The sequence below is a fragment of the Apium graveolens genome, chromosome 9, assembly GCF_009905375.1.
Source record: "Apium graveolens cultivar Ventura chromosome 9, ASM990537v1, whole genome shotgun sequence".
Taxonomy (NCBI): Eukaryota; Viridiplantae; Streptophyta; class Magnoliopsida; order Apiales; family Apiaceae; genus Apium; species Apium graveolens.
Window position 1 is genome coordinate 286481391 of NC_133655.1, and position 55369 is coordinate 286536759.

Sequence of the window (55369 nt, forward strand, 5' to 3'; positions counted from 1 at the left end):
TACCATCTTAAGGTTTTAGATGAACTGGTTATTTAATAGACCGATTACTTAATATCGTATCAGAGTTCGGTTTAGGGAGGAACTCGGGTTCGAGTCCTTCCCCCCTCATTTATTTAATTTGTTATTGTCAATCGATGTTTGCAGTTGCCAGAAGAGAAGGTCTGCAAATCTAATGTCACCTTGATAATGGCCAGGGACTCATCATACCTACACAAAATTTAAAGAAAATATTAGCACTTCCATAGAGCAAACAAAATATTCCTAATAAAATATATGGATTAAGTAATATATGGAATATATGGATTAAGTATTCTTCTTAATAAAGGAAATTGGATTTGAGATTCGAATTAACATGTTGAGAGTAGAATATTTATCCTAATTTATAAATGACAAATATTCAAATAACGTATCCTAATTTATTAAAGAGAGACGTTTGGATTTATAAATAAAGATTATGATTTTTATTCAATTTATAATAATTTTTACTAGTATTAAGTTTGACATAAGGCTCAAACTAAATTTTATCCCAATAATAATAACTTTTATAAGTATCATATTTGATGGGAGGCAGCTAAAACTAACTTTTATCTAAATTACAATAATTTTTATTAGTATTTTGTTTGATGAAAATGCGACTCAAACTATTTTTTATCTAAATTATAATACTAATTTCTACAAAAATTATAAAAAATTATAACGTTATCGCGAACCGCGGGTTTATTTACTAGTTACTTTTATAAACTAAAATACATTAGTTTTTTATTTTATGTTTCAATTAAAACACCTCCTTCTCCGACTATATCACGGAAATAATAAAACTCGTGCAACTGTTCAAACAAATAAACAGCATCAGTGCACTTATTTGATCATATATTTTCTTTTTATTCACAACCAACGCTAATAACTAAATTATTTTATCAAAATTGAGTACAGTTTCAGTTCCCTCCAATTTTTCGTTATACAATATCTGAAAATCGTAATTCTTATCGCAAAATAAAATACGAAACAGGGCATCAATAGCAAATAAATATTATATAGCACTGCATGTTACAAAAATTGTGTGTAATTGATCATAAATCATGAAAGGTGCACCACCGCATGATCATTTTTAACTAATTAGGACATGAAATTCAAGTGACATTTTTAAGCTAAAATGTCATATTGTTTTAGTTTCTGATATTTATTTATTTTTATGAAAAAGTTCAACGAGACTTTAAAAGAATTATGTAAAGACATTTATTTAACATCAATGAGAAATATTAATTTTTTGAGATAATTTGTGAAATTATTTTCAAAAATTATCAACATATTATTGACGGTAAGTTCCCCTCAATAAAATGAAACTCTAACATACACATATTAGCCGTACGAATAATATATACATTACTCCCTTTGTTTCATAAAATTTGTCTTTTAAAAATTTTATTAAAAAATGATACATTTTCATTTATAACCATCATAAATGTTTTAATTTCATAATGATATATTTTATTGGGGACTCATCTGCACCCCTCATTAATTATTATAAAGGTAATTTTAAAAAAGTATCATGTTTTTACATTAAAAGTTGAATATAGATATATATTGTGAAAAAAAATCTCAAAAGGAGTATTCAAAACAATAAATCAGCTACATTATTGATAGGGACCCCGGCGCCATTTCAGCAACCCGGGCACCATAACATCTATTAAGTTCTCTTTATTTTTTACAAATTAATTAATTACGCACTGGAAGTCGAATTTATGACCATCAGCTAGGGGACAAGACATCTATTCACAATTCTTTCTATTCGCTGTAGAAAAATAAATCTATACTATATTATTATAAGCAGAACATTATTTTCATTGGTTATTGGTCAGTTGTTTGGTACGGTAGATAGGAGTAGTAGATAGCAGTCGCTAGATCATAGTTCAGATACATGAGAACCGTTAGATGTAATAATAAATTATTATTTATTATATTAATATCTAAACTTATCTGGATTCAAATTCCTCTCAACAACTTATTATATTTAAACTTTTATATTTTTCATTTGTATATTCCCCGTCTTCTAAATATTTTTTACAGGGTTTGAGTCGGTCAACAATATTTTATATTATACTACCTCCGTCCCTCTCATTTCTTTACAGTTTTTTCACATGTTTGACACACATTTTAATGCAACTATAAAGTATACTTCCGTAATTTATTTTTAAAATTTTTCTTTTTTGTATAAAAGTTTGAACATTATATTTTTATTTAAAAGAAAAATATTTTAAAAGAAATTATGCAACTACATTTAATAAGAGCATTAAAGTACGTGCCGAGTCCCCGTCCCCCAATGTAAAGAATTGAGGGAGACGGAGGAAGTATTATTTATTTTCAGTCACGAAATATTATATTATATAATAGTCAGACATATATTATTATAAATATCTGTATTCTTGAATTTTTTCAACTATTGAAAAATATGTTACAATATAAATAATTTTAAAATAAAATATTTATCATTAAAAATATTCAAATGTTAGAAGCAATCCGTGTACAGGTTAGTTAACTAATAGTAATATTTAGGTGGCCATCGCGTCTCTGCTAGACAAAAGATTAATTCCCATTCTGCAGAGTGCAGATACCATCTAATAATTTTAGTGTTGAAATAACTAAGAATGAAATTAAGATTCCACCTAAATTATAGGCGCTAGTCAAACTATAACTATACTAGGTCCACCGCCGATCACCTCTGCTGCTACTTTATATGGATGATTTAGTTAGTTTGTTAAAAATGCGCATAATATTAGTGTTCTCCAATTTATCAACGTTGTTTATGTGAAAATACAATTTATCAACATTGAACCCTTGATTACCGTAAATCTTATTGGAAAATAAAATGAAATACTCCACAGTATAGCAAAATTGCTAGCCCGTATAATATAGGACTGCATGTTAAAAAATGTGTGTGCAGATGTTGCTGCTTCAATCTTCATGACTGGTGTCTTGTTGAAAACTGTGAAACAATGGCGCATGTAATTCAAATGACACCATGTAATTGAGAAACACAAGGCCTTGACAACGAGAAAAGCGATGAAAACATAATATGGATCCCATATTCCTCAACAATGCATCAAACATAAGCCTAACACTCATCTCATCTGAAGAATTGCCAGGCTTCAACATCTATATTAGAGCCCCGTTACATTAGCAATGCCACCATTCTCATCTAAGCAATGTCACCATTCTCATCTAAGCAATGTCATCATTCTCACAAAGAACCTTTAGAAGCACATTGTAACATGCCATGCCAAATATATGAACCCTTCACAAATATTATTTTCAGCACAAAACCCAATTACAAAAGCTCATAGAATTTCCAAATCAGGCAAAAAACCAGATTCAGTCATCTCCTTCATCAAAGGATTCAACTCCTACATAATTAGTTGATCTACACCGGCAACAAATGACAGCTCCGTATATTGATGTTATGTTGGCTCCCATGGCATAGAGGTTGCAGCTGGAAGAGGACGAGAGTGTACAAAAGTCGGCAGAGATGATCTCTGTGACACTGTTAGTGTTAACAATCTTGATGCTTCTAAAAACCGAGATGAAAGGGCCAGATCACCTATCATCCTCATTCAAATGACTTCTAAATCTTTAAAGATTTGATGAGGTCCTGTATTTTGTCCTTGTCAACTATGTAGAGGGTCGGGGTAACGTACCTGGTTCTTTGTTGCGCTGTGATGGACATAATAATTCTAACATCTCCATTTCCTTAACAAATATACTAGAGATATGATCTCCTGGTTCTTCTTGTGTGCTTATTACCACAAAATCGTAGTATAGAATGTCCAACAGGTATCACTAATCATTAAATATGATCTACCCACTTAGCCAGAGAACTTATAAACGTAATATCTAGAAATAATTAGGATTTAATAGTTGTATTGTAACTTATATCTCATAAGCTAGTATATAAAAGAAGATATGATCAGGATGCACAATTGTCAAACATTAAAACCTTAACAAAAATGTTTAGTGCCTACGTTGGAGCAAACTTCAATAATTATGGTGTACCTTAGCCAAACTGAAAATATGTGTCTAAGCACATGCATTCGTTTTGAAAAGTAGCAGTATGATAAAGATACAATACATCATAAGGAGAACATAAAGAGAACGGGTTCTAAACCTCTTGAACAGAGGCCAGCCCAAACGAGATGAACGAGGGGAGTATCTTAACACTACATCATTCCAGCTCAGACCCACAATCATGTCCTTACCAAGTATGAAGCCTCTTCTATGCTCACTCGAATCTGTGCTTTACTATCCCTCTCCCGAATTGTCACTGAGGCTGTTGAATCTACTGTAATGGCCAAGGGGACACCTTGTTCATCAATTCTGGCATAGTTCTTACCTATTGATCTACCTGCAACATAAATTGTGTAAGTGTCTACACTGCATTTTATATATTGTATAAATTCTTGCTGTTTATTTTTCAACTGTTTAGTATTAAAAAAACACCAAGATGAGTTTATACTTTATACTATTCAATTGCCGTCAAATCAAGAAAGGGCATGTTACAGGAAGTTCATACCTGTCATATCAAGTATATGTGTTATAGCAGCAGCAGTCAATGACTCGGCAATGCATTTAGCAACTTCCTCAAATTGTTGTTTCTCAACCAAAGTGAAAACACTGCACTTTACAGGTGCCACCAGAGGTGGAAAATGAAAAACATTCATCAATTGTTTGCCCCCATCTTCACTTGGTCTTGTATAGAAAGAGTGCTCATACAAACAGTAGATTATCCTTCCAATACCAAAGGATGGTTCAATAACTGAAGGCGTGAAGACCCTACGGTGTTCTTTTATCTTATTCTTGGAGATTGTCAACATGTTCACCTTTATAGTGACATGTTCATCCTGGAGATTGTCAACATTTTCACCCTGGTCGACAGTGCAAACACGGAAGTCCACCTCTCCTTTCAACTCCAAAGCTGCTTGCAGTTCCATGGCTTCTTTTTCCCCCATGGCCTATACACAGAATTTGGTTTGTACATATCAATCTTTCACAAAAAACAAAAACGTAACTCTTTATTCGTCCCCAACTTTGGGCTACAATTCTACACATAGCTGAAGAATTAACATTTCTACCAAAGAATGTGACAAATGTCTTCTTCAATGTGTTCTCTCTTAAATTAACATCAAATGTTATTCTGCAGTTTAACTAAATATACCGCAGGAGAAATTAAATATTTACTTAAACATCAAATTTTATCCTGCAATTTGTTGGCCTACCTCCAGTGCTTCAAGCACCAACTCCTGCTTCTCCTTAAATGCAGGGCCAAACTCCTCCTTAACTGGAGTTACAACAAGTTTCTGGAAAAACACATCATAGGTAATGAACACTGTTATACTTGCATAATACACAATTTATAATTTTTATAGAAGGGGAAGGAGGCAAGGGAGAAGAACGGAAGGATGACGAGAAATAGACCTCCACTTCTATAGGTTTTGCAAGTCTTTCACGAGCCACAAGAGGCACACGACTTTTAGCCTGCAAAAGAATGGTGCTTCTGCTGATTAAACAGCCTAGAAATTGCAATATATGTACAATGTAGATTAAAGAACCAGGTTTAAAATGACACAAAAAAGCAGATTTTCTTATCTATTATCTTCTTATAAATACCACATACATAACTATTAATGACAATACTCTTTATCACTGCATTAAGATAATACAGATTAACATTATAGATTGTAACCGCGTAAATTCTCTCTGAACCTTGAGAAACTCACCGAGTGGGCGTACAAATCATATGCAGATCTATCAGCGATACCGACACATTCAATCCATCCATAAGAACATTCAATCTCGGCATCCCAACAATCTACAGCATAGTGTGCCATCTCTTTTTCCCGATGTTGTCGGAAATGTAACTGGTCTTTATCGATACCCAAGTGAGTCAGGAACAGATATACTCTACCTATAAAGTAGCCTAGTGTTTCATTGTTGATGATTCCCAGAGGAACAGATACAAATATTTTAGAATATTTTGAAGACACACACGTAATCACCCAGAACACATAAACCAAATCTGATCTGTCAAACCTACCTGATCAACCACTTCACCTAGAACTATTCTCCTTGCAGATTTTTGACACATTTGGTCTTCCCTCGGAAACATCAAGAACTCCAAGCTTGCAACTTCAGGAAATTTTGGGTGAGACCTATCTTCAGGGTCAACGAAATGTTCAATCTCAGCCAATCGGAACTCACGAACCCTTAGAAGATCTTGGCGAGGTGATATCTGCATATATCAAATTCATCCGAACCAAGATATAGTCAGGTCTTATTGAAAAAAAGATTACAAACATTATATTATAAGAAGGTCCGTAAAACACTTTGGGGCTACTGTTTAATTTGAAATCTTTGCGCAAGAACTGAACTCGAGAAGTCAAATTAATAATAACTGTGTGTTACAACACTGGAAATAAAAAAGAACACCATCTATCTAAGTGCTTTCCACATTCAGAATATATCCCTCGGACATATTTTAACTAAAAAAGCAGAGAGTTTTTTGTTCAGACAAGTGTTCTACTTGTTATTACATCATCCCTAAAAGCTTCACCAATTTGAGCAACAGAAAATGGGAGCTTGTTCTGATTGTGTCGGTATAGGTCGTTGAAGTTAACAAAAATACCTTGAGCAGTTTCTGGTCGCAGGTACCTGCAGCAAGTTATTAAAAAAGTCTTAAGCAATAGAAAGACCTAGAGAACAAAATAAATTCCTTAAAAGACCTAATCACTGTGATAAGGCCAATTAGCTTATCGTAATTAAAAATATATATAAGCTTTCGAATATGTGTGTGAACTGGCGTGCATATGTATCAGAATGATATCCCTACCCACGTGCCTGACCAGATGGACCAATTGAAGTCTGAAACATTAGGTTAAAAGGTTAGGGATCAGAGAGTGGATTGTTTGTATCTGGAGCAGTAATCCCATATTCCTTAATCTTTGCACCAATTTGTTCGGGTGAAAGATCATCCAGTTTAGCAATATCAGGTCTGAACTCTGCTTCCTTCTCAGCAGTGAGGTTAGCATCGGTTTTGAGCTTGTCTTCAATATGATCCTTGAGCAAATGATCAGCAGGGTAACACTTACCAGTCTTTTCGCCGTTCTCGTATAACTCATCCACCATCAGGTCTGTGAACTTCTCAACATGACCACTCGCCTTCAATACAACCTCTGGTGTCAAGCACGGACAGTCTACTTCAAACATTTTCTCTTTGAGAACAAAATACTGAAAAATAACATCAGACACAAGAGATATTAGGCCATTTGTATATGGAGAAAACCAGTCACAGGGAAGCGTATATTGAACCTACAAGATTAAATATTTTGAACAGAATTATCACAGTAACAATAACGACGAGCAGTGTCGCAGCCTGGTTCAGGGGAGCCAATATTCGCCCTGAACCAAAATCTGCCATCAGTAAAAAATCTCATCTACATTTGATTATACCTTTTATAGTTGATACGCACTTTAAGTACAATCATAATTAATCAAACAGCACATACATAATCAAAGAAGAGTATTTGCCAAAGAGTGTATGAAACATGCTACTCATTTAAGGAAAAAACTCATAAAAGATAACTAGATTACGGGATAAAGAAGATCTGACAGATGCAACTGCATTTGTTCAGGGCCGGCCCCGAGATTCGAGGGGCTCTAGTCGAAATCAGTTTATAAGGCCCTAACATACATATATCATGCAAATTCATATAATTCATATATATATATATAGGGGAATGATCAAATAGAAACAAAAATTAAAATAAAAACTAGAAACTAATCTAAGTCATTAGATCTATCTAATCTACTGCTCCCCTAAAAGTACAACACTCAACTAATCTACACCCTCCCACACCCAATCTCAACTTTCCCCCCTTTCCCCCGTTTTTAATTTGATTTTTCCCGTCAAACGGTAAGCTTCTTTTAAAATCCGACTTCACTGTATTTTTCTCCATCTCTCAACGATCGATTTGCATACCATATGTGTTATGTTTCGAAGTAATTTAAAAAAAAATATTTGATTTCTAGTTTCTATTCTAAAATGGTTTCTATTAGAGTAGCCCCTGTGACGGCCTCAACCCGGGGTCAGAAGTTGACGTCACTAAACACAACAAACCACAATATAAACTACAAGATTATTATTAATATTAAACTATCACAACCCCAAACCAAGATCTGATCCATGTTCAAATATGATTCAAGTTACACATTATTACAAACCATTTATTCAAAAAGTCTGACACACTAACTTATTCAGCAACTCATCAGACCGTACATGGTCTGATACTAACTACCTCTGAGGAGCCGGGTCTTGAAGGGGCTAAGACACGGTTTTGCCAAGGTCTGACTGGTCTTCTAGGCATCTGCGATATATATATAACATGTTGCAAGAGTGAGCATATAATCGCTCAGCAGTACCAATATATGAATATCAAGATAAAAATGGTAAAGTAAACAGTTATAGGAACATAACTATAAATCAACATGAAATCCATAATCTGTAAATCATTTTGAACAACAGTAAATAAGGAAAACTGATGTAAGTGGATATCACTGACTAGCATGCTCATTATCAAACAAATATAGTTGTGTGTTGTGTAAGTATTAGAGTCCAATTTTAGCATGTTATTCACATTTATTATTCAACTGTATCATTCACTTATTCCCTTATGGGAATCACAAAGCCAAATCAGATACGTAACGGATATGTGAAAACAGCTGATCAGGCTATCAACACCAGATGACTCCAACTGCCATCCCATAAACCTGTTCCGGAACTCAGAGACTAGCTAAGTCTCTGACCTGCTAGACTAATCGGTTATGTAATGCGCGCGACCGAGTTAGCCTCTTACGCAACCTCACTAGGCCACTCTGGCCCCTATGTATCACATATCTGATCATTTTATTCAGTTTTCAAAACACTTGTACCTATCTCATTTCAAAACCATTCATTTTAACTGCACACGTAAAACTGGTTCACAAATCATTTCCATTCGAGATAGGTACCTTTCGAAGTTACTTTTCCCCAAAACAGGTTTGAAAACAATTATTTATATCTACAGGGGATACGTAACTTAAAATGTTTATGTTCCTATATGAGAATAAAACAACAGTCTATTCATACGTACTGAACCATAAAAGAATGGTCGGGGGTACTTGCCTTGCAACGCTTTACAAAAACCGTAGGTAGCTTTCATGCTGACTTTAGTCCTTGCGAAACTCGACTGTGATCTACAGTAACAGAATACCCTAATTAGTTGTATCGATATGTTTGATATCCTCGAATCCTAATAACCCAATTCGATAACCCGACTCGTATAAAGATTATACACATAATCACGTAATCTGTATTCAAATAAGGGTAACACATTTTGTATTATAAAGTACGCTTCTCGTATCTAAAATAGATTTTTTTAGAAAAATCTTGATAGCGACTCCTCTATTTATAAGCCTACCCGTCGAAACATCGTCGACGACAAACCCAACAAGTCACAATCCACGTCACAACACAATTTTCACAATTATTTACGAACGAAACCAATTATACAATTCATTTTATTTATTTTATTAAATTAGGACTCAGATAACGATCATCACGGTCCACCGTCCGCTCGTAAAAATTCATCGCGGACGGCGGCAAAATTTATTTGTACCCGAAAATTCTTCGGGTTTCCAAATTAACTTCGCTGATTACTAGAAAAATCGTTTTCCCGCACGAATAATTTATTTCACGAAATCGGTCAATAAAATTCCTGCAAGAAATATAATAATCAATATAATAATTCCAAAATTGCAATCGGCAAGAACAAAGGAACAGGGGAGCAAAACCCAGGCGGCACACACGCGCATACGCGCTGCCACAAGCACACACAATCACAGTCGCACACCCAAACACACACACATTAATACACACACTGATACACACACAATCGAACACACACACGAACAAATACACACACATAATTATATGCATGTATATATATATATATATATCAGCAATACCGAACTGAACCAGCCAAGCTAGCAATTGAGCGGCGATTCACTGGGGAAATAGGCCGGAAAACAGGTGGAAGATGACCGGAATCCAGGGAAGCAAAAACGGAAGGAAGAAACCGAGAGGAAGAGAGAAGAAAATGGGAGAGAACAATCGAGAGAGACTGGAAAGAGAGAGATTGGGATTGATGTTTACATTAAAATTTGACTCACCCCTCCCTGTTACTCAATTACACGGCACATGTCCAAATTAAATGGATACGTGCCGTATTCTGACTGACTGCAAGCCGATTCACATTGTTTTAATCTATTTTGATAATACAATTTGCGAATAAATATTACTCAAAACCGTACCAAAATAATCTTAAAATTTCATAAATATCCCGAAACGGCTAAAACATAAATTTCATAATTTTTAATACATTTTTGAAGTGCAACTTATACCCGCATTTAACAATTAAACACAACAACGTACGGGTGAAATTAATCCCAAAAATTTTAGAAATAATTTTAAAATTCTCAGAATATTATAAACTTCATAAAATATGAGTTTCGTAATTTTGAAGAATCCTGGAATTAAATACTGATTTTACAAATAAATGAAATCAGAAAATCATTTAAAGATAAATAATTAATGAAATATTGATTTCTCAATTTTATAAAATCCTAAAAATAATTATTGAAATTATAAAGTCATAAAAACAATTTTAGAGACAATCCAAATATTTATGTAAATAAAACTGCAATAAAATCACTTTTAAAAGCGAAACAAAACAATATAACTCAATAATTAATTACACAATTCAAACCTATACACCAATAAATCACATATAAATAAGAAGAACCCACCGCTGTCAACACCAGTACACACATTTTATTTAATTAATTATTCAACAATTACACTTTTAAAATAAAACAAAATATACGAGTCGTTATATCATTCCCCCCTTAAAAAGATTCTGTCCCCAGAATCTGACTTAGCTAAACAAATGAGGATATTTATCAAGCATGTTTGACTCTAACTCCCAAGTAGATTCTTCTACTCGAGGATTTCTCCAAAGTACTTTCACTATGGGGATTGACTTATTCCTAAAGACTCGCTCCTTACGATCTAAAATTTGGATAGGCTGTTCCACATAAGACAAATCTGGTTGAAGCTCAATCGGTGCATACTCGATGGCTTGATTTGAATCGGGAATATATGGCTTCAACATAGATACGTGGAACACATTATGGATATGTTGCAATTGCGGCGGCAACGCGATCTCGTAAGCGACCTTCCCTATTTTTTATCAAAACTTCAAAGGGTCCTATAAACCTGGGGCTAAAATTTACCTTTCTGACCAAATCGTACTAATCCTTTACAGGGTGATACCTGGCTTTAGCAATACCAGTGACCCTACCTCGAAGTTCATATCTTTTCGATGCAGATCTGCATTCTTTCTCTGTGTATCCTGGGCTGCTTCTAACCTTTTCCGAATCAATGCCACAATATCCTTAGTCTGCTGAACCAGCTCAGGGCCTAACACTTCTCTCCTACTTCATCCCGGTACAATGGTGATCTGCACTTGCGTCCATAAAAAGCTTCATAGGGCGGCATTCTAATGCTGGCATGATAGCTATTGTTGTACGAGAACTCAATCAAAGGTAAGTGTTCGTCTCAATTTCCCTTAAAATCCAAAGCACAAACTCTTAACATATCTTCTATGGTCTAGATTGTTCTCTCACTTTGACCGTCCGTCTGAGGATGATAAGCGATACTCATATTCAGTTTGGTTCCTAGACATTCTTGGAACTTGGTCCAAAACCTTGAATTGAATCTTGGGTCTCGATCTGACACAATGGACACATGAACTCCATGCTTGTCTCTTTCTTCTTATCTACCACATGAGCCAAATATGCTTCACACCCTTGCCGTAACAATTTCTTTGCTTGCAGTACTGAAAGAAACTTCTTGTCCTGCTTCCGTCCTTGATAACTTATCCTTACATTATTTGTGGTATACATAACTACTCTCTTTTTCTTGTAGTCAATATTTGCCTTATACAGAGACAACCAATTCATACCTAAAATAACGTCGAATTCTCAACTCAAAAGGTATTAGGTCGGCAGGAAAAGAATGTCCTGAAATCTCTATCAATTCACTCATAGAGGGATCCCCAGCAGATCCATTGTTGGGTTGAGAATTCTTCTTTAGTGACATTCTCCTGAAACATAGCAATCATATATAATAAAATGGATTGCTCCAAACAGTTTATACATATGTATCAGGAGAGTGTTGCCACTAAGACAATATCTTCATCGTCAGTTAATTGGATCCATCCTGAGTGAATGATATTATTCTAGAAATACCAACAACAGAAGCAACAATAATAGTAACAACAATAATAACGCACAAGTATATATAAAAACTGAACATAATAGAGCAACTACTATATAACAACCAACAGAAATCCAACTGAAATCCAACTAAAAACCATCCGAGTACACAACAAAACTGGTTGTCATAACAGCCTCCACCTACTACAAATTAAAACATAATGTACATATATAAAGGAAACAACTACAGAACTCCTGAAAACCAACTCTGAGCTCTGTCTATCACTGCTGCCCCTCTGCTCCAACCACTGCCATTACCGCTGCCACCAATAGAGCCTAACTCGAACACCAGCCAGTTAACCAGGTCTTGGTACTGAATGGCCCTGAACTCTGAGCTAAAAAAAAGGGTCAATAGACCTAGCTCTCTCAACAACAATCTGAGTCAAAGACCTCACTCGTGCCTGAATATCAGGTGAAGGGACAGGGATGCCTTGAAAAGGTCCAACTGGCACTTTATCGAGGTGCGCAGCCAGCTCCGGGCTCTGCTCTCTAATGAAAGGCCTGTTCACTGCTCGGTGAACATGATAGAGAATCGGGGAAGAGGTACCTGTAGGAGCAGATGGAGGAACCGGAGGTCTCGAGTAAGAAGAACTGGGACCACAACCTGGTGGACAGTCCCTAACAGCAGATACTGATCTCCAAACCCGACGGTCATGTAGAGGAGCAAACCTTAGAGTCAGTCGAGGGTTCCGACGGCGTTACCCTAGCACCTTATTGATGTTTTGATAGAACTACCTTAACCTTGTTGTGTCTTTCCTCTATATTTATCCTGTTGGCAGTGGCCTATAGTGATCTCCAGTTCTCCATCTCGGGAGAACCAATCAGACTCAGACAGTTCCGACTCAGAGAGGACCTTAGACGTTGTAGCTGAGGAGACTCATTTGCCTCCCCCACCAGTGCCTCCGTTTGCACCGAGGGATATGTCAAGACCTAGTGACTGTCCCCGTTGGGTTCGGAGATCAGTATCTACTGTTAGGGACTTTCCACCAGGTTGTGGTCCCAGTTCTTCTTCCTCGAGACCTCCGGTTCCTCCATCTGCTCCTACAGGTACCTCTTCCCCGATTCCCTATCATGTTCACCGAGCAGTGAACATGACTTTCATTAGAGAGCAGAGCCCGGAGCTGGCCGCGCACCTCGATCGAGTGCCAGATGGACCTTTTCAGGGCATCCCTGTCCCTTTACCTGATATTCAAGCACGAGTGAGGTCTTTAACTCAGATTGCTGTTTAGAGAGCTAGGTCTATTGACCCTTTTATTAGCTCAGAGTGCAGGGTCATTCAGTACCAGGACCTAATAAACTGGCTGGTGTTCGAGCTAGGCTCTATTGGTGGCAGCGGTAATGACAGTGGTTAGAGCAGAGGGGCAGCATTGATAGACAGAGCTCAGAGTTGGTTTTTAGGAGTTCTGTAGTTGTTTCTTTTATATATGTACATTATGTTGTTGTAGTTTGTAGTAGGCGGAGGCTGCTATGACAGCCAGTTTTGAGGATTTAAAGACAGATTATGCTAGTTACTTTCTGAAAAATGACTCAAATTACTGGTGGGAGTCTACACGAGCGTTAGAAGGAGAAGGTCCTATTCCCTGGACCCGATTTACAGAACTGTTCTTGGAAAAATATTTCCCGGATTGTCTCCAAAGTCAAATGGAGATGGAGTTTTTAGAGTTGAAGCAAGGAGATAGAAGTGTCACAGAGTACGAAGCCATGTTCACGGAGTTGGCTCGTATAGCACCAGAGTATGTGAGTACGGAAGCTCAGCGAGCGAAGCGGTTTCAACAAGGATTGAAGCAAGAGATTAGGAGTGGAGTTGTAGCCTTACAACTCAAGACGTATACTTCGGTAGTTCAGGCTGCCTTAGTAATAGAAAGTGACCAGAGTTTAGCTGCTAAGGAAAAAGGTGAGAAGAAAAGAAAATTTGAAGGTGGACCTGCAAAGTCAGAACAAGGAGTAAGCCAGAAGTTTCAGCGGCGGTTTGGAAATAATAAAGATATCAAGCTCAGGAGACAGAATTTCCCGCAAACTAGGCCCAGTACTACCTCAGTTAGTTCTACTCCGACAAAGTTCAACAAGCTAGTGATCGACTGCAAGACATGCGGAAAGAAGCGCAGTGGTCAGTGCAAAGAGAACGTCAACTGTTTCAAGTGTGGCAAGAAGGGCCATTATTCCACTGAGTGCAAATCCGAGAACCAAGGAGTAACCTGTTTCAGCTGCGGCAAAGTGGGGCATATTGCTAGGAATTGCAGATCAGTTACCCAGGGCAGTGTAGGTAGAAGTGTGTCCCAAGGACCAACAAGTACCGCCAGAGCTAGAACTTTTAAGATGACTAAAAAATCTCCAGCTCAGGATTCCGATGTAGTTGCACGTAAGCTTTTTCTTAATTCCGTACATGTTAATGTTTTATTTGATTCGGGAGCGTCTAAATCTTTTGTATCCATTAACTATGTGAATAAAATACAATTAATGTTGGAAGACTTAGATGAACCTTTGACTATAGAGGTGGCCAATAAGGATAAAGTGCCTGTAAGTCAATTCTGCCCAAAGTGCTCCATAGAGATTTTAGGACATTCTTTTCCTGCCGACCTAAAACCTTTTGAGTTAGGAGAATTCGACATTATTTTAGGCATGGATTGGTTGTCTCCGTATAAGGCAAATATTAACTGCAAGAAAAAGAGATTTATTATGTATATCACAGATAATGTAAGGATAAGTTATCAAGGACAGAAGCAGGACAAGAAGTTTCTTTCAGTACTGCAAGCAAAGAAATTGTTGCGGTAAGGGTGTGAAGCATATTTGGCTCATGTGGTGGATACGAAGAAAGAGACCCCTACCTTGGATGAGATCCCCATAGTAAGAGAATATCCCGACGGACTCTTATGATACGTGTAAATATCGCACTTTTCTCCATACAAGTAATGTCTCCACAATTTCAATGCAAATACGATAGCTGCCAATTCAAGATCATGGACTGGATACTTCTGTTCATGGGGCTTTAGTTGTCTGGAGGCATAGGCGATGACTTTGTCGTGTTGCATTAGTACACAACCTAAACCTTTCAAAGAAGCGTTGCTATTAATCACAAAGTTTCCTGTCTCATCTGGCAATGCTAGTACTGGAGCTGACACTAGTCTCTTCTTCAGTTCCTGGAAGCTTTCTTCACACTTCTCTGTCCAAATGAATCTCTCGTTCTTCCTGGTTAGCTTGGTTAATGGGGAAGCGATCTTAGAGAAATCATTTACAAATCTTCGATAGTATCCTGCTAGCCCAAGAAAACTTCTTACTTCCGTCGGAGTCTTTGGTTGCTCCCATTTGAATATGGCTTCAATCTTTACAGGATCTACCTTGATACCTTCCTTACCACATGTCCAAGAAACTGTACCTCCGTTAACCAAAACTCACACTTGGAAAACATCGCATACAGTTGTTTCTCTTAACCTTTGAAGGGCAATCCTTAGATGCGTTGCATGATCTTCTGGAGTTTTTGAATAGATGAGGATGTCATCAATAAATACAATAACAAACTTATCCAAGTACTCCTTATACACCCGGTTCATTAAATCCATAAAAGCCGCTAGTGCATTGGTCAATCCAAACGATATCACTAAGAACTCATAATGGTCATACCTTGTTCTGAATGCAGTCTTGGGGATATCTTCAGGCTTTATCTTCAGTTGGTGGTAGCCAGATCTTAAGTCAATCTTTGAAAAATAGCATGCTCCTTTTAAGTTGATCAAATAAATCGTCAATCCTCAGCAAAGGATACTTGTTCTTTATCGTCAACTTGTTCAGCTCTCTATAATCAATGCATAACCTCATACTTCCATCCTTCTTCTTTACGAATAACACTGGAACACCCCACGGAGAAACGCTTGGTCGGATGACTCCTTTATCCAACAGTTCCTGAAGTTGTTTGGCCAAATCCTTCTTTTCCACTGGAGTCATTCGATATGGAGCTTTGGAACTGGTTCGGCTCCTGTTATCAAATCAATGGAGAACTCTATTTCTCGATCAGGTGGTAGAAACCAAATAATTTTTTTTTGAAAATTACTTCGAAACGTAACACATATGGTATGCAAATCGATCGTTGAGAGATGTAGAAAAATACAGTGAAATCGGATTTAAAAAAAACTTACGGTTTGACGGGAAAAATTAAATTAAAAACGGAGGGAAAAAATTGAAATTGGGTGTGGGAGGGTGCAGAGTAGTTGGGTGGGGTGATTTAAGGGGGGTCATTAGATTAGGTTGATCTAATGGCTTAGATTAGTTCCTAGTTTTTATTTTAATTTTGGTTTGTATTTGATCATTCCCCTATATATATATAGGCACATGATCAAATATAAAATAAATTTAAAATGAAAACTAGAAACTAATCTAAGTCATTAGATCAATCTAATCTAATGGTCCCCCCAAAAGCACCACACTCAACTAATCTGCACCCTCCCACACACAATCTTACCTTTTCCCCTCCGTTTTTAATTTAATTTTTCCCGTCAAACCGTAAGTTTTTTTAAAATCCGACTTCACTGTATTTTTCTCCATCTCTCAACGATCGATTTGCATATCATATGTTTTATATTTCGAAGTAATTTTAAAAAAAAATATTTGGTTTCTAGTTTGTATTTTAATATTGGTTTCTATTGGAGTAGCCCCATATATATATATATATATATATATATATTCAAAAAAAGTTGAAATTTTTCGGGCCCTTGAGTATAAGGGGCCCTAGGCGCAAGTAGACCCGGCAATTTTGGACACGACACGACTTACACGACACGAAAATTTAGTGTTTGTGTTTGCATTTTTAGTACACGACACGAAAGTACTCGAATACGAAAGTATACGGTCGAGATTTAGTGTCGGTTTTGTGTTTAACCTTCGAGTACACGACACGACACGAAGTATACGGCATAATAAATATTATAATTAAATTTTAATATTTTTATAAATATATATATATATAGAATTATAATAAATATATGCATATTTATTTTTAAAATATTATTTAATTTCATTATATTGTATTACAATTGAGATCTGAATATATATTTTTCATATATTTTATAATTTTTTTACCTAAAAATATTATATTTTAATTTATATTAACATTAAATTTAATATATATTAATATTCAATAAACACGACATACACGACAGGAAACGACACGAAACGAAAGTACACGAACGCTAAACATGTTGGTTTTGTGTTTGACATTAAGTACACGAAACACGAAAATACACGACACGAAAGTATACGACACGAACGAATTGCCAGATCTAGGCGCAAGCCTTGCTCACCTATAGTTAGGATCACCGCATTTGTAACTTGTTTATGGTAATGAACTCTATAGAATAACAATGTATGACCTCAGTCGCAACTTTAGATTCCTAGTTTATTAGTATTAACTTTTAACTTATTCTCTTCAAAAACACACGTTCATGATATGGCGCATGCTCCCTCTCAGTGTATTTAGGACTACCCATTTCTTTTATTTTATACGAAGTATACTAATTTCATTACAAAGAGAAAAAAAGGACAACACTGAACTAGCTACGCTTATAAAATCAGGGCAACTAGTCCACGAAGCAGCATATTTACTGTTATTTTAAGTGTGTTTAGAAAAGTTAACCTAACATGTCTAATCACGCTAAATACCCGAAGTGAGTATGCTGCGCATACACATGCAACGGACCGAAAACCTAAAAATCAACCTATTAGTTGGGTATTTGAGCTAAATCATTAATAGGGTACAAACCTTACGCCACTCTTCAATGACATTACCGTTGAGAAGGCAACCGTTAGGCCGGTAATCGTAAAGACCAGCAACACCTCCGTATGATGGTTTTAAAAACTCACGATGTTGTAGAGTCCTCATCATTGCATGATGTAAGGCTTTTGGATTCTGCACATGTGGTGCCATCTCAGTACTTGTAGGAAACAAGGTTATCACGGCCAAAGCACCTGTTAGGAAACAGTTAATAAGACAGACTTGTACAGGAGTCCTTTTTATAGTGTTTGTTCGCAAGCAAAGATTTTCTTATGGCCAAAGTATTCTTGGGAAACAAGTAAATATTATATACTAGTAATTCTCAAGGGCTAGAATTATAATTTCCTTTTTTTACCTTTACTAATAGAGGAAATACAAAACTAACTCTAACTTAGAAAAACAGTTTGCATAAGGTAAATTTCAAATTTATAAAGAATATTATATAAAATATAACAAATCTATCCTTAGATAAAACATTTGTTTGTTTATATAATCTAGCAATATTATTAAACGTTCTTCTTTTCTTTTGCTTTCTTTTTACTCATACTAGCATACAAACCCGCCCGTGCGATGTAAGCTTTATTGATATATAATAAAAATATTAATATTTCGATAGTATATATATTATTTTTTAATAGTAATTTTAATTTTAATTTAATATATATTAATCATATTAATCAGTTTTTACAATAAAATTGATATTAATAATTTATATTGGTTAAAATTGTATGGTTAAGAGATTATAATCTTATAATATAATAATAATAATAATAATAATAATAAATTGCATGTATTTTTTAAAACTGATAATATAAATTCTAAATTTTAATATTGTTTTCGAGAGGATTCGAACCTTGAATTTTTGGTAGAATAAAGACAAGATGTCTCCAACTACGGAATATCACTGAACAGTAACTGCAACTTTTGCAACAAACATGAAAGGTAGGGACATTTAGATTTTAGCAGGGCCACACATGGTCGAGCATCAATACCTGATGAGATATTACTGCAGAATATGGTGTGTTCAAACAGGCAACAGGACCTCTAGATTTTAGCAGTGCCACACATGGTCGAGCATCAATATCTAATGAGATATTACTGCAGAATATAGTGTGTTCAAACAGGCAACAGGACCTCTTTTAATGTCATAACATTCATCAAACATCGGACATATTGTTGCGCATTTTTCAGATTCATTCCATCACTATATTGCATCTGATTGCACAAAGTAGGTGTCACGTTAACAGATATCTCTTTTTTACATACAGTAGAATTATCACCCTTCTAGCTACATTCAAGCATTATCTACACCCATCAAATGACACAGGCTTTACATTCCTTAATCAGCACATACACGGTTCGTGTTAGCTCACATATTTCTCGATAATGCATGTATCATATGCCTGAAAGTCGTCGCATTTGGAGAAATACCAAGCTTACACATACTATCTTGAAACTCCACCAACTTTGCAACGTCACCATCCTCACAAAGAACCTTTAAAAGTACATTATAACTTTCCGTGTCAAATATATGAAATTCTACAGCAAAGAAGCTCAGCAACAATTCCGCTTTATAAACATTTCTTTCGGCACAAAACCCATGAATTAAAGCTCTTAAAATTTCCACATCAGGCACAAAACCAGATTCAATCATTTCCCTCATCAAGGATTCACCTTCTGCATTTCTAGTTGATCTACACAAGCAACAAATGATAGCTCTATATGAGACTAAGGAGAGTTTTAAACCTTTATAAACCATATCAGCTTTTAGAGTCAATGCCTCCTCGGCATAATCACACTTACAAAGACAATTTACGATCTCATTGAATATTTTCTCGGTCGTCTCATGGCCATCTGTAGACATTCGATCCAAAAGATTCTTTGCAGCTAATGCCCTATTATCTTTACACAGAGCAACGATTAAATAATTGTATATATCTTTAGGAATTAGAACATTAAATCTTTGAAGTTCCACAAGCAAATTTAATGCTGAAAGCAACCTGTCCTGCTTTTCATAACCTTTGACAAGTATCCAACAGCAAAAATTATCAGGCAGAACCCCATTGCCAATCATATCACGCAACAAAGTTCTAGCCTCGTGCATCATTCCCTCTCTGCAATAACCACATATAAGGGTGTTATAAGACGTAACATCAGGACAAAGCCCTTCCTGAATCATGCGGTGAAAGAGCTTATGAGCCTCTCTCATGTTCATGTCCTTGCAGTAACCATTCACCAAAGCAGTGTACGTAACCAAATCTGGCAGTACGCCTCTCCTATACATAATATTAAATAGATAGATTGCTTCTTTTAATCTCCGCTTCTTACAATAACTATCAATCAATGTATTATAAGTCACAACATCGGGGATAAATCCTTTTTCTTCCATCTCATCCAAGAACTTATTCACCTTATTAACATCCTCACCTTTACACAACACATGAGTCAATATATTAAAAGTAAAACAATTCGCACGAACTCCAATCCTCCCCATCTCTTCAAACAAATACCAACATCTATCAACATAATTAAACTTCGAAAGCCCAGTCAAAAGACAATTAACCGTAACAACACTCGGAACAAGTCCAAACCTCACCATCCTCCTAAAAACACTAAAACCTTCTCTAACCATACCCTTCTTAACATAAGCCTTAACCAGCATTTCAAAAACAACAGGTTCCCAACTACACTCATTAGTACTCAAAACCAAAACTTTAAACACATCCGAACCACCCGAAACACTCCTACTCAATTCTATCACTTCTAACAACAATGCCATTGCTTTCGAAAAGTTCTTAGACCATACTAATATATGAACAAGTACACAATAATTATGAACATTAGGACTAATACAAAGATCATTTCTTACCCAATTGAAGAAACACAAAGCTGTATAAGAATCTGACTGGCATCTCAACAAAACCCTTGTAATTTCTTGAGTACCCAAATGAGAAATGACCCCTTTTAAGTCATTTTCAAGAACTTTTATGTCATTTTCAAGAACTGAAAAATTGGGTCTTTTTTTCAAAATTTTAAAATTCGAGCAAATTATGTTGACTATGTTATTGGGATTTTGGGTGTGTGGTAAAAAAGTGTACAATGAAGTTGAAAGTGAAGTGGGTTGAGAATCAGAAATGTTGGCTAGTGATGATGTTGAAAATCTTGATAAAATGTGATAAAAATTGAAACTTTGGTGTAAAAAGTATGAAATTTTAAGTGATTTTAGGGTGGTTTTGTTGAGTGAAGAATTGGGTGGTTTTAGATACATTTTTTGTATGTACAGGTTGAAGAATGAAGAAAGATTGCGCAGATGAATTGGCTGAGAGAGAGAGAGAGAGAGAGAGTAAAATTTAGCTGATGTTTCTGGGGAAGAAGAGACTGATTGTTTGGGCTTTGGATGCATATTTCGAAAATAAATTAATGGAGTTTGGCCCAAATTTGGTTTGGGTCAAACTAGGCCCCTGTTCCCTCTGCCCTAATAATTACGGGATTTCGGATGAAAAAATAATTCAATCCAATTAGTTTGATTTATAAAAATTTTAACCATTGACCTGAAAAAATATTTTTAACTCAACCCTATTATTTATATATCGGGTTGGGTCTGTTTGGCCTATACTCTTATCATTTTACGTCAACACTCAACCGAATAAATTTTAGATATTAAATTAAAAATCATAATCCAAAGTCCGACTACTAATTTTGCAAATGTCAAATATTACAGTAGTTCATTATGTTAATTTCGCACAAGTCATCAGAATAAATAAAGTGTACAATTATCTTTAACAAATATTTTTATGTATGTATAAATGAAGATTAAAACAAGTTTTTTTTATTAGTTTATAATTTATAGTTCATCGGTCAAATATTTAAACTTATACTATCATATTAGGATGGACTAATGTGTTGAGATGAGTTAACATGTAATGAAATTGAATTGAACTAAATATATAATAGACTAAACATATATTTTATATTGACAATGTAATTCAATTATATAACGGGTTGGGTTGGGTAAGGGTTTAAATTTGATAAATCTTGACCCAGTCCAACATATTTGGGTTTTAAAAAAGTAAACCCATTAATACATCGGTTTTGAATGGTTCGGGTTGGTGGGTCCAAAAGAGAGGTGGTTTAGGTCGATTTTTCGGATTGATTGGCTTTTTCTTCAGCCCTAGTCATAACACCTAATACTACGATGGATACGAACTTCAAAGAGAAAATAAATGTTTGGTCGGTTCCCTTAGTATTGATATTTTCGTTAATTTTAATTGTTCTCGGATTTTGATGGAGTTGAAAAAATAATCTTGCAGAGTTTCTAATATCCTTATAATTTTTATGATCATACTCTGGAAAAGCTTATAACTCGTAATTTTGTCTTATTAATAATCTGATTATAATATATTAATATGTTAGTAGTATTATTTTGCAAAAATTATATTCCATGATAAATTTAGTTTGTCACAAAGATTTCATTGTATATTTAACGTGTTTAAATATATTATAACTCATCTTTGATTAATTTTTTTTAAAACAAATACATTTGCTATTTTTTAGAAAGTTGTTAATAGAAATTTTAGCATTGCAACTTTCTAATAGATCGGTGTTTAATTAAACTAAAGATGGACGTTGTTAAACTATTTTCAAATTTGTCTTATTTTAAACGTATTTCAAGATTATCATAACATTCAAATAATAACAAAATTGCAATGAGACTTGGTCAAGTTGGGGGATATTATTGATTAAATTTGAAAGTTAACTTAGTCTATAATTATTTTTGGATATACTTACTTTCAAGAATGATCCCGAAATATACACTGCATTTTCCGAGAAAATACAATTTTGCATTAATTGAATATTCATTATTTTGAACTCTAATATATACACACGTATATTTATAAAGATAGACTTCATAATTCCAGTTATAATTTTCATAAAACTTATGTTGGTGTAAATATTTGTTGTTAAGTGGTTGAGTTTGTATAATAATGGTTTAGGAAGTTAGATGGCTAGAAGATGATATACAAGTTTCGTATAGGGGTTACGTGACAATTTACTTAAGTGAATAGGTCTTATCGGCAAGTTGCTATCAGAATAAGGGATGAAGAAAAAGATATATTATTGAATCTTGTAATTGTATCATTTTCAATAATTAATTATATATTCTCTTAACAAGTTGGTAAGTGAACACGACGTAGAGCATTAGAGATAAGGGTCAAACCTGGTTTAAACTCTATGTATTATTTACTTGTTGTTATCTTTATTCTACTTTACATATTTATTATTAGCTAGCTCACATCATATATCATAATAGCATGCCGTTAGATACAAATACTAAAAGAATATACACTACTCAAACTCGTAAGCTTGAACCCTGCCAACAACAAATATTTATATTATTATTTATACAATAGTAAAACTCCCAGGTTCGAACCTCAACATTCAGGTTCGAATCCCGCCAAATAATCGGTAATACTTAAAAATTATTTATAATTAATTATAGCAGTTATTCACCCCAACTCTAGGTGTAGAATTCCAGTCCGAATGATTTGGTGTAAATTTTCAAAAGATTCTTTAAAATCTCAAGGATTTTAGAGAGATTTCAAAACACGTACTAGTAAATCCATTAAAATTCAACACCTTTTCAAATTAAAAAAATCCATGGACTTTTAAATAGTTTCATATTTTGACGGACTTTTTTAAAATATAAATTGAATACAATCAGATTTTAATAGACTTTTTAGAATGTAAATACCAAATTTTAAAAGATTTTTTACAATTATTATTGACTACCATCAAATTTTAAATAATTTTTTAAAATTCGGATTCAACACGCCACGATTTTCAAAATCACAACCGAATACACCCTCTAATTTTTTCGTAAATATAAATTGCAGAGATTATGTCAATATATTGGCATTTGGCACTTAAATTACTCTATAGACACTTAAATTATACTAATATATAATATGTACGATGCATATTTGTTTTTATGTGTATATATTATAAATTATAATTTTGACATATTGTTACATATATTTGAAACTTGAATCCTTTATATAATAATTTTTAGGATTATATATATATGTTCCCTTTGATATGACAAATTTAACGACTCTGGTGAATGATCTGATGATCAACAACCAAATTTTAATATTCATTTATAATATAATAATATAAATAATATAAATTGTCACTTAAATTATTTATCCATTCGAAGTAGATAATTTGCTAAATGTCACTTCCAAAATTTATATCCTCGAAAAACTAAGGTTTCAAGGTTATTTGATACGATTCAAACATATTTTTCAGAACAAAAAAATAAGTATGAGCTCCATCTCCTTTCATATTTATTAATTGACTACCTTACATTTATTTTTTCGGAATAAATAAATTAAACTTGGTATGAAATCTATCATATGTTTCTCTAATTTTAGAAAATTAGTTATGAACACACAGTTGACAAGCATGCACATTTTGACAATAACATCTCCAAGCTTTCTATGTATCACACGTGTATGTAAGTATGGTAGCGTATATAAAGCTAACAATTTGGTCACTTCGTATATTTGAGTGTCGTAAATTTTCGTGTTTCGTCTCCGGATGTCTAAAAATTTGTTTCGTTTTCTGTTCGTGTACGTTTAATTCGTATAATTTCATGGTATATTTTGTGTAATTTTAAATTAAAAATAAAAATAAATCAAAAATGTATTTAAATATTAATTTTTTACTAATCGAGTCTTAAATTAATAAGTTATAAAGAATCAAGTGTGGCAAAAATAAATAAAAAATATATTTAAATATTAAATTTTTATTAATCGAGTCTTAAATTAATAAGTTATAAAGAATCAAGTGTGGCCAAGTCTTGTGAAATTTAAATTTAAAATTATTTTGTAAAAAATTATATGTAAAATATTATTATTATTATTATTATTATTATTATTATTATTATTTTATCGTAGATTCGTAGGTAACCTGCAGCCGCTACCCTTTGGGTGCGTACTGGGTAAACCCTACGGGCTAACGCAATAGCCTGCAAATCACGTGAACCAAGGTAAATCGCGGGATTCGAACATGTGACCAAGATGATAGTTATCCCCTATTTAAACAAGAGAGCTAACCCGGGCTATGTAAAATATTATTTTAAGACATATAATCATATAATTTTATTAAATCTATTTATATATTTATTTATTTTCGTATACTTTCGTTTCGTGTCATGTAAACCTAAAATTGACACTAAATTCAACCGTATAATTTCTATTCTTGTAAAAAATAGATCAATTTAAATTCGTAATTTTTGTATCATATTTTCGTATCGCGTACGAAAATGCTTGCACCAGTCATGTACATGTTTCTTTACGATATGGATATGCATATGTTGACATCCACAATTTGACAAATATGATTTGGTATGGATAATTTAAGTAGTAGTAGTATTAATTAATGTTAGTTATTAGTTGGGAGAACAAACTAAAACTAATTACAAATATTTTAAGTTTAAAATGATTATTTTTTTCTAAAAATAAAAAGTTAAGTAGCAAACAGAGGAGTTGCAAAGTTGCAAATTGCAATAGTAACATATCACTATCATTCCAAGAGTCATAATCAATGAAAGAAATTCTCAAGACTTGTATACAAATGAAGCCACGTACTAGGCTTGAATTTCACCACCCTTTTCTCTCCTCACTCTCCACATTCCATTGCTGGAGAGCCTCACCGGCGGCGTTAAGAATGGCCGGACAATCAAGAAAATGGATGATACTTGTTGCAACCATTTGGATTCAAGCATTTACAGGGACCAACTTTGATTTCTCGGCTTATTCATCGGATTATAAGTCAGTTCTGGGAGTTTCGCAAGTGCAACTTAACTATTTAGCGGTGGCTTCTGATCTTGGTAAAGCTGTAGGATGGTCTTCTGGGCTTGCTTTGATGTACTTGCCTTTGTGGGTTGTGTTGTTTGTTTCTGCTTTTATGGGGTTTTTTGGTTATGGTCTTCAGTGGCTTGTGATTACTAATGTCATCTCTCTTCCTTATTTTGCGGTTAGTTGTTTTTCTTCTGCTCTTTGTTTGTTCAATTCATTGCATGTTAAAATCTCTCTCTCTCTCTCTCTCTCTCTCTCTCTCTCTCTCTCTCCCTCTCTCGCTCTCTCTCTCTCTCCCTCTCTCGCCCCCCTCTCCCTCCTCTGTTTCTCTCTCTCTGGTGTTTGTATGTGTGGAATGAATGCATGAAACGTGCACACAATGTGTTTCATAAACTAAACTTAACAAGATGCAATATGTTTAATCTTAAGTAGTAGAATGACTGTTTTGTAAGGGCATGATACAATTGGGTTTTCGACACGATTTATAATGACATGAACACATTTCGATTAACATGAATATGGTCCGGGATTATTTTCTTAATAAATATTTCTCCGTGAAGCTTACAAATTTATTGTTATCAAATTGCAATAGATTTTAGAACGGCAAACGGTTGACATGTTTATGAACATTTTTGGGGAACCCGAAAACTTTTATCTAGTAAAACAGGATTGGGGAAAAAAGGTAAAATTAGGGAATATAAGAATTTTCCGAATTTATGTGAAGAGTAAACTTGAATCTTGTATCAACTTGGTGATTTTATGGAATAATGGTTTGTCGAAGTGGGGCTAGTTTGTTGTTATATATCTGTATCTGTTATAACTAACAGTTTTATGTTTTGTATGTTGGAGGGGCAATGCATTGTCACTTTCTTGATTTTCTTGAGCAATTTTTCTTGCAAAATTATACTGTAACATCTCTTGAGAATATTCTGATCTTTTCACCAAGTCAAGATATTGGCCAGTGGCCACACAAGTTTTAAAGGCTCTATTTTCTCCAAGTTATTCCAGTACTGAAAAAATTGTAGTACTCAATTATCATCCGAAGGAGAAATATATAAAAGGGGATTTTAATAAAATAAGCTTACGTGTATAGTTTTGAAAGTTCAGTTAGGGATAAGTAACTCCTATGTCACCGGTTACGCCTAGTTGAATTTTAAGTTTCTAGACTATGGTTTGTCACAATCTGCACAACACACGTAAATGATGTTGGCATTACACTTCATTTGTCAAAAGGTTGTTAAATTAGGAGCACTTAATCACATCTGTTATCTACTAGTTTGTGATGTATGCAATTTGACTCTGCTGCTGTGTGTTTAACTAGCCTAGATAGTCCTGTCAAAAAGAAAAAAAAACCAGTCTAGGGTCTAGACAGTGTGCAAAACCGTTTATTATTTTTGTCTAGTAACAGAACGAACGGTGGTGCTCCTGGTCTCTAATTCTATATGTCGATCAGCATGCAATTGTAACTATATTCACCGTGTTCAAATTTTATCTTGTTCAATATAATTAACATATTACTTAAGGAGCACGTATTAGGCAGTAGAAAAAATTTCCCTCTTTGGATGTTGGGCAGGAAACATATAACTTGTGATTATCTTGTGCTTAATATAAGGTTAATGGAAACATATAACTTGTCAAGTAGTTAATGACATTTTTAGCTATCGTAGCATTGCAATGTTGATGAGACTGTCTGTAGAATCACCTCATTTGGTTGCTTATTCTTACTGTAACTTGTTTCAGGTATTCATGTTGTGTTTGCTAGCTGGATGTAGCATCTGTTGGTTCAACACAGTCTGTTTTGTGCTCTGCATTAAAAATTTCCCAAATAATCGACCTTTAGCATTATCTCTGACTGTAAGCTTCAATGGTTTAAGTGCGGCCTTGTACAACCTTGCTGCAAAAGCATTTGATTCATCATCAAATGATCTATACCTTCTTCTCAATGCATTCATACCCCTTATAACATCCATAGCAGCTCTAATTCCAATTTTACGACAACCCCCAGTCGACCCTCTTCCTACTGATGCTGTTAAACGTGACCAGCTAATATTTTTGGTGCTAAATTTCCTTGCTGTCACCACTGGCCTCTATCTTCTCGTACTCCCTTACAGAGATCCATCATCAGCTCGTCTCCTCTTCTGTGGTGCCATTATCCTTCTTATTCTTCCTTTAGGTATTCCTGGTGTTGTATATGCTCGTGATTGGTTTCATCATACAATTTACTCAAGCATTCGTGTTGAGGGATCAAATTTCATTCTTGTTGATCATAATGATCTTGAACTTCACAAGGAGTTGATCGGTCAGGATAACAGTCCAGTACTTAATGGAGTATCTTATGCGCGTAGTAATGATGCATCTTCTAATCGTATTGTTGAAAAAGTCACTAACTCTAGTGAAGGGTGTTGTGTGGCTATAATAGAAAGAGATCGCTTGGCAATGCTTGGCGAAGAGCACAAAGCAAACATGCTTGTTCGTAGGTTGGATTTTTGGCTATACTACTTTGCTTACTTTTTTGGGGGTACAATTGGACTAGTGTATAGCAACAATTTAGGACAGATATCGCAATCACTTGGACTGAGTTCAACAACCTCATCTCTAATCACACTATATTCTGCTTTCTCATTCTTTGGTCGCTTGCTGTCAGCAGCTCCAGATATCATGCGAACGTAAGTACAGTATATCAGTTTCTTACACTAATTTTGTAATTTAATGTATAAAAGTGCTTGAACGTTACTGATACAACATTCTTATTTTTGCAGGAAGATTTATTTTGCCAGGACTGGGTGGTTAGCCCTTGCGCTCTTACCAACACCAGTAGCCTTCTTCTTGCTTGCGTCAACAGGCAGTGAAATGGCATTGCAAGTAGGTACAGCACTAATTGGCTTAAGTTCGGGGTTCATATTTGCAGCTGCTGTTTCAATAACATCCGAGCTTTTCGGACCTAATAGTGTGGGTGTCAATCATAACATTCTCATAACCAATATCCCCATTGGATCACTTTTATATGGTCATCTATCTGCTCTTGTTTATGATGGCAATGCAAGTGCTAACATTCAAATGCTGCCCAACTCATTGGTGTGCATGGGAAGAAAATGCTATTTCTTGACATTCGTATGGTGGGGATGTGTATCTGTTTTGGGGCTAGCATCAAGTGCCCTTTTGTTTGCGAGAACTCGAACAGCTTACGATAGATTTGAAAAGAACAGAAGATCTTCAGAGCTGAATTAACGCCCGTCTGTCGCAACCTATAGTTTTGAAACTGGAACATGGTTCAAGGAGCACTCAGTGTATAGAGTCAACAGTGCTTATATTTTGCCATTCCATGTCTAAGTATAACAGCTGAAATCTTACATAACTGTACTTGTTCACATTTAAATTTGCTGAGATATACAATAGCTACTTCACAGTAAATCTTTTCGTTATCCGGAAATTTTCCGAGTCCGTTACAAGAGACGGAAGTACTTGTACCCAGGGGTGTTAACGAGCTAAACTGTTCTTGTGAAAGTCAAGCTCAGCTGTAAAAAAGTCTCTATAAATTGGCCAAAGAAATATGTATATAAATATATCTCTATGGTGTGTTGTTGGCTGTGACCTACCAGTCCCAATTGCCTGTATTCAGGCCTGTCTTAAACATTTGAGTGGTCATGTGGTAAGTATGAAATGTGGCCTCAATGCCTACAAAGAACATCACCATAAATGGACAAATTAAATACAAAGAGACAACAACAAAACTATGCAAAAATTGTAATTGACCAGGTAGATAAATGATAATATTGTAAATTTTCGAGCAATTGTGAAAGAAATGCAGATTCTAGGTTTTTTGTTGTTCAAGATGATATACATATATGCAGGTTTAGAAATTTGGAGCCTTTTAATTCCGAGGCCATGTGTTGTAGGGTTTCTTGCACACCCTCATAGACGGCCCTTAGAAAGCTCTGTGAGAAATTTGCTGAGATATACAATTGCTACTTCACAGGAAATCAGTGACTCGCTTGATACATTTGGACGCAGTTAAGTAAAATGCTTGTTTGCTACTACAACCTTTGACACACACACACACCATAAACATGTAAATTTATCTATGACTTGCCTGTGCAGGTTCCCCTTTCGCGGAATTGCAGTAATTTGAGTGATCCGGTAATGTGAATGATTCTCGACAATTTTGCCAATGTAATGAACATCAAGGGAGCTTTATTTGAAAGAAAACGATTGCAAGTGTTTGTCGCCATAATCAATTGTCTACTTGGAACTTACTATCCCTAAAGTCAGGTTCGATTTTTTTCTAAAAAAAGAAGGATAAGGTTATGTAAATGGAGAAACCTTTCTGATGCAGGAGCTCCAGTACTGCATTTTTTAGTCTTGTTGCTGCACATCCAAATTATGCCTTGTGATTAGGAAAAACAGGATACTCTCTCCTATTCGCGACATTGCTTCCACTGTTAGTACTTCTTGCTGTTTTCGGAGAAACTTGGCAGTTCCCAGAGGTCACAGCCATGTCTCTAAGGGGCTGCAATGCTTCAAGTGCTTCAATGATCTGAGGCATCTTTGGCCTATCTTTAGGATTTGAACTGACACACTGGAGTGCCAAACTTGCCATTTTTTTTGCACCTTTAGATGAGTATTGTCCTGAAAGCTGTGGATCCATAATGGAATGGAACCTCCGAGTACTAGCTAGGTATGGTTTAGCCCAATCAACCAGGCTGTGCTTCCCCGCTCTTGTTCTCTCCATAGCTCTTCGTCCTGTGAGTAGTTCAAGTAGCACGACTCCATAGCTATAGACATCGCTATTGGTTGTCAAGTGTCCTGCATAATTTGTGATGATTGAGACGAAATTTTTGAATCAAATCAGTCTCATTTAACAATGTACTACAATTGATTCTGTTTTCTAGCTACTGTGCTAATATCTATTCATCGAGTAGTTACCTGTGCTGACATATTCGGGAGCTGCATATCCATAAGTACCCATCACACGCGTAGTGACATGTGTATCAGTTCCCTGAGGTCCCAATTTTGCCAGTCCAAAATCCGACAATTTTGCATTGTACTCCTGTGCATTTAGACAAAACACAGCCTCGTTGAACATACATTCTCAAATGCATACAGATATACAATGCCAAACATATTGGAAAATCGCGAAGCACACACAAATAAACATACAGAATCAAGGAGGATATTTGAAGCTTTGAAGTCACGGTATATAACAGGTTTCTCAGCACCGTGCAAGAAAGCCAGGCCTTTTGCTGCTCCTATACTAATCTTCAATCTCGTGCTCCATGTTAATGAAACATTCGATATCCCTTCATCATCGACTCATCGTATTACCATCAGAACTCATTTTCATAATTTTTTAAAATGGAAGCATATTAGGTAATGATGCACTGACAGTATACTCACTCTTGAACAGATGATTTTCCAAGCTTCCACGGGGCATGAACTCGTAAACAAGAAGTCGTTCTTCATCTTCGCAACAATATCCAATCAATTTAACCAAGTTTGGGTGCCTCATCTGCCCTAGAAATATCACCTCCGCCTACAACAACAAAAAAAAACACTTTTAACACGCGAACTGCAGAAAAACTCGATCTTTTCCACAAGCTAAGTCAAGTTTGTGCCATTTGATCAAACGTAATTTTTTCACGATGCTAATCAGTATTACATTCACGACGATTGTAGCATTGACGAGGAAACATGATTCTCGAAAGATTTTCATGATATACAAATTTGTTGCATATATATTAAAGATCGAAACATAGAGGCCTACCCTGAGCCCTAAGGAGGCCTTGGTTAAAATTCAGTTTTCGGGGCCTAACATGCATAATATATGCGCGTATTCTACAAATATATATATAAGAATTTAAAAATCTTGGGGCAGACTGTTGGGGCCCTAGACACGGGTCGTGCTCGCCTATAGCGAGGCTCTGAGGGAATAACCAGCAGAAGCTTATTCCAATTTATGTTAAAATGAACAGAGATTTAACAAATAAAAGAAAAAAGTAGTTAGAATATAGATTCGGTTAGACCTTTCTCTAGCCTCCAACACCTTAAGATTTTAGGTGGACTGGTTACTCAGACACAGACAAGTAGTGCATGCATGATAGAAAAAACTTACAAGCCATTCCCTGTGACCTTGTTGTCCTTCAACATTAAGAAACTTAACAGCAACAGCTTTAGCCTTAAATCCTCTCTTAGTACTATCATCCAAATATCCCTTATAAACCTTCCCAAACCCTCCTTCCCCTAACAAAAACCCCCTGGCAAAACTCTGCGTTACATGTCGCAACTCACTCAACTTAAAATCAACCAAATCACGACAAACATTGTGCATCAGCTCTTCACTGAGACCATTTGAAGAAGAACTACTAATATCAGATATCGAAATTCGACTAAGCAAAGGCAGTGGAGCAGCATTATTGGAAACATCAGATTTCGAGGTTCGACGTCTGCTAAAAATGGTTTTATCATCAACTGAACAGCAGTTTGCTGCAAAGGGCTTCCAGGGTTTTGAGCCTGTCATCTTTTAGTTGAGAAAGAATGTTTAAGCACATTATTTATAAGTGTAAGAGTGAGTATTGTAGGATGCTGACTGTGTGATGTGTGTGAAAATTGCAGTAGTGATAACAATCCCTATATTTCAGAGATAAAAAAAGATCTGATTATGATTCTGTTTACTCTGTTTTTTTTAACAGAGATTCTGTGTTCTGTACCTACCCAGGTTCTTAGCCACTCCACTGAACTTATAATTTTTTTTCCTTAATGTAAGAATGCTTTTGGCAGCGACAACGGCTTTTTTCACTTTTACGGATGCAGATCATCAAATCTCATTGAAAATATTATTTTTTATAATTTTTTGAGTTATTTAATGCATCCCCGTGGTTTGGCCAAAATGCATTTTTTTACCTATACTTTAGATAACTGCACTTTGCATCCCCTTACTATTTCGGCGCGACAAATTGCACCATTTTCGTTAAATTTGTTAAAATTCTCAGGGGCATTTTAGGAAATTAAAATATTTAATTATAATTAGATCATTATTTAAGTTTTTTGACCCTCTAAATGATACTTTTCGAAAAAATTTAAAGAACGGAAGTTGTAGAGAATAAAAAGATCTCCTCGAAATAAAAAGGTTCAAAATTGAAATATTTTTTTATAATTGTTTTTAATAAATTCAATAAGTATATATTTTATTTAATTTTGGCTTCGTAAATTTTTTGATAATTTTGAATGTTATTATTTTGAAAAGATTTTTTCGTTCTCTGTAATTTTCGTTCTTTAAATTTTTTCGAAAAGTATCATTTAGAGGGTCAAAAAACTTAAATAATGATCTAATTATAATTAAATATTTTAATTTCCTAAAATTGCCCTGAGAATTTTAATAAATTTAACGAAAATGGTGCAATTTGTCGCGCCGAAATAGTAAGGGGATGCAAAGTGCAGTTATCTAAAGTATAGATAAAAAAATGCATTTTGACCAAACCACGGGGATGCATTTTGCAAATAACTCTAAATTAAAATACTCGCTTTTCGCATGCAACTGGTGTAGGAAGAGGTCATGGGTTCGAAACCGGTGTGCGTGAGTTTATCTAGCAAAAAAACTTGAATTAAGGCCCCAAATGTCACTATTTGGGGTCAAATGAACCTCAATGTCACTTTTTGAATTTTCGGTCCCAAATGTCACTTGAAAACGGCGATTCGGGTGAAATTTTTAAAAATAGACGAAAAACGCAGTCTCGTGTTGAGTTTTTCTATAATAATATTTATTTATTTTTTTTAAATAAAAGAAAAACGCAGTTTCGTTTCGTGTTTTTGTCTAAAAACGCGGTTTCAAACTGAGTTTTTGATGAAAACGCAATTTCAGAAATTGTTTCGGTCAAAAACACAGTATCGTTTTGAGTTTATGGATATAAAAACGGCGTTTCAAAATGAGTTTTTCGTAAAAACACAATTTCTAACCGAGTTTTTCTCAGAATGCAAAAAAAACAAAAAATAAAACGCAGATCCAAAATGAGTTAATATGAGAAACTCATCCCGAGATTGCGTTTTACCCTCATAAACACGAATTGAAGTTGCGTTTTCAAATTTTTTTTTGGGAAAAAAAATTAAAATGGAAAACAAGCAACTCCGTTTTTTATTAATAACAAAAACTTCCGAAACTCCGTTTTGTAGTAACATTTGGGGCCAATTATTTAGAAAATGACATTGAGGGCCATTTAAATAAAAAGTGACATTTGGGGCCAACTTAGTAAGACATTTATTAAACTAACCAACCTAAATAGGCTCTAAGACAGTGTCAACTGTCAACTATACCCCAGTACAAACTCAACCAATATTTTCTTTGAAAGAGTTCAAACAACTAATCTTGTTACTATTATCAACAATAAACAATAAATTTAAATACATAAATGTTTTTTTCAAAAAAAATAACAAAATATTTAAATACATAAATGTTTTTTCAAAAGAAATTATCAATTGCTCCATAAGTCATCAAAATTTACAATTATAGACCCTGTGCAAAAACCTCAAAAGGATAGAGTCATATGTGATAATTTAAGGTGAACTGATCATTTCTAATGTGTTGTGAACAAGAGCATTGTCCACTCTTTCTACATAGGCCGACGGAAACCATCCAGTTCTACCCATGCATTTACCTTCAGACCATCCGCTAGGAGCAACCTGTTTACGAATTATGCAAAAATACACAGGTTATGTCACTTGCTGATCAGAATTCGGAAAACTTACCAATATATTCCTTAAAAAATTTCTCAGAATTTTCCATAACTTTTCTAATACATTTTCTCAAGAAATGAGTCTATTTAGATTGATCTTGCCCAACCCTGCTTAAAATTTGTGTCTTGTTCGTTTTGGTTCTCACCGCAATATTTGAGCAAACATTCACAGGCTAAAAGGCCAAGTGCAGAGGAAATATGCACTGCGGCGGTTTCTCTTATGGTTACTCAGTGAGAGCTATTGTGTGTGTTTCTGGGGATTTCTTTAATACAAGGTAAGAGATAGTAATCATTAATAACCATAAGATATTCACTTTTATAATAGGATCAGCAAAATAGAAAAAAGTACCTTGTAAACCGCAACATATTCATCAATTGCTAAATTTAGCTCGCCATCAGTTTGAGCATCAAATGGGTGTCTAACCTGTGTTACAATGTTCGAAATTCAGTCGAATCAACTTCAAGAGAGCAACTTAGGCCAACCAAAATTAACTGTACATTTTCAAGTCATCTGTCTACAGTGCTCTTTAATCATAGCAAATCCAAGCCTTAAATACTGTTGATACAGATCATATTTGCTAAAAAAGGATAATACAGCATACAGTACTTGATTAGTCGAACAGCTTACCTTTGCCATAAAGTAGTCATGGCCTTCATTATCAGTTGACTGATCATCAGGGCCACTTAAAGTTTCCTTGTGTGCAGGTGTAGCATTCAGATCGCCTTGAAAACTTGCTGGTTTCCACGAGGACTCTATTAGTTGCATCTCCAATATCATCTGAATATAACAAGAAGCAAATTTTTAGGGCCAGAACCATTTTTAAATTTCTACTTTGAGCGTGTTTTTTGAAAATGAAATGTCTTACCTTGGCATGTAGCTCATCTAAAATGTCTAAAGCATATACATGATAAGATCTCTCAGCGCCCACCTGTGAGTTGAAAAGGTGAGGACCATACAGTTTTATCATAAACAATATGGGTGGGGGATGAAACACCCCAAAACTATGCCTTTCTGTGGAGTGAATTAACAACTAATGCTGAGAGTGTCTGCCAGTCTCATTTTGACCAGTCAACAATCCACACATGAAAATATAATTATAAAGACATCAGAGGAGCAGTCCGAATTGTCAACTCTCTCGACTACAAAACCATAGCCTCTAAAGAACACAATGGCGCTTACTACATGAAGGGATCGCAACTTCAGTTTATTGTATCCGCAGAAACTAATGTTCTGTTGGTTGGAAGGAATGAAATTGCATGGCATGATAATTTATACTATTTTGTGTAGAAACTTTAAATTGTTCTTTTTCCATTTCCATTTAAAGCAATATAAACTAGAGTTGAATCCACCAATGGGAAAAAGAATGCTTTATTCTCCTTTAGTCCTTCCTACTCATTTCCCTTCCGATCCCCGTCATTAAAAAATTGCATTATTTTATTTTTTCCATTTTTACCTCTTCTACCTTTAGTTTGCATATAAAGTTTCATTCCATTCATATCCCCGTCCAGTCCTCCCAACCAAAAGAGAGAAGAAGTGATTTAGTAATTTGTTTATCATGTTCAAACTGCCTATTTCTTTCCTTTCCGACAGCTGCATTGCCAAGAGTGGATGACTATGATTATGCAAGCGCCCAGATCCCAGGACATATTGCCAACAAGTATACACAACTCCAAATTTTTTTTTAAAAAAAAAGTCACTGTACCATGGTAACAAGCTTTTGGAAAGTTAGCTGTTGCTGCTGATCCTCTACTGACAACATAGCAGTGGTTGCTTCTCTCTGGAGTACCACCATCGAAGCTCTATGCTCTTTCAATCTTGCTTCTGCATTTTTAAGCTTAATGACACTCTCTACAGAAGCATCTCTGCTTCTTGATTGACGTTTTATTACTTCAGCTGCCTAATGAAAAGAGGTGTAAGCAATAGAAGAAACTCTAGCTACATAATTTAGTTTATCACAATACACCCTTACTGAAATCAGTAATACCTGAGATTCAACCTCTTGCCTAAGTCTTTCACAACGACGAGTCAAGTGACGAGCATCTTCCAGTGGAGCGCCTGTTATTGATGCCCTTAGTGGATTGGATACCTGCGACTTGCTAACATTAATTCTGACGTGAAAAGGAGGAAGAGCCCTCAAAGAAAATTTATATAGAGATATAACATTAAGTTGGCTGGAGAACAATGAGAGAAAGTAAGCTTAGCAAAAAAACAATGGGAGAAAGTGAAAAAAGAGAAAATTAATTTAATAAACAGGCTATATAGAAAAATAACACTTAATAATGCAACGAAGGTTGAAAATATAACTACATCCTGTAAACATATAAACACAATGTAGAATCTCTAAGAATCCAACCAACCTTTCTCTGAAATAGCAACTAAATCAGCAAGGAAGAATCTTAACTTCACTATCCTCAATATATAGCACAATAAAAAAAAGAGTAATGACCCAGTTCAGAATAGTAACTAATAATATAAGGCTTAGGTTTATATAAAACACACCCTGGTGCTATGTGGTGTTTTTTTTTTTTGGGGGGGGGGAGGGTTCATATTATAAGATGATATTTTTTTCAGGAACTCGTTGATAGCTTAAGATTTCTGCAATCACGTTGGGGATATGATGTTTCATAAAACATTTATGACATTCCTCTGTCAGATTTTAAATCGGTTTGTATAAATACATAATATGAAGGAGAAATTTGTGTTATTCACTTATTTAATATTATGGGACTTCATAAGCTTTATTGAAAGACCTCCTTGTCATACATATCTTCACATATATAAAACAAGACAAAAGTTTACCTATATACCTGATCAACAAAGATGCCAACCATAGTTTCCTTCTCATCTTCTATGGAACTATGTGCAGTTCCAAATTGCATGACAGCTCTGGAAACTGAAGAACCGGCTTCTTGATATTCATTTGCAAATTTGCAACAATTTTCCGCCAACTTTCTAACTACAAACAGGGTTCAATATTATATATCTTTTATCAACAATTCACAAAAAAAATTGATATAAGGAAGGCAGAATCACACTCACCGATCTCCAACTGCTTTTTGATTGTTGAAACAGAACTTTCAACACCACGAACAATTTCCCTCTGAAAATGCTGCAAATCACGAGATTGGGAAATGGGAGAGTCGATGATAGGTTCAAAGCTCTTTTATTTTGGCAGAACTACAAACAGGTATGTCTACATAGTAAAAAAGGACTTCATGACAAACCTTAGTTTCCCTGGTAGAGTTGTACAAATTTTGAAGTTTTTGGTAACCTTGAAGTTCATCATCATCAAAAATGTCTGTTTCTTTACCCAATTGCTTTAAAATAGCCTGCAGAATTATGCTAGTCTTAAGATCAAAACTGTGATGACTTCTTGCAAAATGACTTTATCCCAGAGTATAGCAATGTCAACCTTTTTATCGATGGAACAACCACGTTTCTAAGGAAAAAACGCTTCGTGAATGGAGTCGATAAAAAGATAAGAAGACGGGAGATGTCTACTACAAACGCCAATAGTGGATGATTGAAAAAATTTAAATTTAACTATTCCAGGTTTGCAGTATTAAGTTGGCACAAATCTTCTAACAGCAGGCAGCACTGTATGTTCGTCATTTTGTGCCCTAATCAGCTAATTCCCATCTGACTCAATATGATATTTAAGTTTGGATTTATAAAATCGATGTCTTTCTTTAAAAATCTGTACAGTCCCATTAACACGAACTCTGTACACAAAATAATGTTGGAAGGTAAAAAAGATGTCGAACCCCAAGGGATGATTAGTGCGAGTGAGTGTAGAGCCAGACTGAGAAGTCGAATAACTACCTACTACCATATGGATTTCCCAAAGGGCCAAGTCACAAGTAAATATGCATAAAAAAATCAATTTGAAGAGGGAAATCAAGAATTCTTTTATTAAGTTCATAAATCATGTAATTGCATTATCAAACATTAAAACAGCTGTAATCAATCATGAACTTATAAGTATATCTTAATAAATTCATATAGCAATATTTTGATCCTACAATATTTGACAGATGTACTAGACAATAAATAGCTTCCTCCCTCGAAAGTCGAAACCACATTTGAGATTAAATAGTGGATCACCAGGACCTAATATAGAACCAATATTCAAAATTAGTATCTTAAATTCAACATTAGTATCTTAAATTCTCGATATTCGAACTCCAAACCACTTGCTCAAAAAGACCTCAAACACAACCTCGGCTTCCATATGCACACTATATTGGTGTCTACACAATAAACACAACAAATTCATCAAAAAATAAAATTACCCACTTACAAAAAATTATCTTTAATCAAAATTAAAGCAAAGAATCAAAAGGGCAATCATAAAAAATCCATCTTTTAATTTAGCAAGCATAAAAATTGAATCTTTTTTTAGCTAAAAGAACTCAAATCAAGAACTTGACAAAGAAACTACATTAAACAATCCATAATCAAAATGGGTATCAATAAAGATGCATCTTTTTTTTTTTTTTTTTTTTTTTTTTTTTTTTTTTGCTAAATATAAAGATGCATCTTTTAATTTAGCAAGCATAAAAATTGAATCTTTATTAGTAAAAAGAGCTCAAATCAAGAACTTGACAAAGAAAATACATTAAACAATTCATAATCAAAATGGGTATCAATAAAAATTGCATCTTTTAATGTAGCAATCATAAAAATTGAATCTTTTTTAGCTAAAAGAGCTCAAATCAAGAACTTGACCAAGAAAATACACATAACAAATCATAATCAAAATGGGTATTAATAAAAAGCTTAAAACCTGCTGTTGTTTAGCTACTTGTTCTCTAAACTTGCTAGCTTGTCTTTTAATTGCCTCCATTTTTGCTTGATCTTGTTCTTATAAAACACCACTTATAGTCTTGTACTAGTACTATCTTCAAGAATCATAGATACATGTTTACAGAATATGTGTGTGTTTTGTGTGTGTGCGTGTGTGTGCGTGTGTGTGTTTTGCAGCATCTAGAAAAGGGGTTGAATATCTAAAAGCATAACTGTTGTTTTCTCTGACATTAGATGAAAGAAATGGGAATTTTTATTTTCTTACTTTTATGAAGACTTTCCGGAAAAGGTTGCACGTGCCGTAAGTTTATGTGCACGTGACCAAAACCATTTTGGTGTCATGGTTTTTACAAATTATTTTGTAAGTTTAGCAATATTTTTAAAAAATGTGCTAAATTTAAAAGAATTATTTATTTTATGGGGTATGAGGTTGAATTCTATGCAAAAAATAATTTGAATTTTTAATCTAGGCTCGTCCTTCGCACAAATTATCAACCCGGAGATATAAAATGGTGTATAGTTATAATAACGGATTTAAACCTTAAAAAAAAAATTTGTAACATTTATTTCTGAAATTTTTTATTATATATAAAGTAGAAACAATAGTGTTTATAAACAAAAGAAATTTCGGCCAAGAAACATTTTAAGATGTATACATATTTTTAAAGGGTAAAAAGGATTGTAACCAATTTACCAAAAAAGTTGAAAAGTTAAAATTACTAGAAACATGGAAGCATAGAACCGAAAGAAGATAAAGATTCCTATGTATGGAGCAGGAGACCAAAACAGTTTGAGAAAGTAGGCAAATTGAAAAGACAATTTTGAAAAGATTGATGTTAAAGCCCATTAATTGTAACCGAAAGCAAAGAAACACTCACCACATGGTTGACAGGTTGAGACCCTGAGCCCAACATTTTTGGATCACCAACTGATTAAATAATGATTCAAATTTCTGAACAACTCTAATAGTATGATCCAAATTACTTTTTACATATAATAATATATAAATATTATATTAAGCAATTTTATCTTAAATTTATCGTTTAATCATTATGAATAATTTCTATAACATTTCATAAATTAATTAAATTATAAAAAATTTCTATAACACATAAAAATGTTAAAGTTGTGCGCTTAATTCACGAAAAACACATTTATTACAATAATTAACATACAAAATATAATTGAAACACAATAATTTTCCGAATTAGTATATTCTTCCCACAAATGCTCAATTAATGCATCTCTAAGTGCAATATGTGTCTCTTTATTTTTTATTTTTCTATGGTGGTTCAGGAATACTTGGAATCAAGTATTTTCATCGATCAAAATAGTCTCAACTTCTGAATCCGACACTTCTGACTCTTCAATGAAATTTTAATAAAATTATGTTTTCTCATTCTTTTAAGTTTTATTTTAAAAATAAATTTTGTTAACTATTAATTATATTCTATTAATAATTATATAATTAAAAAAATAAAAATCAATTTAAAATCTCATAAACTACAAATAATAAAATTATTATTTTATATTAAACCAAGTAATCCAAATCTGAATCATTGTTGGAATAGAATTTGGGGTAATCTGCCCCAAATTTAGATTTTTGGATCACTAGATTTGCCCAGGGAGAATGTACACCCAAAGCTGGTTATAATAAAAGTTTAAAATTGACTGATCCCCAACTACATGCCATGTGTGGTAGATCCAGCAATTTTGGATACGACACGACTTACACGACACGAAACGACACAAAAATATATTTGTGTTTGCATTTTTAGTACACGACACGAAAATACACGAACACGAAAGTACACGGTCGAGATTTAGTGTCAGTTTTGTGTTTAACCTTCAAGTACACGACACGACACGAAGTATACGACATAAATAAATATTATAATTAAATTTTAATATTTTTTATAAATACATGTAAAATTATAATAAATGTATGCATATTTATTTTTAAAATATTATTTAATTTCAATATATTGTATTGAATTGAGATCTAAATATATATTTTTCATATATTTTATATTTTTTTACCTAAAAATCTTATATTTTAATTTATATTAATATTAAATTTAATATATATTAATATTCAATTAACACGACATACACGACACGAAACGAAAGTACACGAACGCAAATGTACATGAACACTAAACATGTCGGTTTTGAGTTTGACATTCAAGTACACGAAACACGAAAATACACGACACGAAAGTATACGACACGAACGAATTGCAAAGACACAGTGTGGTGGCCATCATGTAATAGATACACTTTGTTTCGGTAATGTTCAGTTACGAAAAATTTGGATAAATTGGATGTATTTAATTCAGATTATAAAAAATTTATAATAATTTATTGATTCTGAATGATTGTTACTGATTTTAGCTGATTTTAATTATACGCGGATTTTAACGGAGTTGTTGAATAAAATCTCGTAGAGTCTTACTCATTTGAATAGTGATTTATACAAATTAATCAAAATCTCTTGAATTTTATTAAAATATTTAAAAACATAAAATACACTGTCAAAATTTTAAATTCCGAATTGAATACCTCTTGATTTTAATAGACTTTTTAAAATGAAAATTGAATACCCCATATTTTAAAAAAACATTTTTCAATCCCTATTGAATATCATCAGATGTTAAAAGAATTTTTAAAATTCAAAATAAATATTCTAGTATTTTTAAAATCCAAAAAAAAAACCTTTAAAATTTCAATGGAATACATCTTTTCTATCAACCACCTATAAGTAAAAGACTCATTGATACACAAATCATCTGTCACTTTTACTTGTGAGTAAAGAGCTAGTTGATACTTGAACTATTAACTACTCCTTCGTTCCGGTCAATTCTTTATATTTGGTTTAGGTACAGGGTTAATAAATATGTATAAACTAGTGAAAAAAATAAGGAAAAGAGGGTGAAGTGGCGGAACCCATTAATTTTTAATATATAAAAAGGAGATAGTGGAGTAAAAATAGTGTGAAAAGAGGGAAAAAGTGGGAAAGTAATGTGAACCATTAACTATTTTTGATAAGTTTTGAAATGTAAAGAATTAGATAAAACATCCAAAAAGGAAACCGTAAATAAATGGTTGGGACAGAAAGAGTACTTATAGTAAAGACTAGGGGTAGCAAAATCAAATACGACCCGAAACCCGACACAAACCCAACCCGCAAAAGTACGAATTAGGGTTGAGAATTTTGACTTTCGGGTTGGGTAAAAAATTTCCCGAAAAAATCGGGTCATTTCGGGTTGACCCGAAATACCCGAACCCGACCTGTTTATTTAAATAATTAATATATATATTATATATGTATATAAATGGTAGGTTATATTTTATAAATCATTTGTAATATTGTGTTTTATTATATTTCTATTTATTATATTGATTTAGCATAACATTTTAGTTTTGTAATGATGTAAATTAATTTTTTTAATTTTAATTTTTTTAATTTTTTCTAAATTTTGGGTTATTTCGGGTCAAACAGGTTAATTTTGAGTTACTCGGGTTTCTACCAGGTCGGGTTCGTGTCACAATTTTTAAACCCGTTTCGGGTCGGGTTCGGGTCAGACTAAAAAAAATCAGATACATCCAACCCAACACGAACCCGACCCAAAACCCGAAATTGCCACCCCTGGTAAAGACTCGTGTCGCCGCTGGTACTTGAACCATTGATCACTGGCTATTGAAAGAAGAATGGTGGTTAGAGCACCCACAAAGCTGATGCCTGTTTTAAAATATGCTGAGCCCAACTTGTAATCCACGTAAGAAAAAGTGACCTGGGGAAAAGAAGTACATGTATGTCTCCAACGCAGGGTCTCTTCAGCACGCTTTTCAAAATTATTTTCACAATATTCTATACTCCCACACTGATTGCACTAGTTTATTAACTTGAACACTAAACTTATTTTTTTTATTTTCTAAAAATAACTCGATTGTACTAGTTTAAAATTTTAAATTAAATAATAAATTTAAAATTATAATAATCAAATTAAAGTAATTAAGATATTAAATGTGTTAATTAAATAAGAAAAAAAATATAAATAAAAGTGATTATATATTTAACATTTTATATATAATTTAAAAAGGGGGTAATTATATTAAGAACATGAAATAAAAATACATTAAATTCAAATGTTACAACTTAAAAAAAATTAACGATTATTATGAAACTGCGAGATATGCTCAACTAAATCATTTTTTAGCTGACGGTGTGTCTATCTATCACGCATCTGCATATTATTTTGGACATATGTTTCGTACGGGATAAATGATTCTTCCACTAAATTTGGTTCCGGTAACCCATTTGTTGTATCATCATAGGTTGGTAGTGGACCAAATTGAGTAGCATATGTGTCTCTCTCGTCTTCAACAATCATATTATGTATGATAATGCATGCTCTCATGATTCTCCCAAGATCTGCTCAGTCCCAAAAGCGTGCCGGACCACGTACAATTGCGAAATGGGACTGTAACACACCAAACGCCCGTTCAACGTCTTTTCGTTGGCTTTCTTGATATTTTGCAAATAATTTTTTTTTCTCACTGTGTGGACGAGGTATTATTTTAACGAATGTTGACCATTCAGGATAGATTCCATCTGTTAAGTAATATCCCACATTATAATTATTTCCATTGATAGTATAATTTACCTCTGGTGCACGACCTTATAGCACATCATCAAATACTGGTGACCGATCCAAGACATTTATGTCATTATTTGATCCAGCAACTCCGAAAAATGCATGACATATCCATAGATCGGATGATGCAACTGCTTCAAGTATAATTGTTGCAACTCCTTTGTGACCACTCATGAACATTCCCTTCCATGCTTTTGGACAATTTTCCATTGCCAATGCATGCAATCAATACTTCCCATCATACCAGGAAAACCACGAGCTTCACCCATTTGTAATAAACGTTGCACATCATTCGAGTTCGGCTTTCGTAAGTATTCACCCTCAAATACTGTACATACGACAGCGGTGAACTTTTTCAAGCATTCAACAGCAGTACTCTCTCCAATACGAACATAGTCATCAACAGCATCAGCAGAGACACCATAAGCCAACATACGCATTGCTGCAGTGCATTTTTGTAAAGGTGATAAACCTTTTCTTCCAACTGCATCAATCCTCTGTTGAAAATATGGATCATAATTTGAGACAGCATCCACAATACGAAGAAAAATATGTCTTCCCATACGAAATCTTCGCCGGAATAAATTTTCTGGATATACTGGATTTGACGAAAAATAATCATTCACTAGACATTCATGACCTCCTTCACGATTTCTGTAAATACTTTTACGAGGCGTGGATGTCGTTGAGCTTTGTCCAAAATTTTTGTTAAAAAACTCGAGTCGACGATTGCGTTTAGCATCATTGTAGAATTCTTCAATGAATTCTTCAGTGAACTCCCGAGCAAAACTTTGTGATGTGGGTGTTTGATTCATGTTAGTGTTTGTTGTGAATTGAATGAACTAACACATCTAGTTTATTTAGAAGGTAAAAAAAAATAACTTACAACGGCTTTGTTACAAACAAATAAAAACAAACACTAGCTTCCAACGGCTAGTTTACAAATAAATATAAACAAACACTAGCCTCCAACGGCTAGTTTACAAACAAATACAAACAAACACTAGCTTCAAACGGCTAGTTTCTTGCCATAATTTTCTCAAGCAGTTTAGCATGAGCCATTCGTTGAGCATCATTCATTGTACTAGTATCCGCCATAATGATTTGTAAATCGACCTCACTTTGCTTCACCGCAAGCTCCTTTAGTCGAATTTCGTTTAATTCTTCCATCATGTCCATTCTTCTTTTGTCTGCAACTTGTATAGATTCATATTCAGCGACTTCTGCAGCTGTGGCCTTCCCCTTTTCTTTTCCCTTTCTACTAGTTGTAGCTTTTGTACCTTGAGGACGAACCGGTTCAAATTCTTCAGATGTTGGTGTATCGTTATTTCCTTCTGATGAGTAAGCTCGAGAACTACTTAATTTAGTTCTTTTAGAACTTGCGCTAGTTGGAGGAGGTCTCCACTTCGGATGTCTACGAAGCTCACGCCAATGAAGCTCAAAGTTAGACTTCTTCTTGAAATTAGTTAAATGATAATCGCGAGCTTTCTCGACCAAATTATCCATGTTTGTACCACTCCCGGCTGTTCGTTGAGCCTGATCATAAGCCGCTCCAAATTTTTGAGCACATTCATTTATTCGTTACCACCTTTTTTTAATTGTCATAACTCCTCTCTTAATGACACCGGGGGATTCATCTTCACAATATTGTTGAATTAGACTCCAAAATGCTTCGGCCTTTTGATCAGTACCGACTAGTGAATCAATTGACACATTCAACCACACACTTATTAGGAGTTTATCTTCAACCCACTTCCACTGACCGGTATTTTCTCGTACATCTTCGCCTTCTTCACAATCATCATTTAGATCAATAACATTTTCGTGGGCAAAGACCTGCACTTGTGTTTCGGGAGAATTTTGAATATTAATTGGTATTTGTTGAGTTTCAAACTGTGAATTTGGAATTGGAGGAAATTAATAGTGATAGGGTGAATTTTGAGGATACGAAAATGGAAATTGAGAATTTCGAGGAGGTGAAAATTGATATGGAGAATTCAAATTTTGAGAACTAAAATTTAAATTTTGTGAGTTTGGGAAATAGGAATTTGGATATGGATATGGAAATTGATGGTTTATATTTTGAGAATTTGAATTTTGGTTTGAAGATGGGGGATTATTTGGGTTCATTTTTTGCTAAGAATTTTTTGAAGTAAGAAGTGTGAATAATAAGGGTATAGAAATTGATATTTATAGAAATAAAAATATTACCGTTTATATAACGATTACGATTTAAACATTAATATTGTAACGTTAATACTGTCAATATCTGCACAAAGTTTTACCTATCACATGTATGTACAGTTTTGACAACAAAGTATTATTAAAATATTAACTTGTGGACAAGTAACCCCGGCCCACGAAAGTGTCTCTGGACACTTGCAACTGTCCGCTCCAACCCTTGCTTTCTCACTTGTCCAGCCACTTGGACAATTTCCTTATCCCCATGCATGACTTGACCCCGCGTTGGGGGTGCTCGATTACAGTGCTAGGAATCTGATTGGTTGGTAATAGACCTGGCAACGTTCCGTGTCGTGTACAAACGTTCCGTGTATTTTCGTGTACCAAATCTTAAACCCGAACTGTATTTGGATTCGTGTACCAGTTTGGTGGCACTAACTCAACACTAATATATTCATGTTTACCCGTTTTGGTACACTAAAGTACACGGATTATATACGAAAAAAATTAAATATTAAAAAATGCATCAACTTTGTCTTGATTTAAAGACCATCTGCCTGAAAATTAATAGAACCACAAACTTGAGCTATAGTAGTTAAGAAATTGAGAAGTAATCAAATAGAGAAGTACTGAGAAATCAAATTAAGATTACCGAAATATTTGAATTTGTTTCCCCTTCCATATGTAATATGTATAGATCTAAATGAGAAAGAGAATAGTTTGGAAGCGGGATATTAGTTACCCTAAATGTTCGCAGATGCTCAACTAGTCAAATGACCAATAAACTGTATTTAAGACTTTTAGTATTTATAAATTACAATTATATATATATATATTATTTAAAATATGTAATTCATATTTTGTATGTAATATATATATATATATTATATTTTTTAAAAAAATTAACTATTTATTTATTCCGTGTACATTCGTTCCGTGTCGTATACCTATATCGGAAACCCAGACCCGACACTAATTATATCCGTGTTTTTTCGTGTTCGTGTACCAAATTTTTGAACTCAAACACTAATTATTCGTGTCGTTTCGTTCCGTGTTCACGTGTCGTATACCAGTATTGCCAGGTCTAGTTGATACATTCGGTAAGTCCTCTTTCCGTCCCAATTTATTTGTTTAATTTTTTTGTGATTAAATTGATTTAATTTTAACCATAAATTAAATATCAATTTTTTATTATTTTAAAAAACTAAAATACGTATGAAACTAGATTGCATATATTTTTTAATTATATAATTTTTATAATTTTTTATTACATATTCTATGAAATTTCGAACAAAGGCCCAGATTGTCACTATATCAGTTAATAATGCCTAAATTGTCACTTCAGGGGAGAAATACCCAAAATGTCACCTCATAACGTCATATAATATTCCGTTTTTTAATACATACAAAATGGAACATCGTCTTCCGTTTTGCCTCTTATTTTTTTAATAATGTAGCAACGTGACTTCAAAACACGTTTTGTATTTCCTTTATTTTCTGTTTTGTTTTCTTATTTTAAGCTTGTTTTGATGTATGATTTAGGTTCCGGAAACATCATTTAATGTTACGTTTTTCAATATTTATAATTATTTAATATTTTTAGAATTTATAAATGATACCATAATTTAACAATTTTTAACATTTAGGTTCACCAGTTCCCTTTTGGGTTTTAGAAACATTTAAAAAGAAATTAATAAATGTTACACCGATTTAGGGTTTAGGATTTAGGGTTTAACCCTAATTTAATCTAGGGTTTAGGGCCCTAAACCCTAGGAACCAGAAATATTAATTTTAAATTAAATAATTATAAAATTAAAAAATTTTAACATTTAGGGTTCACCAATTCCCTTTTGGGTTTTAGAAACATTTAAAAAGAAATTAAAAAATGTTCCACCGATTTAGGGTTTAGGATTTAGGGTTATTTAATCTAGGGTTTAGGGCCTAGGAACCAGAAATATTAATTTTAAATTAAATAATTATAAAATTTAAGGATGTAACTTAATTTAATAATTTTTAACATTTAATTGTTCAACAATCCCCTTTTGGGTTTTTTTTATTAATTTATGATTTAATAATTTACAAGATATAGTGTTTTATTTATTTTTTTTTAAAAAAAGTTAAAAACGTTACTTTATGTGACGTTTTGCTACAAAACGCTGTTTTATCTAACGTTTTGCCCTATAAAAAAAAATCAAAGTGCTAAAACGGTACACAAAGTTCCGTTTTCCCTTATATAAAAAAATTAAAGTGCTAAAACAGCAGACGAAGTTCCGTTAAGAAGTGACATATACAATTTGGACCATTTTTTTATGTCAAAGTGACGTATAAGCCACCACCTTGAAATTTCCGGGGGCAGTAGTTTATTTGACATACAAGTACTACCTACTATTATGAGATTGTTAAACAATAATCATTATTCATCACGCAACTGTTGATGATATATAATCCAAATGTAGTAGGGTTAGAAGAGTCCGGGGAGGATAAGAATATAATTAAAATACTAATAAAATTATATAGTAATAAATTAATAATCTAATTAATGATTTTAATGAAGAGCAGTTCTACCTTTCCCAAAAAAATTTCTAATTTTTTACCAAATAATATGACAAACACATGATATATTTTAATTTGTGAATTTATTATTAATACACGCGGGATCTCATATTATATTTAAAAAAGTTGTTATTTATGATATGACACATTAACATTTGGAGAAATTTTTGGGAAAAAATTCGAAAACCTGTCATTTCTCTTCCATTAATCCCATTATCAGATAAATTCATGGACAATATCTCAAATTCATGGACAATATCTCTGCCAATTAATTGGATTGACTTGTGTAGGCCTTGTTTTTTTACTAATTTGGCTCATCTGTCCTAACAAATCTCGGACAAATCTCGGGGACGAGCGAGAATCGAACCCAAAATGACAAGAGATAAGCACTTAAACACTTGAGATATCTCGTGGCGCTATGTGTAGACCTTGTTTAATGACCACTAATACAGATACTTCAATTTTTCATCAACTTGTACATGTACCATTTGGGTTCCACCACTTGTTGGCTATTTGGCTAAATGTGCTTGACCTTATGAAGTCACTTGCTGGAGACAAAACATTTTAACTGATTGACAACTACTCATCTAGAATAGCCAAACACATTCTCAGTTTTGTAGTTGATAACTAAATGTACCTGTGCTTTGCTGAATACTCATGCTGCATTTTCTCTTGTTGATTGTACAACCATGGTTTTCAACTTTCTCCAGTTCAACATCCTCTTAGTTCTCGTTTTCGGAACCTCAGCAGCATATGTGTATTCCTTTCTAAGCAATGTCACTGATGAACACGCTTTGCTTTCTTTCAAGCATTCAATAACTGATGATCCATTACGCGCGCTAGTCTCATGGAACAGTTCAAGCCAATTCTGTCATTGGACAGGGGTTACATGCAGTCGCAGACGACAGAGGGTAACATCACTTAACCTCTCCTCACTACACTTGGTAGGCACATTGTCTCCTCATATCGGAAATCTATCGTTTTTAAGGACCCTGTACCTCTATCAAAACAACTTTCATGGCCTAATCCCAAATGAAATTGGTAGACTTCTTCGCCTACGACAGCTTAATCTGTACTCCAATTCTTTTCAGGGTGTATTTCCTGTCAATTTAAGTCAATGCGTAGATATTAGAAACATCAGTATGCGTGCTAACCATCTTGAAGGGAAATTACCCGCTGATTTTTCTTCTTGGTCTAAGCTTGAGGGGTTTGATCTTTCGGTAAATAATTTTACCCGATCAATTTCACCGTCTATAGGGAATTTATCATCTCTGTGTATACTTTCTTTAGGTCGTAATAATCTAGTGGGAAGAATACCTTTTGAAGTTTCTCATCTTGCAAAATTAGAGATTCTTGAATTGTCAATAAACAGATTGTCTGGCATGGTTCCGCTACAACTTTACAACAGTTCATTCCTCAATATTGTTAGTCTTAACTTGAATGAGTTAGAAGGAACGTTTCCAACAGATTTAAGTTTCACCGTTCCTAAGCTGCAAGTGTTCGGTGTTAGTAAAAACAGATTTTCGGGCCAGCTTCCACCATCAATAGTTAACGCGTCCAATTTGCTTAAACTTGACATCACCGGAAACAATTTTATTGGACCTATACCAAATAATTTGGGTAGCCTTCTTAATTTACAACTGCTAGGCCTGGGTCAAAATCGACTTGGAGAGAATATGCAGCCTGATGACTTGAGCTTCTTCAGTTCTTTGGTCAATTGTACCCATCTATGGAGATTGGGCTTATTCGAGAGTGGTTTAAGAGGGGAGCTCCCGAAATCTATTGTAAACTTCTCCAACGCTATGGAGGAAATGTATCTGTACGATAATCAGATATACGGAAGCATACCCCGTGAAATTGGAAAACTTGTGAACATGATAATACTTGATTTGCATAAGAACTTGTTAACAGGGAGCATTCCTGAATCAGTTGGAACTTTATCAAAGTTGAGCTTACTAAATTTGAGTGAAAACAACATTTCAGGAGCAATTCCAACTTCCATTTGCAACGTTACTCAATTATTCTATCTCAACTTAATGAATAATACACTCCAAGGAAGCATACCTGCTCAGTTGTTTAACTCCGCAACTCTAGAGCAATTTTCCATTGCTTACAACAGGCTAACAGGTGTAATACCTGACGAAATTGTGTTTTCTTCCCATTTTCTAAAGCTTGATTTGTACCAGAATCTTCTCACCGGCCCACTTCCATCCAACATTGGTAGATTCAAACAATTGGTTGGACTAGATGTTTCGTATAATAAACTAACAGGAGATATACCAGCTACCCTTGATGGATGTTTGATGTTGGAGGCTTTATATATGGCAGGAAACCATTTTCAAGGTAAAATTCCATCCTCTTTCAAGGCTTTGAAAAACCTTGCAATTTTAGATCTTTCAAATAATGATATCTCTGGGAGTATTCCAAGTTTTTTTGATGATTTTCAAATGGAATTTCTCAACCTGTCGCACAACAAGCTTGGAGGACAAGTGTCAAAAAGAGGTCTCTTTTCTAATGTTAGTGCTTTTTCAATCATTGGAAATTTGGAGCTTTGTGGTGGTGTTCAAGCATTGCATTTGTCTACTTGTTCTGTAAAAGTTTCGAGGAATAAGAAAAAACCATTTGCCCTGAGAGTAATACTAATCCTAGTACTTGTACCACTTGGTATCTTGTTAGCATGCCTTGCCTTCATTTTCTATCGACGTCAAAATTCCAAAGAGTTGAATGGCCCCATTCCAGGATTTGAGGATAGCCAATATCCCAAACTTTCATACCAAAACCTATTACTCGCTACAAACGGTTTTTCTGCAGACAACTTGCTCGGGGAAGGAAGATACAGTTCTGTTTACAAAGGAGTTCTCGAATCTGTGGAACATACAGTTGCTGTGAAAGTACTAAACGTTGAAATACATGGAGCCAACAAGACTTTTCTGGCAGAGTGTGAAACATTGAGGAATATTCGTCACCGGAATCTTATCAAGATCATCACAGCATGCTCTAGCATTGATCATAAGGGAAATGCCTTCAAGGCATTGGTTTTTGAGTTCATGACTAATGGAAGTGTGGACAACTGGTTGCATCCAAGTCCATCCTATCAAGGGAATGAAAGAAACTTGACTCTACTCCAAAGACTAAATATTGCTATTGATGTTGCACTAGGAGTGGATTACCTACATCATCATGGTCATTCAAGTATCATTCATTCTGACATAAAGCCAAGTAATATTCTTCTTGACGAGAATTTTGTTGCTCATATTGGTGATTTTGGTCTGGCGAGGTTTTCTTTTGCTACAAGTGATGCCAATCCAGCACACATGAGTTCAACTGGTATACGCGGAACAGTTGGATACGTTCCACCAGGTGACTTTTCATACTACTTTTTATCAATATTGGCTAGTGCTTTAATTATTGACTAAAACTATTACTATATTTTGCTTCAAGAGAATTACCGGAAATTTTCATATAGAGGAGTATCATCTATCAAAAAAATGTTATTATTTTCCAATTATATAAACCCTTTAGTTTTGCAGAGTATGGAATGTGTGGGGAGATATCTGCAGAGGGAGACGTGTATAGTTATGGAATTCTTCTACTAGAAATGTTTTCAGGGAAGCGACCTACAGAAAGCAGCATATCAATGAACAATGACAAGGATCTTCATGACTATGTGAGGAAGACCCTCCCACAAAGAGTGATGGACATTGTTGATCCACGTATCGTACCATATCAAGAAGAACATGGCTCGAATGTAAATCAACCATACAGCAGGGCTGTGATAGAGGTATGCCTGGCATCAATATTTGAAGTGGGGATATTATGTTCTGAAGAGAATCCACGAAAACGCATCAATGTCAGTGTTGCTATTAGGTTGTTAAATGTGGCAAGAGACAAACTTCTGCAGTCCAGTCAATAATCTGGGTAAGAATGACGAGGAAGAATGTGCTTCCCTTATTTCTATTCTTTTATATTTGTAAGTTCCATGAGTTGAAACCTTGCTTAACATGTTGCAATTAAGTTTCCTTGTTATAAACGCTAAAACCTGTTGGTTTATATGCTAATATATCTTTCTTTCTATTCTGGTAAATTATGTGCTAGAATATCAACCTTCATGATTTTTCAACTTAATCCATTCAGTTCTATTTGCTATATGCAAGGATAATTTACTGTCTATTTGCTATATGCAAGGATAATTTACTGCACTAAGAAGCCAATGATAAATATGAAATTGTCTGTAGTATGAACCTTTCCTGTTTTCTACAGGACTGGAGTGTGTTTTCCTTGCTCTAGCATCTCCCTATCCTGTAAAACTGATATCGAGTTTTTGTTCCTTTCTGAATCAGCCTGTCTGAAGCGATAATTGACTTCAACTGCGGCTTATTTCATTTTTTCTGTCTTTGATATTCACTGTTTAGTAACTAGAGAATGGAAAATTCTGCAGAACTGACTGTTTTAGGTTGTAATTTATCGTTCAATATCTTAGTTTACTAATCTATATTCTGCTCCTGGAAAGGTTTAAATTACTGGAGGCTACTTTGTTTTTAGAGGCCTAATCTAGGTATTGTACTTGGTACTTTATGATTACCCTGATGATGATCACAACTTGGATTTGGTGTGTATGCAGTTCGATCTTAATGATTCTCGACTTAATTGATCATGTCCAGTGTTTCTTTCCTAACCACCTAGTCTGATTTTTACGTTTTTTCGTCTACTTGGTGTATAAAAGTCTGATTTGGATTTTTTTCACAAAGGAAACTATTTCATCCAAATATTTTTGGGGCCTGCATGTGCTTGAGCTTTTTTTACCCTAATTCAGTAATTCATGTGGTTAAGTTAAGGTGATGAATATGTTGCGTGTGCATCGACACAATGCAGTATCTCTTAATGTCGGAAGATCTTACATAGGCATCAGTTTTCGCCTGAAGTTCTTCCTTAAGCTTGAGGCTCTATTTCTCTTGCTCTCTATGCCTCAGTCCCCATTAAAACTTAAAAGTACTAGGATATTTGCTACTTTATTATTAATTGCATATTAGAATGTCAACATGGACGTGAGCAGTTAGAATATTATATGAGGTTCTGGTAAGTCCTCCTAACACCTTGGTGTTTTAGGAGAACCGTTAATATAACATGATGGTGTTAGAGCTCAAGTTGGAAGAAGTCTCGAGTTTTGTTGCCTGCTACTCAAGATGGGTCACAGAAAACTAGAGCTGGCAATTTCGTACACGACACGATAACACGACACGAAAACGACACGAAAATAACGGGTTTGGTTTGACATTTTTGGTACACGAACACGAAAGTACACGAACACGAAAGTACACGGATGAATTTAGTGTCGGTTTTGGGTTTACACCTGGGTACACGACACGAAATGAAAGTACACGAAATAAATAAATATTTAAATAAATTTATCAAAATTATATGAATACATATATCTTACAATAATATTTTACATATTAATATGTACATAAAATAGATTCAAATTTAAATTTCATAAGAATTGAATACACTTGAGTCTTTATGACTTATTAACTTAATACTCGACTAATAAAAACTTAATATTTAAATATATATTTTATTTATCTTTATTTTATTGTTAATTTTAAATTACACGAAACACGACACGAAACGTACACGAAATGAAGGTACATGAACACGAAACGAAACAAATCCTTAACGGTTCGGGTTTGGGTTGGGCATTCATGACACGAAACACGAAAATACACGACACGAAAGTACATGAAACGAACGAATTGCCAGCTCTACAGAAAACTGAAACTGATCATTGTGTTTCACAGGGAAAGCCAATGTTGCATCCGGTTTTCACTTGCAGTTCTTTCTTTAACTCAGGTCTGTCTTCATCTCACTATCTCTGTCCCCATCCCCGTGAAGTTTTAAAAAAATTTCAACCTGGTTATTAGTTGCAGATAAGAATGTAAAACGCAGATGTGCACGGTTACACTTGCATTTCCCTATACCTTCAACCTTGTGATGACTTTGCTATCTGACTATAAATTAAGCTCGTGATGACTTTGCCATTTGACTATAAATTAAGTATGATGCCAGTTTTTAGCAGTCAGGATCAATTTCAAGTTGTTCGAAGGTCTAAATTGGACTCTGAAGGTTCAAAGGATTAGCATAGATCTGCTAATCCTTTGAACCTTCAGAGTCGAACAACTGAGGAACAGCATAGATCTGAAACTGAGGAACAACATAGATCTGCTGTCATGGCTTCAATAAATTGCGCAGGTCATCTAGGGTTTAATGTTAATATTTTGTCATGGTGTTTAAATTGATTTGAGCTTTAAGCATCTTATCATTAGATTAAGACTGGTCTGTGTAAAGCTTCAGACACACACAATTGTAAGGTGGTTGACAGAATTTATCTGACACAATTTGCAGTTGCATCT

General features: G+C 34.3%; 6 protein-coding genes and 2 pseudogenes across 6 annotated transcripts; 2 read left to right on the plus strand and 6 right to left on the minus strand.

Annotated features, from left to right (window-relative positions):
* Positions 1–3992: 3992 nt before the first annotated feature.
* On the minus strand, positions 3993–19552 carry LOC141683293 (glycine--tRNA ligase, mitochondrial 1-like; annotated as a pseudogene).
* A 183-nt stretch (positions 19553–19735) lies between these two features.
* Positions 19736–21548, minus strand: LOC141683292 (uncharacterized). Its single transcript, XM_074487983.1, has 2 exons — positions 19982–21548; positions 19736–19872 (listed from the first exon to the last, which is right to left on the minus strand). The coding sequence occupies exons 1-2, from the start codon at positions 21444–21446 to the stop codon at positions 19841–19843; spliced, it is 1497 nt and encodes a 498-aa protein (XP_074344084.1). The 5' UTR covers positions 21447–21548; the 3' UTR covers positions 19736–19840.
* Positions 21549–25729: 4181 nt separating this feature from the next.
* On the plus strand, positions 25730–29599 carry LOC141682539 (protein NUCLEAR FUSION DEFECTIVE 4-like). The gene is made up of 3 exons (XM_074487226.1): positions 25730–26218; positions 27781–28706; positions 28800–29599. Exons 1-3 carry the CDS (start codon positions 25787–25789, stop codon positions 29266–29268), a joined length of 1827 nt encoding a protein of 608 aa, XP_074343327.1. The 5' UTR covers positions 25730–25786; the 3' UTR covers positions 29269–29599.
* Positions 29600–30418: 819 nt separating this feature from the next.
* LOC141686513 (putative serine/threonine-protein kinase PBL15) lies at positions 30419–39798 on the minus strand. The gene is made up of 6 exons (XM_074491546.1): positions 39657–39798; positions 32150–32547; positions 31435–31570; positions 31198–31337; positions 30964–31087; positions 30419–30843 (listed from the first exon to the last, which is right to left on the minus strand). Exons 1-6 carry the CDS (start codon positions 39748–39750, stop codon positions 30419–30421), a joined length of 1317 nt encoding a protein of 438 aa, XP_074347647.1. The 5' UTR covers positions 39751–39798.
* On the minus strand, positions 34416–39689 carry LOC141683611 (SH3 domain-containing protein 1-like). Its single transcript, XM_074488347.1, has 10 exons — positions 39551–39689; positions 37989–38093; positions 37804–37873; positions 37572–37720; positions 36749–36850; positions 36467–36661; positions 35630–35692; positions 35392–35541; positions 35113–35187; positions 34416–34710 (listed from the first exon to the last, which is right to left on the minus strand). The coding sequence occupies exons 1-10, from the start codon at positions 39608–39610 to the stop codon at positions 34585–34587; spliced, it is 1095 nt and encodes a 364-aa protein (XP_074344448.1). The 5' UTR covers positions 39611–39689; the 3' UTR covers positions 34416–34584.
* Positions 39799–43802: 4004 nt separating the features above from the next.
* LOC141686514 (uncharacterized) lies at positions 43803–45043 on the minus strand (annotated as a pseudogene).
* A 202-nt stretch (positions 45044–45245) lies between these two features.
* Positions 45246–45734, minus strand: LOC141686515 (uncharacterized). Its single transcript, XM_074491547.1, has one exon. The coding sequence runs from the start codon at positions 45732–45734 to the stop codon at positions 45246–45248; it is 489 nt and encodes a 162-aa protein (XP_074347648.1).
* A 3790-nt stretch (positions 45735–49524) lies between these two features.
* Positions 49525–53036, plus strand: LOC141684659 (LRR receptor-like serine/threonine-protein kinase EFR). Its single transcript, XM_074489734.1, has 2 exons — positions 49525–52322; positions 52493–53036. Exons 1-2 carry the CDS (start codon positions 49652–49654, stop codon positions 52873–52875), a joined length of 3054 nt encoding a protein of 1017 aa, XP_074345835.1. The 5' UTR covers positions 49525–49651; the 3' UTR covers positions 52876–53036.
* The last annotated feature ends 2333 nt before the right edge of the window (positions 53037–55369 follow it).

What these genes read in the sequence shown, in the direction of transcription:
- LOC141683292 (XM_074487983.1), bottom strand. Translation starts at nt 21,446, where the DNA reads ATGTATCTAAAACCACCCAATTCTTCACTCAACAAAACCACCCTAAAA. An exon ending in TGAGATCGTAAATTGTCTTT is followed by an intron (nt 19,873 to 19,981) that starts GTAAGTGTGATT and finishes TTGCTTGTGTAG; the next exon opens with ATCAACTAGAAATGCAGAAG.
- LOC141682539 (XM_074487226.1), top strand. Translation starts at nt 25,787, where the DNA reads ATGAAAGAAATTCTCAAGACTTGTATACAAATGAAGCCACGTACTAGG. An exon ending in TCTCTCTTCCTTATTTTGCG is followed by an intron (nt 26,219 to 27,780) that starts GTTAGTTGTTTT and finishes AACTTGTTTCAG; the next exon opens with GTATTCATGTTGTGTTTGCT. An exon ending in GCTCCAGATATCATGCGAAC is followed by an intron (nt 28,707 to 28,799) that starts GTAAGTACAGTA and finishes TTATTTTTGCAG; the next exon opens with GAAGATTTATTTTGCCAGGA.
- LOC141683611 (XM_074488347.1), bottom strand. Translation starts at nt 39,610, where the DNA reads ATGGAGGCAATTAAAAGACAAGCTAGCAAGTTTAGAGAACAAGTAGCT. An exon ending in TAGATGAGCTACATGCCAAG is followed by an intron (nt 35,542 to 35,629) that starts GTAAGACATTTC and finishes TGTTATATTCAG; the next exon opens with ATGATATTGGAGATGCAACT. An exon ending in ATGACTACTTTATGGCAAAG is followed by an intron (nt 35,188 to 35,391) that starts GTAAGCTGTTCG and finishes ATTGTAACACAG; the next exon opens with GTTAGACACCCATTTGATGC.
- LOC141686513 (XM_074491546.1), bottom strand. Translation starts at nt 39,750, where the DNA reads ATGCTGCAAAACACACACACGCACACACACGCACACACACAAAACACA. An exon ending in GGAAAATCATCTGTTCAAGA is followed by an intron (nt 31,338 to 31,434) that starts GTGAGTATACTG and finishes TCGATGATGAAG; the next exon opens with GGATATCGAATGTTTCATTA. An exon ending in CAAATATCCTCCTTGATTCT is followed by an intron (nt 31,088 to 31,197) that starts GTATGTTTATTT and finishes CTAAATGCACAG; the next exon opens with GAGTACAATGCAAAATTGTC.
- LOC141686515 (XM_074491547.1), bottom strand. Translation starts at nt 45,734, where the DNA reads ATGGATAATTTGGTCGAGAAAGCTCGCGATTATCATTTAACTAATTTC.
- LOC141684659 (XM_074489734.1), top strand. Translation starts at nt 49,652, where the DNA reads ATGGTTTTCAACTTTCTCCAGTTCAACATCCTCTTAGTTCTCGTTTTC. An exon ending in AGTTGGATACGTTCCACCAG is followed by an intron (nt 52,323 to 52,492) that starts GTGACTTTTCAT and finishes TTAGTTTTGCAG; the next exon opens with AGTATGGAATGTGTGGGGAG.